The sequence below is a fragment of the Anser brachyrhynchus genome (assembly GCF_964034855.1).
Source record: "Anser brachyrhynchus genome assembly, contig: SCAFFOLD_146, whole genome shotgun sequence".
Lineage (NCBI taxonomy): Eukaryota > Metazoa > Chordata > Aves > Anseriformes > Anatidae > Anser > Anser brachyrhynchus.
The window spans coordinates 176887-246273 of NW_027663544.1; the positions used below are offsets into that span (position 1 = coordinate 176887).

The following is a 69387-nucleotide window of genomic DNA, read 5'->3' on the forward strand; positions in this document are numbered from 1 at the left end:
GATCCTGCCAATTTCTACCAGTTCCAACTGTGCTTTAAGTCTCATTGCAAAGCCTCAGTTAGAAAAAGGATCACCTCAGGGTATCCAACAAGAAGAAGAGTTGGTTTTTTTTTTTTTTTTTTTTTTTTTTTAATATACCATAGGACTATGCAGTTCAATCATCAATCATCTTGGAAAGCTCAAGGAGGAGGTCATCCTCATCCTTCCCTGGGTCCAAGTCGAGCTCGGCTTCCAGTATGCCGTCTGAGAGTTCCCAAAGTAGCATCTCTAAATCCTCGTCTACAGATACGGGCGCGTTGCCTGTGGAACTCAGCCGGCGTGTCCTTGCTTCTTCTAGCTGGGAAGAAGCTGAAGTCGAGCTTGAGAACTCCATTGGCTCCACGGATTCTGCCTGGCTTCCAAGATGTGCTTCAGGTCTTGGCAGAGCAAGGAAGAGAACAATCAGTATATGCTTTTTCTTAACGGGAAATCCCTTTTCTGCAAACCGGCTCTTAAAACCGTAGCCAACCCCTCCTGCACTTCAATCTTACCCAGGGATTGTTATTCAATTAACCCAGGGCTACATTTAGAGCCCAATATATTAGCAGGTACATTTTTCAGTTTGGGGGTTTCTCTGTGAAGCCAGAGCACCCGGAGTCTAGCAAAGATGGGAAACCAACATGGCCTCCCGGAAGCCCAGTGTCCGAGAACTACATCTCCCGGCATGCTCTGGGAAAACAATATGGACTCCCGGAAACCCGGTGGCCAAGAACTACATTTCCCAGCACTCCCCAGAAAATTGAGCCTCGCACCTTGCCGTAGGACGCCATTTTTTGCTCTGTTACATTACCGGTTTCGTGTTTATGGAGGGTTTTCCCGCCGTTTTGGGGGGTTTCCCCTCAATTTTGGGTTTTCAGCTCTCCATTTCAGAGTTCTTCCCCGCAATTTTGGGGTTCCTTCCCCTAATTTGGTGCTTCGCCCCCCCCCCCCACTTTTGGGGTTCCCCCTCCATTTTGGGGATTCCCCCCAATTCCAAGCCCCCCACAATTTTGGAGGCCCCCACCATCCTTTCTTGGCCTGCCACCCTAATATTAAGGTTCTTTCCCCCAATGTTGGGGTTCTCACCACATGTTTGAGGTTCCTTCCCTTAATTTGGGGCTTAGCTCCCCGGGATCTGGGGCTTTAACCCCAATTTTGGGGGTCCCCCCCAAGTTTGGGGATTCCTCCCCAGGTCTGGGGGGGGTCCACATTCAATTCTGGAATTTCACACTTCCATTTAAGTCTTCTTCCCCCCAATTTGGGGGTTCACCCACCCAATTTTGGGGGTTCCTCCCCTAATTTGGGGAGACCCGACCAATTTTGGGGGTCCCCCCCCCAATTGTAGAGTCCCCCACCCTCCTTTTTTGGGTTCCCCCCTAATATTAAAGAGTTCTTCCGCCCAATTTTGGGAGACCCCACAATTTGGCCGTTCCTTCCCCTAACTTTGGGCTTCAACCCTTCGATTTTGGGGGGGGCTCCCCCCCTCTTATTTTGGCCTTCCGCCCTAATATTAGGCCTAACCCCTAAGAACCTTGACCCCTAAGCATATGGCAACCACGGATCTAACCCTAACCCCTACCCCAACAAACCCTAGAAACCCTAACCCTAAAAACCCTTACAGCCCTAACCCGATAAAATTTACCACACTAAACCCCTGAAGACTGTTCTGGGGGGTCCACATTCAATTCTGGAATTTCACACTTCCATTTAAGTCTTCTTCCCCCCAATTTGGGGGTTCACCCACCCAATTTTGGGGGTTCCTCCCCTAATTTGGTGGGACCCGACCAATTTTGGGGGTCCCCCCCAATTGTAGAGTCCCCCACCCTCCTTTTTTGGGTTCCCCCCTAATATTAAAGAGTTCTTCCGCCCAATTTTGGGGGACCCCACAATTTGGCCGTTCCTTCCCCTAACTTTGGGCTTCAACCCTTCGATTTTGGGGGGGGCTCCCCCCCTCTTATTTTGGCCTTCCGCCCTAATATTAGGCCTAACCCCTAAGAACCTTGACCCCTAAGCCTATGGCAACCACGGATCTAACCCTAACCCCTACCCCAACAAACCCTAGAAACCCTAACCCTAAAAACCCTTGCAGCCCTAACCCGATAAAATTTACCACACTAAACCCCTGAAGACTGTTCTGGGGGGTCCACATTCAATTCTGGAATTTCACACTTCCATTTAAGTGTTCTTCCCCCCCAATACGGGGGTTCGCCCACCCAATTTTGGGGGTTCCTCCCCTAATTGGGGGGGACACAACCAATTTTGGGGGGGACACAACCAATTTTGGGGGGGACACAACCAATTTTAGAGTCCCCCACCCTCCTTTTTTGGGTTTCCCCCAATATTAAGAGCTCTTCCGCTCAATTTTGGGGGACCCCACAATTTTGACGTTCCTTCCCCTAACTTTGGGCTTCAACCCTTCAATTTTGGGTGGGCTCCTCCCCTCTTATTTTGGCCTTCCGCCCTAATATTAGGCCTAACCCCTAAGAACCTTGACCCCTAAGCCTATGGCAACCACGGATCTAACCCTAACCCCTACCCCAACAAACCCTAGAAACCCTAACCCTAAAAACCCTTACAGCCCTAACCCGATAAAATTTACCACACTAAACCCCTGAAGACTGTTCTGGGGGGTCCACATTCAATTCTGGAATTTCACACTTCCATTTAAGTGTTCTTCCCCCCCAATATGGGGGTTCGCCCACCCAATTTTGGGGGTTCCTCCCCTAATTGGGGGGACACACAATCAATTTTGGGGGGGACACAACCAATTTTGGGGGGGACACAACCAATTTTAGAGTCCCCCACCCTCCTTTTTTGGGTTTCCCCCAATATTAAGAGCTCTTCCGCTCAATTTTGGGGGACCCCACAATTTTGACGTTCCTTCCCCTAACTTTGGGCTTCAACCCTTCAATTTTGGGTGGGCTCCTCCCCTCTTATTTTGGCCTTCCGCCCTAATATTAGGCCTAACCCCTAAGAACCTTGACCCCTAAGCTTATGGCAACCACGGATCTAACCCTAACCCCTACCCGAATAAACCCTAGAAACCCTAACCCTAAAAACCCTTACAGCCCTAACCCAATAAAATTTACCACACTAAACCCCTGAAGACGGTTCTGGGGGGTCCACATCCAATTCTGGAATTTCACACTTCCATTTAAGTCTTCTTCCCCCCAATTTGGGGGTTCGCCCAACCAATTTTGGGGGTTCCTCCCCTAATTTGGGGGGGACACAACCGATTTGGGGGGGGACACAAACAACTTGGGGGGTCCCCCCAATTTTAGAGACCCCCACCCTCCTTTTTTGGGTTTCCCCCAATATTAAGAGCTCTTCCGCCCAATTTTGGGGGACCCCACAATTTTGACGTTTCTTCCCCTAAATTGGGGCTTCGACCCTTCAATTTTGGGGGGGGCTCCCCCCTTAGTTTGGCCTTCCACCCTAATATTGGGCCTTACCCCTAAGAACCCTGACCCCTAACACTACGGCTCCCACGGATCTAACCCTAACCCCTACCCCAAAAAACCCTAGAAACCCTAACCCTAAAAACCCTTACAGTCCTAACCCGATAAAATTTACCACACTAGACCTACGCCTAAAAGCCCTAACCCTAAAAATTAAGACCCTCTAAACCCTAACCCAAAACGTAAAGATTCTCAAAGCCCTAACGCTGGAGACCCTAACCTTAAAAAAAAAAAAAAAAAAGACCTTAAAACCCTAACCCTAAATACCTGACCATAACTAAAACCCTAAGACCCTAACCCTAAAAACCCTATCAACACTAAAACCACAAAATACTTTAAAACCTTAACACACTAACCCCCAAACCCTAACCCTTATAACTCCAACCCTAACAACCTTAAAATCCTAACCCTAAACCCTGGAAACCCTAACCCTGAAACCCAACCCTAGTGCCTTAGCCCTGAAACCTTAAAACCCTAACACCTTATTAGAAACACTCTGTAACCAATACCATAGGCTCAGGCAAGTATCTCAGTGAGGTAGCATTTTTATTCACGATTGCAATGGCAGGCGTCCCACAAGCCACCTACTAGTTCCATAACACAGTTTATATAATTTTTTTTTTCCTCTCGGTGACCAGGACCCTCCCCAGTTTCCCCATTGACTGGGTAATCCATGTTCACAATCTATCCAGTGCTTCACAGAAAATACACAGCTGCTGGCCTGTTACTAGTCAATTTTATTTTTTTCTTGACTGTTTTCCTCTTTGAGGTGGTAATGTTTCTTACACCGTGATTTCCACCCAATTGCTCTAAGGATTCTGGTTGTCTGCATTTTACAAGGTTGTCTGTTAAGCTTTCTTATCACTGCAAGCATATATCAATACCACCTTCCTTCCCTCTAAACGATGTAACTCTGTGCAAAAACATTTTTATTCCCACAACCTTGATCCCCTTACCCTAAAATCCTTATTCTCTTTAACCGTAACAACTCTAACCACAACCCTAACCCTTCATATCAACCCCCCGACGCTAATGACACTGACTAATGATCCAAACCCCAAACCCCAGGCAACCAACAAAGAAACAGACACAAAGCTGAAAACTACAAAAAAGGCAAAACCCTGGATACAGACCCCAAATCACAAACACGCTACCAAAATGCTACAGAAAAGCCCCAGACGCAGGCCCCAAGCACTACAGCTAGGCCCCAGAAGCTCTAGACACATCCCAAAGCCAAAATGCAATCCCCAAACACTACAGAAAAGCCCCCAAACACCAGACACAGGCTGCAGAAGTCTACAAGCAGGCCCCAGCCACACCCGGATGCAGACCCCAACTGTCCACAAGCAGCTCCCAACCCACCCCCCCCATGAACTGGACCCCCCCCCACCACCACCCAGATGCATGCCCCAGGCCCCAGGCCTCAGCCCCAGCCCCCACACCCCAGACTCAGGCCCCAAAAGTGTACAACCAGCTCCCAACTGCCCCCCTCAAAGGGAGGCCCCAAAGCCTGCCAGAGGACCCTAGAGCGTACAAGCAGCTCCCAACCCCCCCGGCACAGGCCCCAACCCCCCCCCAGACACAGGCCCCAAAGGTGTACAAGCAACTCCCCATCCTCCCCAGAGGCACGCCCCAAAGGTGTACAAACAGCCCCAACCCCCCAAGACCCAGACCCCTACAGCGTAGAAGCAGCTCCCAACCCCATGCCCCCAAGGCACATGCCCCAACCCCTCCCCCAAGGCAGGCCCTAACAGTGTACAAGCAGCTCCCACCCCCCCCCAGACGCAGGCCCCAAAGGTGTACAAGCAGGCCCCTACAGTATACAAGCAGCTCACAACCACCCCCCCAAAGGCAGGCCCCAACCCCCTCCAGATGCAAGCCCGAAAGGTTAAAACCAGCTCCAACCCCCCAACCCCCCCCCGCCCCGCGCAGACGCAGGCGCCAAAGGTGTACAAGCAGTTCCCAACCCCTCCAAGGCAGGCCCCAAAAGTGTACAGGCAGGCCCCTACAGTGTAGAAACGCTCCAACCCCCCCCGCTTCCACCTCGAGGGAGGCCCTCCCCCCCCAGTATACACGAAGCTCCCAACCCCCTCTCAGAGGAATGCCTAAAAAAGTATACAAGCAGCTCCTAACACCCCCCCCCCCAAAAGAGGCAGTCCCCAAAGGTGTACAAGCAGGCCCTCAAATCCCTTAGGTGTACAAGCAGGCCCTTCAAATCCCTTAGCCCCTGCGCCAGCTTTATTGGCGAGCAGCGAGGCTGGGGGGGGAGGGGGGCAAGACAGCCTTAAATAAAATACAAATATAAAAAGTGTTATAAATGGCTGTTATAAATCCAAATAGGATTACAATCAAAGTTTACAATTTATTAAACGAATAGAGGCAAGCAAGCAGCGCTGGGTGCGCCGGGAGTCTCTGCTCCCCCAGGACACACGCCTGTTACGTAAGGCGGCTGGTTTTGATGCTCCCAGGCTAATACATATTCATTACTACTTCGAGAAGAGGCAGGGTTATTAGAATTGGTTTCTGGAATCTGAAACCCCTCCCAGGGGCGCCTGCGTACCAGTCTCTGGTGGTCTCTCGGGGCTTGCTCGGGCTGAATGCTGGTTGTCTTCCTCTCAGGCTTTTGTCCTTCAATTGTCCTTCAGCTCCCCCTTCCTCCTCGTTTGGGAGCCTCTGCGCCGGATTTCAGAAACTCTAGCAACATCCCCTGCAGTAGTCAGCACTTTTCCCTAAAAACCCCTTTGTTCTCTTATCACCTAGACCCGGGCCTCGATGGTAACCCTTCAAATCCCTTAGTGACACGAATTGCTGGACCATTCCTTACAAAAGGAAGGATAAAATATGTAGAGGAGCAATGGCACACGCGAAAGCCCAGCGCCGCGGGCAGAGGCAGCGAAGGTTGACGGCAGAACAGTGCTCGGTTTGAACACGGAGAGGGAAAGCGAGGGGAAGGTGGCCGAAGCCGGCCGCAGTCTCTGAGCTCTCCTCCTCCTGATTGTTTTCTCTCAAAGCCATTTCTGCCTGTGTGCGGGCACCCGGAGCCGGCAGAAGTCCCCGTGAAGTCCTTCGGCAGGACGGAGGGCTGCGTGGGCTCCAGTGAGAGAGGGAGTTAGGAGAATCTTATCAAGTAGAGATAGAGCGCTGACAGCGTTAAACTAGGATGCTACTTAGTGTCTTTGCTAACTATGGTGCATTGTGCCAATTAACTAAAGCAAGAAGCCTTGGGCCCCTTACCAAGGTCAGTCTCCTAATAAGAGAGTGAGCCTGTCTTAAGAAACTGGGAGAAACTGGTCCTGCAGATGGACAAGAGCCAAGGAGCAACTGAGTCTGTGCAAAGACAAGAGGTCAACTAGCGGTGACGAGGAAGAGTCATCAATCTTCATGCCCACGACCTCCCGTGCTGCCCAGCGCTGAATAAACATACCTACTTTACAATCTCACTGATTGTGGAGTCCCTTTTCCGCAAGTCACTAGCAGCGGTTTCTTCCGCAGAGGTTTTCCCAGAGCCGCTTCAAAGCTTCCCTCGCGGAGCTGGGGCGTCGCAGGGGGTCGTCAAAGCACGCACACACACACACACGCACACACACACACACAGGCGTTGTTGTCCAAACAGAAAGTATTTACAACAAATTCGACAAGCGGTTTTCCTCTGCCAGCAGCAAATGCCTGAGGGCCCCTACAGCTTCACAAATCATAGCACAAAGAGCCTAAAGTTCCTCTAAAATTTAGGGAAATGATTCAAAATAGATCTGCTAGGGGAAAACGATCACTGGCGGCAGGGTACACAATACACGCGAGTCTCAGCTCTCCTCCGCAGGGTCAGTGCCCACGCCCAAGTGCGACGCTGATGGCACCCGAACATTTGCTGTAGCAGGCAGCAGAGCCAGCAGCTCAGGGGAGCAATTTTAAAAACCAGGAGGCACTTAAACCAACCCTTAATTGACCCAGTTACTGCAGGAGAGTCCCGACTACTCGCCCTGGAGTCCTACTGTCACCAGCAAAAAGCACCAACCAAAGCTTGGGGGAACTTTGGTACAGCACAAGAGAAGGGAGTGGGGGTAGCGTAGCCGTATCGCAGAGCTGCTGCTTTTCACACCATTTTATCATCCCTGATAATTGAAAGTAAGGCCGGGTGGGCTGACCCCACCACCACCACTCCTGGCAGCATGTTTGGTCCACAATGCTAGAATAATTATTTTGCTCCCTCCCGCCCCTACAGCTTCATCATCTGAAAAGATTACAGTCAGAACAATGGCATACACAAATAAAAGTCAAGAGTTGACATAGTAACTCCGGGATTTGGGTATCAACTGTCCGAGAAATCAGAACACCCAGGCTTCACAATGTGCCCAACATCGAGCTGTGCCAAGGGGGGGCGGAAGGAAGAAGCTTTCCGTTTAAGCCTTCAGAGCATCGCTCCATCACTACGTCAATTCACAGCCACCACAGCGTGCCGATGGACATCTTTCTGTGCCAAAAGAAACAAGTGCTTTGTCCTCTTGATATCAAAGGTAGCCACCTATAGTTACGGAACCATGCACAAGACCTTAACTCTGACCAGCAGGAAAACTTAGGACAACTGAGTGCAGATCCTGCCAATTTCTACCAGTTCCAACTGTGCTTTAAGTCTCATTGCAAAGCCTCAGTTAGAAAAAGGATCACCTCAGGGTATCCAACAAGAAGAAGAGTTGTTTTCTTTTTTTTCTTTTTTTTTTTTTTTTTTTTAATATACCATAGGACTATGCAGTTCAATCATCAATCATCTTGGAAAGCTCAAGGAGGAGGTCATCCTCATCCTTCCCTGGGTCCAAGTCGAGCTCGGCTTCCAGTATGCCGTCTGAGAGTTCCCAAAGTAGCATCTCTAAATCCTCGTCTACAGATACGGGCGCGTTGCCTGTGGAACTCAGCCGGCGTGTCCTTGCTTCTTCTAGCTGGGAAGAAGCTGAAGTCGAGCTTGAGAACTCCATTGGCTCCACGGATTCTGCCTGGCTTCCAAGATGTGCTTCAGGTCTTGGCAGAGCAAGGAAGAGAACAATCAGTATATGCCATTTCTTAACGGGAAATCCCTTTTCTGCAAACCGGCTCTTAAAACCGTAGCCAACCCCTCCTGCACTTCAATCTTACCCAGGGATTGTTATTCAATTAACCCAGGGCTACATTTAGAGCCCAATATATTAGCAGGTACATTTTTCAGTTTGGGGGTTTCTCTGTGAAGCCAGAGCACCCGGAGTCTAGCAAAGATGGGAAACCAACATGGCCTCCCGGAAGCCCAGTGTCCGAGAACTACATCTCCCGGCATGCTCTGGGAAAACAATATGGACTCCCGGAAACCCGGTGGCCAAGAACTACATTTCCCAGCACTCCCCAGAAAATTGAGCCTCGCACCTTGCCGTAGGACGCCATTTTTTGCTCTGTTACATTACCGGTTTCGTGTTTATGGAGGGTTTTCCCGCCGTTTTGGGGGTTTCCCCTCAATTTCGGGTTTTCAGCTCTCCATTTCAGAGTTCTTCCCCGCAATTTTGGGGTTCCTTCCCCTAATTTGGTGCTTCGTCCCCCCCCCACTTTTGGGGTTCCCCCTCCATTTTGGGGATTCCCCCCAATTCCAAGCCCCCCACAATTTTGGAGGCCCCCACCATCCTTTCTTGGCCTGCCACCCTAATATTAAGGTTCTTTCCCCCAATGTTGGGGTTCTCACCACATGTTTGAGGTTCCTTCCCTTAATTTGGGGCTTAGCTCCCCGGGATCTGGGGCTTTAACCCCAATTTTGGGGGTCCCCCCCAAGTTTGGGGATTCCTCCCTAGGTCTGGGGGGGGTCCACATTCAATTCTGGAATTTCACACTTCCATTTAAGTCTTCTTCCCCCCAATTTGGGGGTTCACCCACCCAATTTTGGGGGTTCCTCCCCTAATTTGGGGGGACCCGACCAATTTTGGGGGTCCCCCCCAATTGTAGAGTCCCCCACCCTCCTTTTTTGGGTTCCCCCCTAATATTAAAGAGTTCTTCCGCCCAATTTTGGGGGACCCCACAATTTGGCCGTTCCTTCCCCTAACTTTGGGCTTCAACCCTTCGATTTTGGGGGGGGCTCCCCCCCTCTTATTTTGGCCTTCCGCCCTAATATTAGGCCTAACCCCTAAGAACCTTGACCCCTAAGCATATGGCAACCACGGATCTAACCCTAACCCCTACCCCAACAAACCCTAGAAACCCTAACCCTAAAAACCCTTACAGCCCTAACCCGATAAAATTTACCACACTAAACCCCTGAAGACTGTTCTGGGGGGTCCACATTCAATTCTGGAATTTCACACTTCCATTTAAGTCTTCTTCCCCCCAATTTGGGGGTTCACCCACCCAATTTTGGGGGTTCCTCCCCTAATTTGGTGGGACCCGACCAATTTTGGGGGTCCCCCCCAATTGTAGAGTCCCCCACCCTCCTTTTTTGGGTTCCCCCCTAATATTAAAGAGTTCTTCCGCCCAATTTTGGGGGACCCCACAATTTGGCCGTTCCTTCCCCTAACTTTGGGCTTCAACCCTTCGATTTTGGGGGGGGCTCCCCCCCTCTTATTTTGGCCTTCCGCCCTAATATTAGGCCTAACCCCTAAGAACCTTGACCCCTAAGCCTATGGCAACCACGGATCTAACCCTAACCCCTACCCCAACAAACCCTAGAAACCCTAACCCTAAAAACCCTTGCAGCCCTAACCCGATAAAATTTACCACACTAAACCCCTGAAGACTGTTCTGGGGGGTCCACATTCAATTCTGGAATTTCACACTTCCATTTAAGTGTTCTTCCCCCCCAATACGGGGGTTCGCCCACCCAATTTTGGGGGTTCCTCCCCTAATTGGGGGGGACACAACCAATTTTGGGGGGGACACAACCAATTTTGGGGGGGACACAACCAATTTTAGAGTCCCCCACCCTCCTTTTTTGGGTTTCCCCCAATATTAAGAGCTCTTCCGCTCAATTTTGGGGGACCCCACAATTTTGACGTTCCTTCCCCTAACTTTGGGCTTCAACCCTTCAATTTTGGGTGGGCTCCTCCCCTCTTATTTTGGCCTTCCGCCCTAATATTAGGCCTAACCCCTAAGAACCTTGACCCCTAAGCCTATGGCAACCACGGATCTAACCCTAACCCCTACCCCAACAAACCCTAGAAACCCTAACCCTAAAAACCCTTACAGCCCTAACCCGATAAAATTTACCACACTAAACCCCTGAAGACTGTTCTGGGGGGTCCACATCCAATTCTGGAATTTCACACTTCCATTTAAGTCTTCTTCCCCCCAATTTGGGGGTTTGCCCACCCAATTTTGGGGGTTCCTCCCCTAATTTGGGGGGGACACAACCGATTTTAGAGTCCCCCACCCTCCTTTTTTGGGTTCCCCCCTAATATTAAAAGTTCTTCCGCCCAATTTTGGGGGACCCCACAATTTTGACGTTTCTTCCCCTAACTTGGGGCTTCAACCCTTCAATTTCGGGGGTGGCTCCCACCCTCTTATTTTGGCCTTCCGCCCTAATATTAGGCCTAACCCCTAAGAACCTTGACCCCTTACGCTATGGCAACCACGGATCTAACCCTAACCCCTACCCCAACAAACCCTAGAAACCCTAACCCTAAAAGCCCTTACAGCCCTAACCCGATAAAATTTACCACACTAAACCCCTGAAGACTGTTCTGGGGGGTCCACATTCAATTCTGGAATTTCACACTTCCATTTAAGTGTTCTGCCCCCCAATCTGGGGGTTCGCCCACCCAATTTTGGGGGTTCCTCCCCTAATTGGGGGGGACACAACCAATTTTGGGGGGGACACAACCAATTTGGGGGGGGACACAACCAATTTGGGGGGGTCCCCCCAATTTTAGAGTCCCCCACCCTCCTTTTTTGGGTTTCCCCCAATATTAAGAGCTCTTCCGCCCAATTTTGGGGGACCCCACAATTTTGACGTTTCTTCCCCTAAATTGGGGCTTCGACCCTTCAATTTTGGGGGGGGCTCCCCCCTTAGTTTGGCCTTCCACCCTAATATTGGGCCTTACCCCTAAGCACCCTGACCCCTAACACTACGGCTCCCACGGATCTAACCCTAACCCCTACCCCAAAAAACCCTAGAAACCCTAACCCTAAAAACCCTTACAGTCCTAACCCGATAAAATTTACCACACTAGACCTACGCCTAAAAGCCCTAACCCTAAAAATTAAGACCCTCTAAACCCTAACCCAAAACGTAAAGATTCTCAAAGCCCTAACGCTGGAGACCCTAACCTTAAAAAAAAAAAAAAAAAGACCTTAAAACCCTAACCCTAAATACCTGACCATAACTAAAACCCTAAGACCCTAACCCTAAAACCCCTATCAACACTAAAACCACAAAATACTTTAAAACCTTAACACACTAACCCCCAAACCCTAACCCTTATAACTCCAACCCTAACAACCTTAAAATCCTAACCCTAAACCCTGGAAACCCTAACCCTGAAACCCAACCCTAGTGCCTTAGCCCTGAAACCTTAAAACCCTAACACCTTATTAGAAACACTCTGTAACCAATACCATAGGCTCAGGCAAGTATCTCAGTGAGGTAGCATTTTTATTCACGATTGCAATGGCAGGCGTCCCACAAGCCACCTACTAGTTCCATAACACAGTTTATATAATTTTTTTTTTCCTCTCGGTGACCAGGACCCTCCCCAGTTTCCCCATTGACTGGGTAATCCATGTTCACAATCTATCCAGTGCTTCACAGAAAATACACAGCTGCTGGCCTGTTACTAGTCAATTTTATTTTTTTCTTGACTGTTTTCCTCTTTGAGGTGGTAATGTTTCTTACACCGTGATTTCCACCCAATTGCTCTAAGGATTCTGGTTGTCTGCATTTTACAAGGTTGTCTGTTAAGCTTTCTTATCACTGCAAGCATATATCAATACCACCTTCCTTCCCTCTAAACGATGTAACTCTGTGCAAAAACATTTTTATTCCCACAACCTTGATCCCCTTACCCTAAAATCCTTATTCTCTTTAACCCTAACAACTCTAACCACAACCCTAACCCTTCATATCAACCCCCCGACGCTAATGACACTGACTAATGATCCAAACCCCAAACCCCAGGCAACCAACAAAGAAACAGACACAAAGCTGAAAACTACAAAAAAGGCAAAACCCTGGATACAGACCCCAAATCACAAACACACTACCAAAATGCTACAGAAAAGCCCCAGACGCAGGCCCCAAGCACTACAGCTAGGCCCCAGAAGCTCTAGACACATCCCAAAGCCAAAATGCAATCCCCAAACACTACAGAAAAGCCCCCAAACACCAGACACAGGCTGCAGAAGTCTACAAGCAGGCCCCAGCCACACCCGGATGCAGACCCCAACTGTCCACAAGCAGCTCCCAACCCACCCACCCCATGAACTGGACCCCCCCCCACCACCACCCAGATGCATGCCCCAGGCCCCAGGCCTCAGCCCCAGCCCCCACACCCCAGACTCAGGCCCCAAAGGTGTACAACCAGCTCCCAACTGCCCCCCCTCAAAGGGAGGCCCCAAAGCCTGCCAGAGGACCGTAGAGCGTACAAGCAGCTCCCAACCCCCCCCGGCACAGGCCCCAACCCCCCCCCAGACACAGGCCCCAAAGGTGTACAAGCAACTCCCCATCCTCCCCAGAGGCACGCCCCAAAGGTGTACAAACAGCCCCAACCCCCCCAAGACCCAGACCCCTACAGCGTAGAAGCAGCTCCCAACCCCATGCCCCCAAGGCACATGCCCCAACCCCTCCCCCAAGGCAGGCCCTAACAGTGTACAAGCAGCTCCCACCCCCCCCCAGACGCAGGCCCCAAAGGTGTACAAGCAGGCCCCTACAGTATACAAGCAGCTCACAACCACCCCCCCAAAGGCAGGCCCCAACCCCCTCCAGATGCAAGCCCGAAAGGTTAAAACCAGCTCCAACCCCCCAACCCCCCCCGCCCCGCGCAGACGCAGGCCCCAAAGGTGTACAAGCAGTTCCCAACCCCTCCAAGGCAGGCCCCAAAAGTGTACAGGCAGGCCCCTACAGTGTAGAAACGCTCCAACCCCCCCCGCTTCCACCTCGAGGGAGGCCCTCCCCCCCCAGTATACACGAAGCTCCCAACCCCCTCTCAGAGGAATGCCTAAAAAAGTATACAAGCAGCTCCTAACACCCCCCCCCCCCCCCCCCCCCCAAAAAAGAGGCAGTCCCCAAAGGTGTACAAGCAGGCCCTCAAATCCCTTAGGTGTACAAGCAGGCCCTTCAAATCCCTTAGCCCCTGCGCCAGCTTTATTGGCGAGCAGCGAGGCTGGGGGGGGAGGGGGGCAAGACAGCCTTAAATAAAATACAAATATAAAAAGTGTTATAAATGGCTGTTATAAATCCAAATAGGATTACAATCAAAGTTTACAATTTATTAAACGAATAGAGGCAAGCAAGCAGCGCTGGGTGCGCCGGGAGTCTCTGCTCCCCCAGGACGCACGCCTGTTACGTAAGGCGGCTGGTTTTGATGCTCCCAGGCTAATACATATTCATTACTACTTCGAGAAGAGGCAGGGTTATTAGAATTGGTTTCCGGAATCCGAAACCCCTCCCAGGGGCGCCTGCGTACCAGTCTCTGGTGGTCTCTCGGGGCTTGCTCGGGCTGAATGCTGGTTGTCTTCCTCTCAGGCTTTTGTCCTTCAATTGTCCTTCAGCTCCCCCTTCCTCCTCGTTTGGGAGCCTCTACGCCGGATTTCAGAAACTCTAGCAACATCCCCTGCAGTAGTCAGCACTTTTCCCTAAAAACCCCTTTGTTCTCTTATCACCTAGACCCGGGCCTCGATGTTAACCCTTCAAATCCCTTAGTGACACGAATTGCTGGACCATTCCTTACAAAAGGAAGGATAAAATATGTAGAGGAGCAATGGCACACGCGAAAGCCCAGCGCCGCGGGCAGAGGCAGCGAAGGTTGACGGCAGAACAGTGCTCGGTTTGAACACGGAGAGGGAAAGCGAGGGGAAGGTGGCCGAAGCCGGCCGCAGTCTCTGAGCTCTCCTCCTCCTGATTGTTTTCTCTCAAAGCCATTTCTGTCTGTGTGCGGGCACCCGGAGCCGGCAGAAGTCCCCGTGAAGTCCTTCGGCAGGACGGAGGGCTGCGTGGGCTCCAGTGAGAGAGGGAGTTAGGAGAATCTTATCAAGTAGAGATAGAGCGCTGACAGCGTTAAACTAGGATGCTACTTAGCGTCTTTGCTAACTATGGTGCATTGTGCCAATTAACTAAAGCAAGAAGCCTTGGGCCCCTTACCAAGGTCAGTCTCCTAATAAGAGAGTGAGCCTGTCTTAAGAAACTGGGAGAAACTGGTCCTGCAGATGGACAAGAGCCAAGGAGCAACTGAGTCTGTGCAAAGACAAGAGGTCAACTAGCGGTGACGAGGAAGAGTCATCAATCTTCATGCCCACGACCTCCCGTGCTGCCCAGCGCTGAATAAACATACCTACTTTACAATCTCACTGATTGTGGAGTCCCTTTTCCGCAAGTCACTAGCAGCGGTTTCTTCCGCAGAGGTTTTCCCAGAGCCGCTTCAAAGCTTCCCTCGCGGAGCTGGGGCGTCGCAGGGGGTCGTCAAAGCACGCACGCGTGCACACACACACACACACACACACACACACCCCCAGGCGTTGTTGTCCAAACAGAAAGTATTTACAACAAATTCGACAAGCGGTTTTCCTCTGCCAGCAGCAAATGCCTGAGGGCCCCTACAGCTTCACAAATCATAGCACAAAGAGCCTAAAGTTCCTCTAAAATTTAGGGAAATGATTCAAAATAGATCTGCTAGGGGAAAACGATCACTGGCGGCAGGGTACACAATACACGCGAGTCTCAGCTCTCCTCCGCAGGGTCAGTGCCCACGCCCAAGTGCGACGCTGATGGCACCCGAACATTTGCTGTAGCAGGCAGCAGAGCCAGCAGCTCAGGGGAGCAATTTTAAAAACCAGGAGGCACTTAAACCAACCCTTAATTGACCCAGTTACTGCAGGAGAGTCCCGACTACTCGCCCTGGAGTCCTACTGTCACCAGCAAAAAGCACCAACCAAAGCTTGGGGGAACTTTGGTACAGCACAAGAGAAGGGAGTGGGGGTAGCGTAGCCGTATCGCAGAGCTGCTGCTTTTCACACCATTTTATCATCCCTGATAATTGAAAGTAAGGCCGGGTGGGCTGACCCCACCACCACCACTCCTGGCAGCATGTTTGGTCCACAATGCTAGAATAATTATTTTGCTCCCTCCCGCCCCTACAGCTTCATCATCTGAAAAGATTACAGTCAGAACAATGGCATACACAAATAAAAGTCAAGAGTTGACATAGTAACTCCGGGATTTGGGTATCAACTGTCCGAGAAATCAGAACACCCAGGCTTCACAATGTGCCCAACATCGAGCTGTGCCAAGGGGGGGCGGAAGGAAGAAGCTTTCCGTTTAAGCCTTCAGAGCATCGCTCCATCACTACGTCAATTCACAGCCACCACAGCGTGCCGATGGACATCTTTCTGTGCCAAAAGAAACAAGTGCTTTGTCCTCTTGATATCAAAGGTAGCCACCTATAGTTACGGAACCATGCACAAGACCTTAACTCTGACCAGCAGGAAAACTTAGGACAACTGAGTGCAGATCCTGCCAATTTCTACCAGTTCCAACTGTGCTTTAAGTCTCATTGCAAAGCCTCAGTTAGAAAAAGGATCACCTCAGGGTATCCAACAAGAAGAAGAGTTTTTTTTTGTTGTTGTGTTTTTTTTTTTTTTTTTTTAATATACCATAGGACTATGCAGTTCAATCATCAATCATCTTGGAAAGCTCAAGGAGGAGGTCATCCTCATCCTTCCCTGGGTCCAAGTCGAGCTCGGCTTCCAGTATGCCGTCTGAGAGTTCCCAAAGTAGCATCTCTAAATCCTCGTCTACAGATACGGGCGCGTTGCCTGTGGAACTCAGCCGGCGTGTCCTTGCTTCTTCTAGCTGGGAAGAAGCTGAAGTCGAGCTTGAGAACTCCATTGGCTCCACGGATTCTGCCTGGCTTCCAAGATGTGCTTCAGGTCTTGGCAGAGCAAGGAAGAGAACAATCAGTATATGCCATTTCTTAATGGGAAATCCCTTTTCTGCAAACCGGCTCTTAAAACCGTAGCCAACCCCTCCTGCACTTCAATCTTACCCAGGGATTGTTATTCAATTAACCCAGGGCTACATTTAGAGCCCAATATATTAGCAGGTACATTTTTCAGTTTGGGGGTTTCTCTGTGAAGCCAGAGCACCCGGAGTCTAGCAGAGATGGTTCAATTTTTGTAGCAAGAGGCACTTTGCCACCTTGCTTAATTTTCCTGTAAAAATGTTAAGAAGTCTCCATCTGCAAATATCTGTTTACTAAGTTAGTCATTTTTCCCACGGCACACTCAGCAGAGTTTGCTCCCCACTACAGGAAGCTGATCTGCAGCCATCACTTCCCTCTGCTCTCCCTGCACTCTTGTCACCTTGTATGTTTGTTCGGGTGGCATTCTTGAGGACCAAAAGGCAGAGGACACTACTCATCATTTATCACCTCACGAGGAAGTAGAAGAACTTCACCTCATCCTCATTTAGGTATTCAGACAGAGCAAGAAGTCACTGGAAAGCTGTACCGACTTGCAGCATTTAAAGAAAGTAAGTCTAATTAAGCATTCCTGCTAGCTGCTAGGAAGTCATTTCACGTGACTTATTTATCTTATAAGATAAATAAGTGACTTATCCTCTGATGGATTTGGGCTTTAATTATCTCAGAACCCTCCTTTTTTCCCCACCTGTGACAGAACTTATGTTTCACTGGGGATATACACCGATTGAGAAAAAGAACAAGTTGTGGTCATCACCTGTTTTGGGGATTTTCTTCAAGTCTGGTGGCTGGGACGTGCTCCAGCGTGGCTGGAACAGCCTAGAAAGCAGCAAAACAGTGTTTAGGACTCATGGGTAAAAGATTCCTTACTAGCTTTTTCCTCCATGCTGCTTCTCCTCTGGCATTGCGGAGCCTTAGCCAAAATACAAAACCAAGGTGCTCCTGAAGAAAGTTAATATTCACTTGGAGGTTACTAATGATCTTGTGTCTTTTAAGAACACAGCATTAATGGACAAAATCCTCCACACCAGAGAAATCACAGAATCACAGAGGACTAAGTAAATAGTGCCATTAATCTAATAAATATGGAAGGGTACTACAAGAATTCTGTAGGCAGCTACTGGATTTAAAAGGAAACAGAAGGCCTGTAGAACATTTGAGTTTTCCATCTTTTCTCCTAGAGGAGGGTATAAATTTTACAAGGGATCCATTTCTGCATTAGCCCCTGTCCTTACCATAGCTGCTTTTTTGGCTGGAGGTCCCATTGTGTCTGCATCGGAGGCAGTCCGTGGTTTCACAGCTGCTACAGCAGAGGGAAAACTGCCAGGTGCCTTACGTTTCAGTGCCTTCTTCTTGGGGGAAGCGACTTTCCCATCCCAAGGCTTCGCAAACATGTTAAAGTTGGCTAGAGTAAAAGGAAGAGAGAACTGATACAGTCTTGCTCTGCCTCATGAAAAATCCACGTTCTCTTCCTCATTTCCACGGCCCTTCTACACAGTTAACTGTATTTGGCCAGCAGAATTACACTGCCATTGCCTGGATTCTCAGCAATATCTTCCACATAGTAAACTCCGTCTACCAACAATCCATACAAAGGAACAAAGAAAGTGAATGGCTACAGTAAATCATAATCCAGGACGAGGGAAACTCAGACACAGAGCGATCCCAAGTGCAAGCAATACTCTAAGACGTTGTATGAAGTCTAGTAAGATTCACAAATGTTGACAGCTTTTGTATTTAAAGTCTTGCTCCCTCTAGGAAAGGAAAAGCAGCAGGTATAGTAAGACAAGAGAGTGTATGCAACTGTTGTACCAGCTTCCTCTCCCCTGCAGTGATGTCCCACAAAATTTATTAAGTTGTTCTACAAAATCCAAATTTGTAGAGTCATATTCTAGTCTCCCATTCCTGACCTAACGTCTGGCTGGCAGGAGAAGAAACGAAAGAAAGCTGGGTACTTGTTTTCTTTGTGTGTTTATTTCCTCGTGTCCCGTGAGACAGAGAGAAAGGCTACAATGTGCAGTGCATGCAGCCTTTAAGCCCTCCTTATCTCCCTCACACAATCTCATTTTACAAAGTTGATATAATCTTAACAACGAGGCCTTTGATCCTCTGTCATTTTTGACAGAAACTGGCCCCCCACATTAAGATGCTGATGCATGCTTTACAAACACATACACGTGTCAAGCTAAGCAACACATGCCAAAGAGGAAGGTGAACTTGAACTCAACACAGGGAGGACTTCATACCATAAACAGATGGCAGAAAAAAACAGAATACCAAAATTAGACTAAAAAGCCCCTCAATGTGTTAATTTTCTAGTGGGAAATACAGAATACCATCACGTAATTAACGAAAACAGACATGGTTGCACGTTCTGGCCCTTCTTTGCCTTTGAACTTTGTAGCCTTAAACTCTTTTATCCTCCGCATTGAAGGAAAAAGCAAAGCAGATCCTGAGCAAATGGAACTTGCTCAATATGGGAAGCACCTCACCGGGGCAGGTATTAAAGCATCTTATTACCTGATAGCTTTGTGTTCCATAACGATTTCTGCCCGGCTGGGGCAGGTCCAGGTTGTGCTGGGGGAGCTGGCACATTTCCTCCACTCTGCTGCATCCGCAGAGCTTTCTCGCGCTTTATTTCTTCCAGGGTTTTAACACGCACTTCTCCTTCTGGCTTGGCTTTACCTGCCGGCTCCTTCGACTGCACTTTGCTGGGCCCGGAAAGAGTGAGCACACTCTGCTTCTTGGGCTCACCCTCAATTTTTGCCCCTGCGCTGGGATCTTTGGTTTTACCATGCCATTCAGCCTGGGCTTTGGCTTGACTTTCTCGAAGAGCTCTCTCACGATGGATTTCCTCCAGTGTTTTCACATGGATCTCTCCCTTTGGCTTAGCAGCCTTCCCTGTCATCATCAAGAAATGAGAAGCACCAGCATTTAAAGAGAGTCCAACAATAGTTTAAGTCTCCAAAATTTGTCACAGTACTAAGGAAAACTAAGCCTGAGCGTTCCCAATAACCCATCTTAGGACAATAGCCTAACATTCTCCTCCTCCTCTGAGCCACTTGTTGTATTTTGAAGACCAGCCCTATCCAGAGAGAGTTGCTACACAGAAATGCTAGTTTACTTGATTACTTTTTCAGACTGCATTTCAAATTCCTGCTCCCGGCAGTGGCTCTATTCTAATTGTATATGATGGTTCACAGAAGCAGCTTAAAACCTTGACAAGGCACAAGCGGAAAATAAACACACACCTAGAGGCAGATTTCTGATAGTGGCTGTCAGAAGAGCTTCAGCACTCGAGCAAGGGGAACCAGTTCTTTGTTTTCATTTGAATTCCTTTTTAGGGCTGTATGAAAACGGTCTAAGTTCACGGAAAGGAAGAAGGAGAAAGTATATTTAATAGCCAGTTGTTACCTTTCGCAGTACTAGTCCGTTGAGAAGGTAATCCTAGTCTCTCCTTCACAGACTTGGGAACTTGAACTGCAAAACAGAAAAAGACCAAATTAGGGAGGCTGCATAAACGTCAACTTTGTGTTCACATTCGAAAACAAGGCAGGAAAGGTAACTTTGAATCCCGGTGATTAAGACCTCAGCCAACATGCAAAAAGAAACATCGCAGGAAAAGGACAAACAGAGAGCCTAAATACAAAACCCGTGAATCACATCCAGATGCCTGTTTAGTAGCTGTACCTCTCTTTGGTGCTTTGTCAGCATTTCCCGGAACCTCCACCTTCTTCCCCAGCCTTTCAGCAAGGCTGCGCTTCACGGGAAGGGCGCTTACATCAGCTTCAGACAGAGAAAACAAGGAATATTTTAAGAACATTTCTTTGCAGGAAGATTTGAGAACAGTCAACCACAAGCTTCTATTTTTCAAGCATATTTTCATAAAATTGCCTTTCAGCTGCTAAATGGTTTTTTTGCCATTTCTGCAGTCAACACAGATCTCCACTGCAACGCATTTTCCTCTCACACGTCAAAAATACTCTTCGATGCAGTCATATAGAGAAGGCGGCACCTAAATAACAGCTCATAAAAAGTTCTTACCCACGGAGGCTTTCCGTTTTCCTTGTTTCTCAGCAAGATCTAGTCGAACCACAGGTTCCTCCCCTAAAACAAAAGTAAAATTTTTCTATTTCATAGAGACCAGTAGCCAATAGAAATAGTATACTGTTAGCCCATGTCCAAAAAAACCCAGCAAGACACTGTTTTGACAGCTAAACCACACAAACTCATATTACAACTATAATTAACTTAGAAAAAGTATCCATAGTTTCAGTGTTTGCCTCAAATTCCAGCTGAATGTAGTCGAGAATGAATCTGAGTCTGCTTGACAGCTATACTTTGTGCAGAACAGAGCTGCATAAGCAAGCAGAATATTATTAGGTACCAATGCTGAGAAATATTCCTTTCTAAGGTGAATGTCTATGAGTAAAAGTACTTCTTCACTTCTTTCCCTTTCAAAGGAATTTGCACAACTCTAAACAATATAATTTATACACAGACTCCTATCGCACTACTGTCCACACGTGCCACTGTCAGCCTCTTTAAAGCTTCAGAAATTGCTTCTTACATAGCACTGTCCTCTAGAGCTCTTTCTTCTCGTTACTCTCCTGTTTTTCAGTTATCCCCCTATTTGCATACTGACACATTTTTTTCTTTCTCCTGCTACTGCACTTAACCTGAGCACCAAAGCTTTCCAGTACAACCAGGGACTTTCAGCATAAAAGCATGTTTTGAACAGAAGGCGGCAGCACCAGGAGGCTAACAGGGGTGAATTGCCTTCCTTCTTGCTTAACCTTCCAGTTGAGGAGTAATGAAATCAAAACAAAAGCATTAATTATTACCTTCCTCTGTAGACAGTGTCACAGTTCTCACCACTGTCCGGACATTTTCCTTTTCCGGAGCAGGAAAAATCATAGAATCGACGGGAGGAAGAGAAGATCTTGAAGGACCTTCTGCTCAGAGCAAGCAAAACATAAGGAAGTTTACCAAACAGAAAAAACTATCACGAAGAACAAAAAACTGTAATTATTCATTACTGTCAAACATACAGTGACCAGAGCATGCAAATAAGAGAGGTGACTAATTTGCCTCTGGTTGCCCTTGGAATTCCCATCTAGAATACCAGCTGGCTGAGAATCAGGTTGCTCGATGCCCCCAGCTAAACATGGAAGTCTATCCCTCAAGCAGCTCCCAGCCACCATCACCTGCCATTCTGAAGCCAATCAAATTTCACTTCTTTGGCAAATAGTTGGATTCACCAAAGCATAGCCAGCTACCCGGTATTACTGGAAGAATTTTTTTTTGAAAGAAAAATCATCACACAGGATGAAGGTGAAGAGGGTAAGAAAGTAGGGAATATTAACTCACCACCGTGTCTCTTAGTTTTTTCCTTCATTTTCTGCAATTTGATTTCTTCAAGTGTTTTTATTCCAAAATTCAGACCGTCCTCTGAAAACAGAAAACAGTTAATGAGACTAAGGCTTAGAGGCACTCACTGAGGACCACAGATCCTCAGGCTTCTTAGTGCTCAGGAACTTTCAGAAGTATTTAGAATAAAGCCTGTCAACACTCCTCACAAGTGAAACAACCATAGAATCAATGGCATTTTGCCCCTCCTTTCACCCTTCAGGGTAAAAACTGTAGTTTTAATTTTAATCCATTTACGTGATATTAGATCCCTCTATCGTTAGATATGGCTTTCAACAGTGGTTGCCAGGCTGCACGTGCAGCCATTTAAACTCCATGCTGTGACCCTGTTTTGTTCTCCAAAAGGAAAGAAAAGGAGTTCAACTTTCTGACCCAATGGGCACATGATGGTATCAGGGAGAAATGAGATCATGGAAATAACCGAGTCCATTCAGCACCCCTACATTCTGTTGTGTTTTTACACCACATTGCTTTTGAGTTAATTGTCAAGTTCTCCTTCCGATTTATCCTACTACAGGTGCTGGAATACCTTGTTTAGCAGTAGTAGCACTGGCTTTCCGAGTGGAAATCATCCGTAATCCATTTTGGCCTTCCTCAGCTGGTTGCTGGACGGGAGTTTTAGTTTCTTCTCCTTCCGCAGAAAGCTGGTCTGAAGGGGAAAAATCTATTCAGTTATGCATAGGCCAGATTGTTCGTGATTATGTAGCTCATGCAATGACACTTCAGTCCATGGTTCCTATAAAAAAGCTTTTTTTTTTTTTTTTTTTTTTTTTAATACAGCTACACTGACCTGATGAACTCGTAAGTAGACTACCCTAGGACAAAACATCTAGGACTCTAGATTCTCTCTGCAGCTTTAACTACTACACAACATATTACTCTTCAGACAAAAAAAAAGGAATTTCCTTCCTAGTTTCACATAGAGCTTTACACAACAGACCAACTAAAGCCAAGAGTGGTTCTAAGCTTTCCTCCAACATTTCAGGTTCTGTCCACTGACTGCCAGACAAAGCCACCAGTGACCTGACCAGACTGCCTGCCCTATCGCTAGTCAGACCTCAGGTCATCTGTGATTTATACATTGATTTACAGCACAAATTCCTTCCAAGAACCAAAGACTTACACAATCATTTACAGCACAAATTCCTTCCAAGAACCAAACCATGCTCACCATCATCATCTTTATCATCATCTGCAGCATTGATTACAACTGGAGGGTGTGTAGGGCTTGGGACATTTTCCGAGTTTTCCACTACTTCAGGCTACTTCAGCAGGTTATTTATTTATTTATTTATTTTTAACTGTATTGAACCTCTCAAGTAAGCTAGGAGCAGACTAGGAACAACTGAGCACTTGTTAGAGTGTGCCTTTTCACCTGGACTCATGTTACTTTGAATAAATTAACAAGGATAGCTAGTGATAATTTGTGATTTAAGGAAAATCCAGATACGTGAGAGAAAGAGCAGCGTTAAAGCAGTTAAATTCCTGCATTCCTAAGTGCTCTCTCTAGCCAGTTTCTGAATGCTTCTGTTCTGTGGCTAGGATTTGGTCCGCTTGACCACAAGATCACTAGTAAAACAAGGATGCCGTCCAGTCAAACCTTCAAATGAATGTAACTTACCTAAGGTCTACCGTTTGCTATCAAAGCAGGTAGCTTTGTCCTAATATTCTGTACAGTTGACCAATTTTAGCACGGAACTGAAATGCAGTCAGTTTAATGGGAGGGCTTTGGAAGCTGCCTTCAACAGTCAGTTCAGCCCTGTAGTCAGAGAGCAGATCAAGCCATGTGCAGGGTTGTGACTTCTCTCTTTAGAAAGAAAACCACTGAGCCAGACAGTTCCATGTTGAGTATCACAACAGGGAATGACATTTCTTCCCTTTGTCTTTCAGATGCAGAGCTTACTGATGGAAGCCTTCAATACTCAGACTAAACCTACCATCAAAACGGACGACCTTTTTACCATCCAAACCAACCATTTTTCCATCAAACCCAACAACTTGGGTTTTGAAATGAAACTGGTAAGCCACAAGTCTTTATTGAATCTATTTTTCAGTGAAAGGGTTTTCTCTGTAACCTGATCATTTAAACTGTTGTGCTTAAAAGAAGGTCACTTGCAAGAGCGGTTATAATCCATGCTATAAAATCGAATCATCCTCTGGAAAGGGAAAAAAGGAGCAATTATCTTGCATGTACTCTTGATAAAGGAGGAGCTACACAATGGTATATAGTTTCACACTTTGTTTTTGAGAATGTCCAGGCTTAAGTAACAGCTCTTGATGATAAATGAAAAGATTAATACGCAGTGGATTTACACAGAACATTACGTTTTTAACAATGATCGATACAGAGTATTTGTCATGCATATCACCTGTGTACACCAAGAAATACTTATTTCAATATATATCTGTACAGTATTTACATTTTATATTTAAACTCTAACTCAAAACTTTTTCCAAGAAAATACAGAAATGAAACTGGTAAGCCACAAGTCTTAATCTGCAGCATTTGGTCTACAACAGACCTGGCTTTTCCAGCAAGCGTATCTACATAGATATGTAACAAATCTTAAAAATAGGCATTGTTTTTATATATGAAGCATTATAAATGCTGCTTGGTTTATAAAGCTTCGGTTTTGTACCCGTTTAAAACTCTTCAAAATGTCAAGTGATTTAGAGCTTACTTTGTCAGAATATTTTATAATGTAAGTCAGTCCAGGGGAGTTTAACTATTATATACAGTTCTCTCCCTAGATTGCACTGGCAACGGGGCAGCAATTTAATGCTAGAAATAATATACTTCCTGCTACGATCTCCTCAGTTACATGTTACTCTAAATAATTATTTCTGCAGGGTATAAGAACTTCAAATACAGCAAACGAACTCTCAAGGCATTTCCTTTGTGCTTACAGGTAGACACCGTCGCCTGGCTGGATAAACAGATTTTCTTGAAGGTGTTATTTCAGCATATAAGAATTGATTAAAAAAAAAAAAAAAGTGCTTCATGGCTTATTGGTTTTGTAATCTCACAGTTCTCCAGGAACACTTGATTTGCTGCATTTCACCATTACGCTCGTCAGTAGCACTGATTCTGGTTTATCACTATTTGCATTACAAATCTCCTTGTCCAAAGCCTAAACTGATGTATGCACTGCTTGAAAACAAAATTTGAAGTTGCAGAGCAGAAGACTCAAGTCATTAGGTTAGCAGCTGCGTAACCATACTGCTTTCCAAATATAAGATGTAGAGCTTATTGAGTTTCTATGAAGAGTTTAAATGGCTCCCATTAAGCAAAGATGTCCCCACACTGATACTTCCTCTTAAGCAAGGATTCTACCTCCTTTGGCTGAGGCTTGCTCCCTTACATTCGAACATTCATCCAAGTAGCCTGCAATTCCACATTCGTGGGGGAAAGTCTATAGAATAGAAAAGGTTCCTCCAGTCTCTTCCTCTCAGCCTTTTTTTGAAGCATGCAATAAAGCAAAACATTCACAGGCTGACCTTCCATGCAAAACAAGGCAACTTAGTAAGACAGGAACCGCAAAACTGATTGCTCTTTAAAGTTAAAATGAGATTTGAAATAGATCAAGTTAGCAAGTGGTGTTAAGTCTGTAAGTAAGTCTGTTTTTGCCAGTGCAGCACAGTTCCCTATCATGTAGCCAGAGCTGCTTCTGTAGCTCCAAGAAGCAAAACTGCTTTGACAAAATACTGTGTCATGAAAGCATTCGTTGGTGCGGTAGGCACAGCTCAGGTTCAACAAGTTTCTGAAAAAATGAGTACTAACAGAAGCAGCAGCGTCCAAAGAAACACTTTATGTCCCCACTGCAAAATGAGGGGCTTTACCTTGAGTGTTATGCACACTGTCAATAGAAAAGCACCGTAACAGAATCTGCCACGGCAGTTTGTATGTTACTGAAAGACCATCAGAGTGGGACTGCAGAAAGATCTTTCAGAAGTTCCAAAAAGCATGTGGGGGTGGGAGTATAGTTGTGTTAGATAACACAATCTTAGATAAAGATTTTGGTCTTAACGTAAAAGTAAGGGCGTCTACCGATTTCTTCAACTCCAACAACTGAAGCACAAGTCTGAAAAATCGCCTTTAAGAATGCAATGAAAATATTTAACTCTTCTGTATGTTCATAGTTTGTTGTCAAGCAAAGGAATGAATGCTGATGCCTTAACTATCAAGAGCTGTAGCTTACAGAAGGACTACACCTTCCTGGTTTTTTCCCTTTAAAAACGTTAAATGCATGTGAAATTATTTGGGGGTGTTTTCACATGCAAAGCCTAATGCGATGCGTGCAAGCCCTGTCATCTTCTTCCTTTAGTAGTGTCGCATTAAGGGGTGTAGCCGATTGACCGTTACGGGTGCGGTCGGCTTCAGGGTACTGAACTATCACGGCCACGGATCCACCACCAACGCAGCACGCCCTCGCTCTAGTCGCGTTCAAGGAGAACTGTCACGGCCAGGAACAATGCAATTAAGTGCAGTTTATTACGGCAACAGATACACAGGTCCTTTGGATTGCCAGTGATAAATTCACTGTCTGCAAAAGCAAGCTAGCATGCATGAAATGCACAGGTACACGGCCTAGGTATTAAGATGTTAAAAAGCATAAAGACGCTAGAGATTTCTAAGTTTCCGTGGAGACGCCTGGTATAACCAAGCGTTCAGATCTTACCTCGCAGCATCCCAGTGGGCGGGGGGGGGGGGGGGGGGGATGAGAGGCTCAGCCTGTCGACTGATGTCAGAAGGTATCCTTCGTGACAGTATCTCCCCCAACATTCCCTTTCTCTTAAGCCAATTGATATTATTTTCTATCTTTTAGGTGGAGCTTGAGTGACTCCAGTCATGCGTATCTTGGTTGTGATTGGTAGAAATTACCTCGCTTGCGTTTAAAGGTACAGGCTCCGAGAAATTCAGAGGATGTGCTCAGTGAGGGGTGGTTGCACCTTGGAGGCGGGTAGCTTTTGGGATGGAGGGGTGCTTATAATGCCTAGTCATTTAAGGCAATTACTCCACAAGGAGAAGCAAGGAAGAGAAGGGATAAAAGGGAAAAAACAAGAAGGAGAAAACCAGCTCCAGACTGACCTATAGTAACCTTTTGCTCATTAAGGGTCATTAAGGGTTAACACATTAGAAATCACACCTGTCAAAATGCTAATCCTTGCTAATGTGGGATTCGGTGTGTGTCCCCCTCCTCCTGTACCCCCTCCCCCCCGGTGTTCCTCTGTAATGCGCAAGCTCAGTAGAGATAAGTTAGGTGAGCTGTAATAACCAATCAAAAGGAGCCAAAGAGAGAGTTTTCACAAATTTCCTGTGTATGAATGACAGTGATTCGAGTCAGAGGTGTGCTTGCTTCGCGAAAGATAGCCAAGTACCTGACTCTGCAGAGTTCTGTAATTAATTATGTAATTAAAAGACCTTGGTGTGCATTCCAACTCTGGGTGAATAATTGGCGCGGTGCACTGGGCACGAACCTGCGGATAACATCTGTACTCAGTGTGATGCCTACAGACAATCCTTTACTGTTGGGACCTGCATATTTTTCTGTGCGTTCAACACAAACCCTTTGGCACAACTAGTTCCCTACGTAGCTGCCAGTTCACCACTCAGTTGCACTTCTGAAGAGGAAAAGCTATTTCCATCTAATGTAGGAGCACATACTCTAAATGCAAGCTTCACTCAGCTGGTCATTTACTGCAGGACAAGATTTGAAAACTGTTGTGGAGATTCTGTTGGGTTTTCTGCTTACAGAAAAATTAAGTGCTAGATCGCCCTCTACTCCACTTTGTAGTGCTGCGTTTAATGGAGATTCAAAGAATTTCATTTGCTCCTCCGTTTATGGACAATGAGCTGAAGGAACAGGTACAGCACGTTAGCCTGGAATGCCTTCCCTCCCAACCAAAGTAAACTGGAGCTGTAACTAACACAAGCAGAAACAAGGCTTCCACGTTTTCAGCTGAATAAAGTTCCAACAAAATCATCCTCTGGGATTTGAAGCTTACTTCAAATTACATGCCAACAACTCTTTTCCCTGAAAGGTCTTGCCCAGTTCTTACGTCATAGTAAAGTGTGTACCTATAAAATTTACAGTTAACGTCTTCACTTAGTTTGTCCAATTTTTGCATTATCGCTCAGCTGTGTGCTCATTTATAAGTTGATGCATGTATACAAGCTGCTGCTCAAGTCCTACGTCTTGTTTGCAATTCTTTGTTTCCTTGTTGCCAGCCTATTGTAAAGCGGATCCCTGCTGCTACTTGCTCTAGAAGAAAAGGAATCATCGGTTTGGTTACCAAATACCCGCTTCTGGAAACCAGAAGTGTTTTGGTCTCTCTTCCCTTCGAATGACTCCACACCTCTCATCAGATAATGGATTGCTGACCTAGAATCAGAGAACATCCCAAGGTGGAAAGGGCTCACAATAATGAGCGAGTCCAACTCCTGGCTCCACACAGGACCACCCCAAAAGCAGAGCCTATGTCTGAGAGCATTGTTCAAACACTTCTGGACCCCCGTCAGGCTCGGTGCCATGACCATTGCCCTGGGCAGCTGTCCCAGTGCCTGAGCACCCTCTCAGGGCAGCACCTGAGGCGCACGGGTCTCGGCGGGGCGGCCCGGGAGGGGAGGAGGACGGCGGGGCGAAGCGGCCGCTCCCTCAGAGCTGTCTCCCCGCCGCCTCGCCCGCACGTCGGGGCTTTTTCGTGTCGGGGCTTTTTCGTGTCGCGCCCTCTGGCTCTCGCCGCGGGCGACATGCCGCTCCCCAGCGCGGACAGCTTGCGCGCGGGGCCTGCCCGCGGCGGCGGCGGGAGGGAAACCCCAACCGCAAAGCCCTCCCAGCAGGGAGAGCTCGGGGTGAGGGCCGGTCCGGCACCGACAGTAAAGACACGCCGGAGGAAACGCTCTGCTTTTAGCCGTGAGCACCGCGGCCAGGTTGAAAAGGCGTCACGCTGGAGCTCCGAGTTGGGCGGCGTTCCGAGGCCGTTGTGGCAGTTGTGGAGACGGCCTCGGCTGAGGTGGCGGCTGCTGTCGCTGCTGTCCCCTCTGTCCCCGCTGTTGCCGCTGTTCCCGGCGCCTGGAGACCCCCGGCAGCCCCCTGTGACAGGACCTGTGGCCCCGGGGAGCAGGACCTGTGGCCCCCTGTGCCCGCCGCCTCGTCGGCCATCCCGGCAGCAATCCTGCCAGCACAGAATAGCTTACTGGCTTTACGTGCGTTTCAGGGTAAAGTGACGATTAACTTCTATTTCCTGGCTTGGGTGCTGCTTTATTCTTTAACGGAGCTTCAGGTTTAAAGGTTAAACTCAGTTCTGTCAAGGTTAAACTCAGTTTCGTGAATGGCATCTTGGACAAAATCTTAAGCTGTGATTGACTCTCTGCTTAACAGAGGCCAAACGTGTACCTACTGAGAAGCAGGTCATAGGTGATAAGCCCTCACAAATTAACTTGCTATCACAAAGTGACGCCCAGAAAAAGTGTATTCAAAAGCTAGGCTCATTATAGAATCACAACAAAGCCATCATGACTGGTGCAGTAGACAGTGAGGTAGAGGGTGAGCCCTGGAAAGACAGAAGTAAAGTAGCAGCGAAATGCAGGTACCTTTGTGCACACGAAGCAGAAAAGCGCAGGCAGTAAAGTAATAGTGCTCCATTACTAGCGTGAGCAACAATTATATATAAATCGCAACCATTATCTATTAGATAATAGGTAATAATTAATAGATAATTGCAAAGCTCCAAAAATGCAATAAATAACTGATTCCCCTCAGAGAATGTCATTTGCATTTTTATATTAAAAAGACTCCAGAGTTGTAATGGATTAAAATCCTACGAAAGTGAAAGAAATGGCATCAGCCACTAGTTCTGCAGAAGCTAAAAGTAATACTGATAGAGTTTTGATGGAAATTTTTCCTTTGTGTGTTTAGTTTGGGGATTCCTTTTAAATCATTCATACCAGCAATTTAGTTCTTAAAGGCCGTTTCTTTGAGATTAAGTGACAGGACTTGTACTACTCTTTTCTTCTTGGAATGCTTCTTGGTATTCTTACGTCAGCCAGAACATTTGTCTCTGCCGCAGATGAGAACAATGACCATAGTTAACAAGCCCAAATCTTCAAAGTCTAAAAAGCCATCTTCAAGGCGGTCTGGCAAATCCAAGAAACCGAGTACTAAAAAACCGATGTCACGCACCGCAAACTGGGGCCGGATACCACCTGCAGAAGATTCAAGCCAAGTCTCTGTGGCCCAAGGATGTGGAGGTGCTATTTATTGTAGATCCTCTGAAAAATCTAAGCCTTTTGCCCAAAGAGATCTAAGTAAGTGTGCGCTTTATCCTGCCTCTGTTTTCTTCAAAACAAAAGTAGAAAGTGCAGTTCTTACTTGTTGCACTGATAGAGAACGGGACTACTGTGAATAAAGACTTCCAAAGCGATTCTCCTAAGGCAACTGAAGTGACTGACGTTACAGAAATTAATTTTGATATATTTACAGTCGACAGAGAAATATGGGGAGCATTTTGTAATGCACAGATTCATCCATATCTTTTCTGTTTTGCAAAGAAAAGTGTTTGATTGTTGCTATTCACAGGTTCCATTATTCACAGGTTTTTGAATGTTAAGATTGCTCAGGAAAAGATCTGATATTTGTAGGGGTACCGTCATTCCTAGTTATTTGTTTTTACATTGTCCTTGCATTTATTACCATATAATTTCAAGTCTAAGTTTGTGGTTGAAGTTATAATAAGGAAAAAAGCATATAATAAGGAAAAAATTAAAATGGTTGACTAAACTTTTTTTTCCCAAAACGTTGTGTTGACCAGCCAATTTGAATATGGCGGTATTAAAGGTGTCTGCAATAAGTTTTTCTGTTTTGGATTGTAGCTAGTTCCTCTAGGTGCTCCCGCAGAATAGTATTTTTACTATGCCTATATATACTTTATATATTTACTATACCTATATATACTTAATACCTTTCTTAGAAACAAACAAACAAAATCTCTTTTTAAATATAACTTTCTTGCAGTTGTTAATGATGGAATTGCTCCGCCACAAAGGATTCTTTTTCCACCTGAGAAGATACGTATGGATTGGCAAGAAACACAAAGTGTTGGAGTTGGCCTGTACAATCTTGGCAACACGTGTTTTCTTAATGCTACTCTACAGTGTTTGACCTACACCCCCCCACTTGCCAATTACATGCTTTCTCTTGAGCACAGCCAGTCATGTGAGTACTTTCTAACAGTATTTTAAATCTGTTGGATAGCTGTGAAGGTGAAAGAACAGCAGTGATTCTGTGAGACAAACTTACTTGCCTGATTTTACCTGTAGAAGCTGGCTTTGAGCATTGTATTAGCAGCGGGCTCGGAATAGCATATGGAGTGCGTTTAATGCACCATGTGTTTTTTTTGTTTGTTTGTTTGTTTGTTTTTTTAAAAGGATCTTTTCTTGCTTCATGGGAATAATGAAGTGCATTGGACAGTAATGCATTTAATGAACATTTGGCATTTGGGCTATTTGGGCTTCCTGCTGCTAGAAAGGCAATAAAATTTAGGATGTTGGCATCATAGGTCTTTAGTCTGCACAGCCGAGGTTCCATAATGCACTACAATAAAGGGTCTGTTTGTTGTTGAACCAATTAAAAAAAAAAAAAAAAAACAAACCTAGAAAGCAATATGAGCTGTTATGAACACGACTAGATTTTTTTGTGGGACTGAATTAAAATCTAGACTGATTTTGTCCTAAATAAAATGTTGTACTATAAAGTAAATGTTGTACTAAACCTGTATGCTTTTTAGGCTGGTATCTTTGTATCGATACCTAGAAATTTAACTGTTTTCTTCCTGTATATAGAAATCGTTTCAGTTAAGAATCCTGTTGAAAAAAGGAGGGCAGAAGTACTATTACATACATTACTGTAATTTTTCCTTTCTCCCAAAGGACTCGTAGCTCTGTATCATGAAGCTCACCTGACAGCACTGTGCTGAAAATAACCCACATTCTCTTAATGCTGTATCATCAACGTCAAATATTCTTTCCTCATACATTTTGCAACCTGTGGAGTTCACATTCCTGTCAGCCTTTACAAACGTGACTTTGCAGTAGTCTTTTAGATTTCTCATCACAAAATGCACTTGAATACAGGCTTAATGGATATTTTTATTCTATAAAGTTGTGTGAAATGAAATGTTAGGAGGCTGTTGGGACAAGGAGAGTGGATATTGTATCTATAGTTTAAATGTTACTTATATGTTTGTTTGTAGTTATGTCTGTTTCGCTAGACTGGGATGCTTTCTTCTTTCACTCTTCAGGTCGTGAACAAGATTTTTGCATGATGTGCACGATGGAGACTCACATTAACCAGGCCCTGCGTTGCACTGTTGATGCCATCGAGCCTACGCGTGTTATCAATAATCTCAGTCGTAAGTGGCTTCAGATGTGTTTCTTTTTCAGCATCTTGTAATCTTCAAATAATTATTTGATGTGTATAAATGGTTTTAACACTATAAAGAAGAGAGATTTTAGAAACAGGAGAATTACTTCATTTTTAAATGAGGTAAATACTATCATCTTCTTATTTAGGAATAGGACAACATTTCCGTTTTGGCAGTCAAGAAGACGCACACGAGTTCTTGCGCTATACTGTTGATGCTATGCAGGAAGTGTGCTTGAATGGAAGCACCAAGTAAGCATAAACAAATTCACTTTTATACGTTCTCTAGCACCTTTTAGGCCTTTATTTACTATCAAAACTGAAAGTCTAGGTCATCCTTGGTTTTCATAAAACTCTTTGAAGAGTTAACTGTGTGCCTTAAATCTTCTGAGGTCTGATTATAATTTATTTCCAGATTGGACAGATCTTCTCAAGCTACCACCACCATTCATCAAATATTTGGAGGATTTCTAAGATCAAGAGGTACTTTTAAAAATATTCCTGTCCTTAGAACTGATCTGTGTCTTTTGTCGGTAGTAAAGCAGTCTGTAGTTTGTCTGAAGTAGTATCTATCGACAACTTGAATGTGGACAGTTAGTCTCCTTCACGTGTTGTTAAGCATTTATATTTTGCTTCCAGTGAAGTGCTTGAATTGCAAAGCAGTTTCGGATACGTATGAGGCATTTCTTGATATCACTTTGGATGTAAAGGTAGGAGGTTTTGTAAATATAATTCATGATGTTTAAGTACATGTATAACTTTCTAAATTAAACTTGTTTAACTTAAAAAACCAAACCACGTACAATGTTAAAATATAAGAGCTTGGTGGTGGTTAGAAAGTGGATTGGACTTTGTCCTTCTGTGGAACCCCTGTAAATAGTCTCCACGTCTGCATTGGGTTTAAGGGGAAAGAATTTTACTGCTGCACAAAGTATAATACTGTCACACTTCTTTGTTGTTCTACCTCAATATACATCTAATTGTTAGACTGCTGGATTTGTTGCCAGTATTGATGACAAAGCACACTATAGATGCTGTCTGCGTTACTGGAAAATGATTTGTTTCAAAGTAGAATGACTTCCAGGTGAGGTAAACGCTGAGCATGCTCTTTCTGCCTCCTTCTTGACAGTGCTCATAGTAGATCGCTTAAGTATGTATTAGTCAGGTTCTCTTATAAACTCCTAGTGCGTCTCTGGAATTTTGAATTTACAGTGACTTTACGCTCTTCTTTCTCGCTCCTCTAGGCGGTTTCATCTGTTACCAGAGCTCTAGAACTATTTGTGAAACCTGAAGAGCTGGATGGAGAGAATTGCTATAAATGTAGCGAGTAAGATCATTACTAATTATGTCTTAATACTAGATATTAGTTTTATATATTACATGACTTAGAGCGTAAGTTATCCTTTAACTTCATTTAGAAATAAGGAGACGCAGCTTTGTTGTTGTTGTTGTTGTTGCTTCATTTCGTAGTAGTGGTGAGCTGAAGCAAGGAGCTATGGAGAATGATTTGGAGTGGAAGGCAGCAGCAGGTTCCTGCAGGTCCCAGCGTTCACTGTGAAACAAAGTTAGATTGAGTGTCAGGGAATGTGAGCTGGCTCCGTGGTAATGAATGTTAGCAGCCTGTGCTGGCTCACTAAACAGCGTCTTGCACAGCTCTTGAACTGTGAAACCTGTCGATGTGGACTAATGCCTGAAATGAGCTCCCTTAAGCCTAACCCGTGCACAGGGAAAGCCTGTTGAGTTCAGGCGCTCTCTGTGCTGATCAATATGTAAGATGTTTCTACGTATGTGAGAAACAATTGAACATTTGCATAAGATGGTTTGGCAAAACAAGCTGTTAGTCAAACATCCCCTCAGAAAAGCACAGAGTGCCCGGCTCAGTTCTGTAGGATTCATGCCTGACCCCTCTAAATGAAAAATGCAGTATCCACTTCTTGTTGTCGGATACTAAGGAAATTAGGGTGTCGAATCAAGAGCGTCCAATAGGTTATTAAAGCAATTTAATCCCAGGTTCGTCTTGGCCTGCGGATCCTAGAAAGCAACATGCAGCGTATTCAGGATTCTCATAACTGATGTCTGAGGAAGAGAAAGAACTGTAATAGCACCTCACATCTGAATTGCATGGTCTTTCCTTAATGTGCTCTTTGAGGTGTGATCGGTTCAGTCACACTTAAAGCCAGAATTTTCTGTCTTTTTGTGAGCTTAAAAGGAAAGGCCTTGCACATGTACAGTACTTTTTCCATTGCTGATAACTGTTATTAGTCTTATATATAACTCATTTTTAATATTTTTTGTTTATATTTTATAACTCCCTGGTAATATGCTTTCGTGAGAGATTCCTGTTCCCGCTGTGCTCTGAGTTGTTGGTAAAACTTACCTTCTTCTCTGTATTAACAAACGTGACATGCAGTGCATGGGTTTATGAAAAGAAAAAACCAAACATATGATGCAAGTAAATATCATTCAAATAGCATAAGCATGCGTGAGACATTAAAAGGAGTTTGTTTTGGGGGCGAAAAAGAAGATGCTTTCAAACACTTGTCTCTGCTTGTTTTTAAGGTGTAAAAAGATGGTTCCTGCATCCAAGAGATTTACCGTACACCGTTCTTCCAACGTTCTCACAATATCACTGAAAAGATTTGCAGATTTCACAGGTGGAAAGATCAACAAGGTATATTAAGAATATACCTTAAGAATATAGAGAAATGGTCTGCTTTTATTTTCATTTTCTCTTTTTTTCACTTTTCTCTTAATATCAGTAAAGTTCCTGCTTGACAAGAAGCATAAACTTTCCTCTGAGAAGGCTAATTCATCAGGAAACAGTTGTCTGCAACTTCTAGTATTAAACGTTGCTTATGGGAAGACTTATTTTTAGTGAATCAAGAGATATATTCATATAATTCCAGTCTCTGTTTTTTGGAAGTGTTTTTCTCTGGCTAGTCTGCGAAGTACTCTGATATAATTTTTCTATCTTCTTGGTCTCTCTTTAGGAGGTAAAATATCCTGAATATTTGGACCTCCGAGCCTACATGTCTCAATCAAGTGGAGAACCACTCCTCTATGCCTTATATGCGGTGCTGGTGCATCATGGAATCAACTGTCGCACAGGACACTATGTATGCTACATGAAGGTAGAAGTCAACATCATTTCTAACAGGGTAAAAGGTTGTGCTGGCAAACCAGTTAAAGTGTTACTAGTAGTACTGTTTCTAGGCAAAAAGATTTTCTGAAATAATCCCAAACTTGAAAATGGGATCTTGTATAAAATCTTAAGCTGTGATTGACTCTCTGCTTAAGAGAGGCCAAACGTGTACCTACTGAGAAGCTAGGTGATAAGTGTTTTTGTACACTTATAAGTGGTCATTTTGTAAAGAGACTGCTGAAAAATCTGAACAGTGCTGCTGCAGAACTCTGAATGGGGGGCTAGCAACTGTCTTAACTGATCTGGAATCTTGAGTTTACTTTTCAGTGGACAGGAGGAGAGTCTCTCAAGGCAAACAGAGAGAGAAATAACACCCGATACTCATGTCAACATAAATTTATGCTCAGAGTGTAGGTGTAGGAACAGCGTCGGTATGTATATGGAACATCGGGAGAGGAAACTATATCGGTATTTACAGCTTTTCTACTTCCTTGTCAGAGAGACGTTATCTCCAAATTAGAAATTGATGTATTTTGAATAAGGGCTGGTGGATCGGATTTATTCTTACTAGTGTTAATATTTGCTCTTGAATAGTACTTAATATCTGGTAACGCATCAATCAATCGTCAAAAATAAACTTAAAAATGTGTAAGGCTTATCTCGTTGGTCGATACAAAGACCAAGGTCTTTTCTCTTTTCTCTTTTTTTTTTTTTCCCCAGTATTGTTTTTCTGTTTTCCTTCTCACTGCAGTCTTGATTTTGTTTCTTGTCCCTTAAGTATGTTTTCAATGTGTTGTTGAAACATTTTCCCTTTCAATCCGAAAAAAGGAGCTGTCACTGGTGTCTGCAAGTTGAAGACTGGAGCTTATCCGAAAATCACTGAGCCCAAGAGCTGTCACCTTAGTCTTCCAATAGGACGGGGATGTCTTCATTTCTCAGTTAAATGCATTTTTCAGGTTTGTGTATTATTTTCTCAGGAACGGAAAGTGTGCGCACAATTTGCCAGTTGTGGGACTAGGAGTTCTCCTATTTCCTGTGCTTTGTTTAACCTGTCTTAAGTTTAATGGATAGCAATCAAGGTGTACTAGAAATCTGAAAACACTTTATGCTTTGTTCTCTCAGTCATTTTGGTATAACAAACTAGCTTATGGTTTAAACCCTCCATTAGGTTAGCATTTTCCCTAAACGTAACAAGTCCCTGTGTGCTACAGGAAGACAGTAACAAAAAATTAAGTATAGATATTCATCCTGTCATTATTCAGCTTCTGCCTATGGACACACAATTACGCTTATTTAAAGCGGTATCCTCTTGAAACCTAATCAGCATGTTAGAAAGGACTTAGTTATCGGCTTTTGTCCTGGAGGGCTGAGGTTTGGTCTGTTTTGTTTTACATTCAGCATTTCCTTTTCTAGCTTCCATTCCCCTGTTGTTTTGCATGAGGAAAACATGCAGCTTTACAAAGTAGAACGGAAAGAGATGCTTTTCAGTCTAACTTTTCAGTTTTTTGTAGGAGTTTTAAATGTGGTGGGTGCAAAACAGCATAAGTACTGCTGCCAAAGTTATATTCAAACAAGTATTTCTTGGAGAAGCAGAAGAAGCCCAGGGAGAAATAAATTTACAAACATGCTCTTCATGCTCTCCTTTCCCAAGATTTCTCTGAGATATATCCCATAGTCTGTGGGTTTTGAGGTATGTGGTTCCCAGGAGTGAAAAGGAGGGCCAAACAGCTCTCCTCTTGGATCTCAACGTGCCAGGGCTTTAGTGTACTGCCACTTATGGCTCCGCTTTTCACCTGGAAAAAGCGACCTCATGCTGTAAACTGAGGAGCCCTGCAATTGTTCTACTTGTTGTTCACTTGTGGTCACTTTGAAAAATACCAGCTAAATTACTGGCAAGACTGCACCCGTTCTTAAAAACAAACAACCCCCCCAAATCATCTGTTTTCCTCTTACAGGTAATTGAAGTAATCCCCAAAGAAGACAGTTCACTATCCATAGGCAAGTTTTATTTTTAAACATTTTCTACATTTTATACCTAGCCACAACTTAACAACCAGTTAACAGTTGGTGACAATCCTGTTCAGTGTTGAAAATGTCATTCTGGCATAGGAAACAAAGGACTTCATCTTCTTGCTTTACAGCTGAATGTCTTCTACATAATGTTTGGAGAAGTGAAATCTTGCAAGAGGTTTTCAAAAATTCTGCCCGGTTTGGATGATGAAGTAAATTGCCATAGTCAGTAGATTCTGGCACTGACAAGTTCCTTCAAGCTAAAGAGGGAGTGCGATTGTTGCAAAGCATGTCTGTATTTTGAGACAGGGACGACCACAAGTTTTAATCTTAAAATACGACATGGAGGGGAGGCTGGTTGTTCACACATTCTTGCAAACATTAATACAATCTGTCCCATTATCAAGAACAAAATTAGGGACTGAACGGAGGTCTTTCAAATACCAGTGTTGCAAAAATAGACTTTTTATGCTACTAATGTCAAAAGAATCCTGATTGTACTAAACTGTAAGTGTCTCTTCTAGCTGATAAATCAGGAACAGCACAGAAGAAAATGCGTCTGCTCTAATGCTCTTTGGGCTTCGGTGAATTCTCTGGCCAGCAGATGGCGAACTCGCTTTTTCTAAACCAGTCAAAAGTATAGGGAGAAAGTAAATGTCTTGCACACATTACACAAGTCCAGGGCATTGGGATCACTGGGCTACATGAGTGAAAGAGATGCACCCCAACAGTACCCCACTTAGATACGCTGCTTGAAACATAAGCAGGATAGGAGGGCTGTGCAAAGCAATTTTGGTAAATTGAGAAATTCATGTATTTCATCAAGCCTGAAGATACTAATTAGTTTCATGTGGGGGAAGGTCAGTCTTTCAAAGAAAAGAAAAAACGTCTCTTAAGCAGGATTTTCTGAATGGTGGAATCTAATCTGAAAAAAGGCTACTTCAGCAGGTTATTTATTTATTTATTTATTTTTAACTGTATTGAACCTCTCAAGTAAGCTAGGAGCAGACTAGGAACAACTGAGCACTTGTTAGAGTGTGCCTTTTCACCTGGACTCATGTTACTTTGAATAAATTAACAAGGATAGCTAGTGATAATTTGTGATTTAAGGAAATTCCAGATACGTGAGAGAAAGAGCAGCGTTAAAGCAGTTAAATTCCTGCTCTCTCTAATAAGTGCTCTCTCTAGCCAGTTTCTGAACGCTTCTGTTCTGTGGCTAGGATTTGGTCAGCTTGACCACAAGATCACTAGTAAAACAAGGATGCCGTCCAGTCAAACCTTCAAATGAATGTAACTTACCTAAGGTCTACCATTTGCTATCAAAGCAGGTAGCTTTGTCCTAATATTCTGTACAGTTGACCAATTTTAGCACGGAACTGAAATGCAGTCAGTTTAATGGGAGGGCTTTGGAAGCTGCCTTCAACAGTCAGTTCAGCCCTGTAGTCAGAGAGCAGATCAAGCCATGTGCAGGGTTGTGACTTCTCTCTTTAGAAAGAAAACCACTGAGCCAGACAGTTCCATGTTGAGTATCACAACAGGGAATGACATTTCTTCCCTTTGTCTTTCAGATGCAGAGCTTACTGATGGAAGCCTTCAATACTCAGACTAAACCTACCATCAAAACGGACGACCTTTTTACCATCCAAACCAACCATTTTTCCATCAAACCCAACACCTTGGGTTTTGAAACGAAACTGGTAAGCCACAAGTCCTTATTGAATCTATTTTTCAGTGAAAGGGTTTTCTCTGTAACCTGATCATTTAAACTGTTGTGCTTAAAAGAAGGTCACTTGCAAGAGCGGTTATAATCCATGCTAATCCATGCTCCGTGCTGTTCCTTACAGTCAGCACACCAGGTTCCCCCAGTGCGGTAACATGTAAGGGTGGAAGCCTAGGGAACACTCAGGTAATGCTGCTATAGCATACCCTGAAAGCCTCCTCAATGCTCTACAGTTTCTTTAAAATGTGAATGTTAGTTTAATTTTCCTAGTCACTTTAAGCAATTACTCCACAAGACCTTATTGTTCTCCACAACTCCCTCTTAGAGGTTGTAGCAGCGTGGGGGTTGGTCTTTCTCCCAAGCAGCAAGCAACAGGAGAAGAGGAATTGGCCTCAAGTTTCACCCAGGAAGGCATGGGGTGGATATGAGGAAAAAATTCTTCCCTGAAAGGATTGTGAGTCCTTGGAAGAGGCTGCCCAGGGAAGGAGTTGAATCACCGTCCCTGCAGCTCTGCAAAAGACGTGTAGATGTGGTGCTTGGGGACGTGGTTTAGTGGTAGACTTGGCAGGGCTGGGTTAGTGCTTGGACTTGATGACCTCAGAGCTCTTTTCCAGCCTAAAGGATTTGACAATTCTATGGTAATAAGCACAAGTGCTGAGACACAGAGCTGACCAAGCAAACATAGAGACAAGGACAAGACATGAACCATGAGGATTCTTAACAGAAGAGTAGAGAAAGCAGCTAGAAATAGAAGATCTTTTTAGAAGAGAACTTTCCAAGCTAGAGAAAGAGGAAAGCATATGTGTGTAACTTCAAACTTGAACAAGAAAGGAAAAGCATGCTAAACACTGACAAGAAAAACACAAAGAAATATAAACACCAACACTTCAGACTAAAACTTCAAGAATGATTTGGCATTTGTTATCTTGTTGAGGTTTACGGAAGTTGCCAGAAATATTTTTTTTCTGGGGGTGAATCTGATAAATTATCTTAAATTTAACTGTCACTGACAAACCTGTGAGTCCGAGGAAATAGATACTGAGTGGTGTCCCAGTAGGCAGGAGGGCAGCGGTGGCTGTGTCACCCAGGTGTCACAATGGGCAGCGGTGGCTGTGTCATCCAGGCGTCACAGTGGGGCCGTGACATGGCAGCCCAGTCAGGATAAAAGGCCCCTGGTTGCAGGCAGGCCCCAGTCGGGATGGAAGCCCCTGGCAGCAGGCAGCAGAGGGCAGAGCAGGGCAGGACAGGGAGGTGAGTGCGCGATGGAGCAGGGGCTGAAGTGCAGTGCGAGCCTGAATGGTCCAGGAACCAATGTGGGGAGGAGATGCTTGTGTGCTCATCCCAGTGCAGAGATGATGCCTGGGTGCCTGAGAAGGTGCCCGCGGGACTCAGGAGCTGCTTTCTTGCTTGATGGAAGTTCTTGGCTATGGCAAGAAGAATCTGGGTGCTCCCCAGGCTTCTTAGCTGCTGTGTCCAGATACTCCCTGGGTGTGCAGGGAGATGCTTGGTTTCTCCAAGAAGACAGCTGGGTGATGCAGAGATTTTTTTGGATGTCTCAGGAAGATGGATTGGTGATCCTGGCTGTTTCTTGGTGGCTCCAGAGAAATGCTTGAGTGCTATTTGGGGATGCTTGTGTACCCTAGGAGATGTGGTTGTGTGCCCAAGGGAGAGGCTAGTTTGATCCAGGGTAAAGCTGTGTTTCTCCAGGGAGGATTTTGGGTGCTCCAGGGAGATGGTTGGGTGCTTTTTGTGTGATGCTTGGCTCCAGGGAGATGCTGGAGTGCTGTGGGGAGATGCTTAGTTCCTGCTCTTTGGTATCTGTGTCCCCTGGGGGGGTGCGTGCATGAGCACGGGGACATACTTGAATGACCCTGGTAGGTACTTGTGCAGCCCTCAGAAGCTCTTGGGTGCCAAGGGAGGTGCTTCCCATGTCCAGTGGGATGTTTGTGTGCCCCAGGTGGTGTTTTGGTGCCCTGGGGAGATGCTTGGGTTCTCCAGTCAGATGTAGGACTGTGGTGGGAAGGTTCCTGTGTGAGGTGCAATGAGGTGCTTGGGTATTGCAGGGAGGTGCTTCTGTGCTGCAGGGAGATGCTTGGGTGCCTGGGGCAGAGCTTTGTGTGATTAGGGGATAGATTTTTGTGCTCTAAGGTGCAGCCAAACATTCCCCAGACCATTCCCCATCTTGGGAGCACCCAAGCATCTCCCCAGAGCACCCAACCATATTGTACTAGGAGTACCCAAGCAGCTCCCCAGAGTACACGAGCATGTCCAAGGAGCATTCAGGCACCTCCCTAGAGAAGACATGAACCTCCCTAGGGAAAGAACCAGTCTCCCTTGGGAATACAAGCATCTTCCTGGAGCACTCTCCACGACACCCAAGCCTCTCGCCAAGGAACATAAGCACCTCTTGAAATCACCGAGATTTTCCCCAGGGCACACAAGCCTTGTGTTGGAGTAGACAAGCATCTCCCCAGGACACCTAAGCACTACATTCTACCTGTGAGGCATCATCCAAGAGCATTCCAGCACCTTCCAGGAGATCCCAACATCACCCTGAGCTCACAAGGTTCTGCCGGGCTCAGCCAGGCATCTCTCTGGAGCACCCAAGCATCATTGTAGGGCATCCAAACATGACCCTTTTAAGGACCCAAGCATTTTGGGTAGACCTGTGCGGTGCCAGGGGTTGGACTTGATCATCCTTATGGGTCCCTTCCAACTCGGGCTATTCTATGATTCTACGATTCCCCAGCAGCAGCAAAGCATTTCCCCAGGAACACGGCTATTTCCCTGAGGCACACAAGCATAACCCCCAGAGAACGCAAGCATCTTCCTGGAGAACCCACGCATCTCCCCACAGCACTCAGGCACCCCACTGCAGCATTATTGAAACATCTCCCCAGGGAACCCAAGCACATCCCAAGGCACTTTGACATCCGTCCAGAGCTCCCAAGCAAGTTCTTTCAGCATCTCGGTCGTTCAAAAAGCACCTCTGTGAAGCATGCAGAGACCTCTGTGGAGTACCCTAACTTGTCCCTGGGGTAGGAGAGGTAGATACCCAGGATCCCCAAGCATCACTCTGGTACACCCATCACATCCTTGGTACGCAAAAGCACCTCCCCGTGCTGCACAAGCAATTTGCTGAGGCAGCCAAAGATCTCCCCAGAGCACCCAGTCACCTGCGTGGGATATTCAAAAAGCAAAGCGCGGACAGAAAAGCAAAGCAAAAAAGGTCCAAAAATAAAACAAAGCAATGCAATGAATATGTACCTATAAAAAAAAAAAAAAAAAAGGACAAAAAAACCCAAGGAAAGCAGGGCCAGGAAAAGCAAAGTAAAGCATGTCCAGGAAAGGCAAAGCAGTGCAAGGCAGAGCAAAGAAAAGCAGAGCAGAGAAAGTAAAGCAAAGCCATGGCAGGAATACAAAGCAAAGCAAACCAAAGGAAAGCACGGCCTGAAAAAGCATGGTCAGGAAAGGCAACGCAGAGCAAGGCAAAGCGAAGAAGTGCAAAGCGAAGCAGTGTAAACTTGTACAAGGAAAGTCCCAGCAGTGCCAGGAAACGTATAGCAAAGTAAAGAAAGCAGTTTGAGGCAAGGCAAAGCAGAGCAGAGACAGTAAAACCAAGAGGTGCCAGGAATAGGAAGCGAAGCAAAGCACGACAAAAGAAAGTGTGGCCTGAAAAAGCAAAAGAAAACATGGCCAGTGGAGGCAAAGCAGAGCAAGGCAAAGCAAAGCAAAGCAAAGTAGCACGAGGAAAAGCAAAGCATTGCCAGGAAAGACAAAGCAAACAAAGCAAAGCAAAGCAATCTGAGGCAAAGCAAAGCAAAGCAGGGGCAGGAACAGCAGAGGAAAGCAGAGAAGGAAAACCAAAAGTGTGCCCGGAAGAGCAGAGCAGAGCAAAGCAAAGCAGAGCAAGGAAAAACAAAGAGAAGCGAAGCAAATGTAAGGAGCTGGCGGCCAGCCCTCTTGCCGGTTCCCAGTGTCTGCGGGGCAAAGACCGCAAGGCCCTCATGCCGGGTAGAGCTGGCGGCCAGACTCGGACGGTGGCTATACCCTGCTCGCCCACTCCCCGGCCTCCTTGACACCTCATAGTCCGCCGTGGCAGTGGGCAAGAACCATGTCTTGCTTTACCTGGGTTTATATTTACTTATTTATTGATTGATTGATTGATTTATTGTTGCCTTTCTTCCACTGTACTTATCGTCGTTGAAAACCTCACCCAACACCGTCCCCGGAAGGGTAACTGTGGGGACCGCCTAGCGGCAGGCCACACGGCTGGGGCCACAGAACTGATAATGTCGGGTGGCCAGGCCTGCTGCCCCCACCCTCGAGTTGCGAGGGGACAGTGTCCGGGCTGCGGGGAGGCCCAGCTGTGTGTCTGAGGGTTTATGCGTTCCGAAATATACCGATAGCCTCATCGGCAAAATCGTCGGGACAGTCTGCAAAGGAAGCCTAGCGCAGCACAGGAGAGCAGAGAAATGAAGAGGAAAGCAGAGCAAGGCAAAGCAAAGCAGTGCAAACTGGTACAAGGAAAGTCCCAGCAGTGCCAGGAAACGTAGAGCAGAGTAAAGAAAGCAGTTTGAGGCGAGGCAAAGCACAGCAGGAGTAGGAAAAGCAAAGCAGAGCAGAGAAGGTAAAGCAAAGCTGTGGCAGGAAAACAAAGCGAAGCAAGACAAAGGAAAGCGTGGCCTGAAAAAGCAAAAGAAAACATGGCCAGTGGAGGCAAAGCAGTGCAAGACAAAGCAAAGCAGTGCAAACTTGTACAAGGAAAGTCCCAGCAGGGCCAGGAAACGTAGAGCAAAGTAACGAAAGCAGTTTGAGGCAAGGCAAAGCACAGCAGGGGTAGGACAAGCAGAGCAGAGAAAGTAAAACCAAGAGGTGCCAGGAATACAAAGCGAAGCAAGACAAAGGAAAGCGTGGCCTGAAAAAGCATGGCCAGGAAAGGCAACGCAGAGCAAGGCAAAGCGAAGCAGTGCAAACTTGTACAAGGAAAGTCCCAGCAGTGCCAGGAAACATAGAGCAAAGTAAAGAAAGCAGTTTGAGGAGGCAAGACAAAGCACAGCAGGGGTAGGAAAAGCAAAGCAGAGCAGAGAAGGTAAAGCAAAGCCGTGGCAAGTATACGAAGCAAAGGAAAACAAAGGAAAGCGTGGCCTGAAAAAGCATGGCCAGGAAAAGCAAAGCGCGGCGAGGAAAACCAAAGCCAAAAGGTCCAAAAATAAAACAAAGCAATGCAATGAATATGTATCTAAAGTAAAAAAAATAAAATAAAATAAAAGGCAAAAAAAACCAACAAGCAAAGCAGGGCCAGGAAAAGCAAAGTAAAGCGTGTCCAGGAAAGGCAAAGCAGTGCAAGGCAGAGCAAAGCAAAGGAAAGTAGCACAAGGAAAAGCAAAGCAGTGCCAGGAAACGTAGAGCAAAAGAAAGAAAGCAGTTTGAGGAGGCAAGGCAAAGCACAGCAGGGGTAGGAAAAGAAAGCAACGTAGAGAAGGAAAAGCAAAGCAGTGCCAGGAATACAAAGCAAAGCAAAACAAAGGAAAGCATGGCCTGAAAAAGCATGGCCCGGAAAGGCAACGCAGAGCAAGGCAAAGCGAAGCAGTGCAAACTCGTACAAGGAAAGTCCCAGCAGGGCCAGGAAACGTAGAGCAAAGTAAAGAAAGCAGTTTGAGGTGAGACAAAGCACAGCAGGGGTAGGAAAAGCAAAGCAGAGCAGAGAAGGTAAAGCAAAGCCGTGGCAGGAATACGAAGCAAAGGAAAACAAAGGAAAGCATGGCCTGAAAAAGCATGGCCAGGAAAGGCAAAGCAGAGCAAGGCAAAGCAAAGCAGTGCAAACTCGTACAAGGAAAGTCCCAGCAGGGCCAGGAAACGTAGAGCAAAGTAACGAAAGCAGTTTGAGGCGAGGCAAAGCAGAGCAGAGAAAGTAGAACCAAGAGGTGCCAGGAATACAAAGCGAAGCGAAGCAAGACAAAGGAAAGCATGGCCTGAAAAAGCATGGCCAGGAAAAGCAAAGCGCGGCCAGGAAGACCAAAGCAAAAAGGTCCAAAAATAAAACAAAGCAATGCAATGAAAATGTATCTATATTAAAATAAAACAAACAAACAAACAAACAAACAAAACAAAAAAACGCAAAAAAAAAGACCAAGCAAAGCAGGGCCAGGAAAAGCAAAGAAAAGCGTGTCCAGGAAAGGCAAAGCGGTGCAAGGCAGAGCAAAGCAAAGGAAAGTAGCACAAGGAAAAGCAAAGCAGGGCCAGGAAATGTAGAGCAAAAGAAAGAAAGCAGTTTGAGGAGGCAAAGCAAAGCACAGCAGGGGTAGGAAAAACAGAGCAGAGCAGAGAAAGTAAAACCAAGAGGTGCCTGGAATAAAAAGCAAAGCAAAACAAAGGAAAGCGTGGCCGGAAAAAGCACGGCCAGGAAAGGCAAAGCAGAGCAAGGCAAAGCAAAGCAGTGCAAACTCGTACAAGGAAAGTCCCAGCAGTGCCAGGAAAGGTAGAGCAAAGTAACGAAAGCAGTTGGAGGCAAGGCAAAGCAGAGCAGAGAAAGTAAAACCTAGAGGTGCCAGGAATACAAAGCGAAGCGAAGCAAGACAAAGGAAAGCGTGGCCTGAAAAAGCAAAAGAAAACATGGCCAGTGGAGGCAAAGCAGAGCAAGGCAAAGCAAAGCAGTGCAAACTCGTACAAGGAAAGTCCCAGCAGTGCCAGGAAACGTAGAGCAAAGTAAAGAAAGCAGTTTGAGGCAAGGCAAAGCACAGCAGGGGTAGGAAAAGCAAAGCAGAGCAGAGAAGGTAAAACCAAGAGGTGCCAAGAATACGAAGCAAAGGAAAACAAAGGAAAGCATGGCCTGAAAAAAGCATGGCCAGGAAAGGCTACGCAGAGCAAGGCAAAGCAAAGCAGTGCAAACTCGAACAAGGAAAGTCCCAGCAGTGCCAGGAAACGTAGAGCAAAGTAACGAAAGCAGTTTGAGGCAAGGCAAAGCACAGCAGGGGTAGGAAAAGCAAAGCAGAGCAGAGAAGGTAAAGCAAAGCCGTGGCAGGAATACAAAGCAAAGCAAAACAAAGGAAAGCATGGCCTGAAAAAGCAAAAGAAAACATGGCCAGTGGAGGCAAAGCAGTGCAAGGCAAAGCAAAGCAAAGCAAAGCGAAGTAGCACGAGGAAAAGCAAAGCATTGCCAGGAAAGACAAAGCAAACAAAGCAAAGCAAAGCAATCTGAGGCAAAGCACAGCAGGGGCAGGAACAGCAGAGGAAAGTAGAGAAGGAAAACCAAAAGTGTGCCCGGAAGAGCAGAGCAGAGCAAAGCAAAGCAGAGCAAGGAAAAACAAAGAGAAGCGAAGCAAATGTAAGGAGCTGGCGGCCAGCCCTCCTGCCGGTTCCCAGTGTCTGCGGGGCAAAGACCGCAAGGCCCTCATGCCGGGTAGAGCTGGCGGCCAGACTCGGACGGTGGCTGTACCCTGCTCGCCCGCTCCCCGGCCTCCCTGACACCTCATAGTCCGCCGTGACAGCGGGCAAGAACCATGTCTTGCTTTACCTGGTTTTATCTTTATTTATTTATTTATTTATTTATTTATTGTTGGCTTCCATCCAATGTAGTTGTGGGAAGCATGTAGTTACTTACCGTCGTTGAAAACCTCACCCAACGCCGTCCCCAGACGAATAGCAGTGGGGCCCGCCTAGCGGCAGGCCACACGGCTGGGGCCACAGAACTGACCATGTCGGGTGGCCGGGCCTGCTGCCCCCACCCTCGAGTTGCGAGGGGACAGTGTCCGGGCTGCGGGGAGGCCCAGCTGTGTGTCTGAGGGTTTATGCGTTCCGAAATATACCGATAGCCTCATCGGCAAAATCGTCGGGACAGTCTGCAAAGGAAGCCTAGCGCAGCACAGGAGAGCAGAGAAATGAAGAGGAAAGCAGAGCAAGGCAAAGCAAAGCAGTGCAAACTGGTACAAGGAAAGTCCCAGCAGTGCCAGGAAACGTAGAGCAGAGTAAAGAAAGCAGTTTGAGGCGAGGCAAAGCACAGCAGGAGTAGGAAAAGCAAAGCAGAGCAGAGAAAGTAAAGCAAAGCTGTGGCAGGAAAACAAAGCGAAGCAAGACAAAGGAAAGCGTGGCCTGAAAAAGCAAAAGAAAACATGGCCAGTGGAGGCAAAGCAGTGCAAGGCAAAGCAAAGCAGTGCAAACTTGTACAAGGAAAGTCCCAGCAGGGCCAGGAAACGTAGAGCAAAGTAACGAAAGCAGTTTGAGGCAAGGCAAAGCACAGCAGGGGTAGGACAAGCAGAGCAGAGAAAGTAAAACCAAGAGGTGCCAGGAATACAAAGCGAAGCAAGACAAAGGAAAGCGTGGCCTGAAAAAGCATGGCCAGGAAAGGCAACGCAGAGCAAGGCAAAGCGAAGCAGTGCAAATTTGTACAAGGAAAGTCCCAGCAGTGCCAGGAAACATAGAGCAAAGTAAAGAAAGCAGTTTGAGGAGGCAAGACAAAGCACAGCAGGGGTAGGAAAAGCAAAGCAGAGCAGAGAAGGTAAAGCAAAGCCGTGGCAAGTATACGAAGCAAAGGAAAACAAAGGAAAGCGTGGCCTGAAAAAGCATGGCCAGGAAAAGCAAAGCGCGGCGAGGAAAACCAAAGCCAAAAGGTCCAAAAATAAAACAAAGCAATGCAATGAATATGTATCTAAAGTAAAAAAAATAAAATAAAATAAAAGGCAAAAAAAACCAACAAGCAAAGCAGGGCCAGGAAAAGCAAAGTAAAGCGTGTCCAGGAAAGGCAAAGCAGTGCAAGGCAGAGCAAAGCAAAGGAAAGTAGCACAAGGAAAAGCAAAGCAGTGCCAGGAAATGTAGAGCAAAAGAAAGAAAGCAGTTTGAGGAGGCAAGGCAAAGCACAGCAGGGGTAGGAAAAGAAAGCAACGTAGAGAAGGAAAAGCAAAGCAGTGCCAGGAATACAAAGCAAAGCAAAACAAAGGAAAGCATGGCCTGAAAAAGCATGGCCCGGAAAGGCAACGCAGAGCAAGGCAAAGCGAAGCAGTGCAAACTCGTACAAGGAAAGTCCCAGCAGGGCCAGGAAACGTAGAGCAAAGTAAAGAAAGCAGTTTGAGGTGAGACAAAGCACAGCAGGGGTAGGAAAAGCAAAGCAGAGCAGAGAAGGTAAAGCAAAGCCGTGGCAGGAATACGAAGCAAAGGAAAACAAAGGAAAGCATGGCCTGAAAAAGCATGGCCAGGAAAGGCAAAGCAGAGCAAGGCAAAGCAAAGCAGTGCAAACTCGTACAAGGAAAGTCCCAGCAGGGCCAGGAAACGTAGAGCAAAGTAACGAAAGCAGTTTGAGGCGAGGCAAAGCAGAGCAGAGAAAGTAGAACCAAGAGGTGCCAGGAATACAAAGCGAAGCGAAGCAAGACAAAGGAAAGCATGGCCTGAAAAAGCATGGCCAGGAAAAGCAAAGCGTGGCCAGGAAGACCAAAGCAAAAAGGTCCAAAAATAAAACAAAGCAATGCAATGAAAATGTATCTATATTAAAATAAAACAAACAAACAAACAAACAAACAAAACAAAAAAACGCAAAAAAAAAGACCAAGCAAAGCAGGGCCAGGAAAAGCAAAGAAAAGCGTGTCCAGGAAAGGCAAAGCGGTGCAAGGCAGAGCAAAGCAAAGGAAAGTAGCACAAGGAAAAGCAAAGCAGGGCCAGGAAATGTAGAGCAAAAGAAAGAAAGCAGTTTGAGGAGGCAAAGCAAAGCACAGCAGAGGTAGGAAAAACAGAGCAGAGCAGAGAAAGTAAAACCAAGAGGTGCCTGGAATAAAAAGCAAAGCAAAACAAAGGAAAGCGTGGCCGGAAAAAGCACGGCCAGGAAAGGCAAAGCAGAGCAAGGCAAAGCAAAGCAGTGCAAACTCGTACAAGGAAAGTCCCAGCAGGGCCAGGAAAGGTAGAGCAAAGTAACGAAAGCAGTTGGAGGCAAGGCAAAGCAGAGCAGAGAAAGTAAAACCTAGAGGTGCCAGGAATACAAAGCGAAGCGAAGCAAGACAAAGGAAAGCATGGCCTGAAAAAGCAAAAGAAAACATGGCCAGTGGAGGCAAAGCAGAGCAAGGCAAAGCAAAGCAGTGCAAACTCGTACAAGGAAAGTCCCAGCAGTGCCAGGAAACGTAGAGCAAAGTAAAGAAAGCAGTTGGAGGCAAGGCAAAGCACAGCAGGGGCAGGAAAAGCAAAGCAGAGCAGAGAAGGTAAAACCAAGAGGTGCCAAGAATACGAAGCAAAAAAAAGACCAAGCAAAGCAGGGCCAGGAAAAGCAAAGTAAAGCGTGTCCAGGAAAGGCAAAGCAGTGCAAGGCAGAGCAAAGCAAAGGAAAGTAGCACAAGGAAAAGCAAAGCAGTACCAGGAAATGTAGAGCAAAAGAAAGAAAGCAGTTAGAGGAGGCAAGGCAAAGCACAGCAGGCGTAGGAAAAGCAAAGCAGAGCAGAGAAGGTAAAGCAAAGCCGTGGCAGGAATACAAAGCGAAGCAAAACAAAGGAAAGCGTGGCCTGAAAAAGCATGGCCCGGAAAGGCAACGCAGAGCAAGGCAAAGCAAAGCAGTGCAAACTGGTACAAGGAAAGTCTCAGCAGTGCCAGGAAACGTAGAGCAAAGTAAAGAAAGCAGTTTGAGGCGAGGCAAAGCACAGCAGGGGTAGGAAAAGCAAAGCAGAGCAGAGAAGGTAAAGCAAAGCCGTGACAGGAATACAAAGCAAAGCAAAACAAAGGAAAGCGTGGCCTGAAAAACAAAAGAAAACATGGCCAGTGGAGGCAAAGCAGAGCAAGACAAAGCAAAGCAAAGCAAAGTGAAGTAGCACGAGGAAAAGCAAAGCATTGCCAGGAAAGACAAAGCAAACAAAGCAAAGCAAAGCAATCTGAGGGAAAGCACAGCAGGGGCAGGAACAGCAGAGGAAAGTAGAGAAGGAAAACCAAAAGTGTGCCCGGAAGAGCAGAGCAGAGCAAAGCAAAGCAGAGCAAGGAAAAAGAAAGAGAAGCGAAGCAAATGTAAGGAGCTGGCGGCCAGCCCTCCTGCCGGTTCCCAGTGTCTGCGGGGCAAAGACCGCAAGGCCCTCATGCCGGGTAGAGCTGGCGGCCAGACTCGGACGGTGGCTGTACCCTGCTCGCCCGCTCCCCGGCCTCCCTGACACCTCATAGTCCGCCGTGACAGCGGGCAAGAACCATGTCTTGCTTTACCTGGTTTTATCTTTATTTATTTATTTATTTATTTATTTATTGTTGGCTTCCATCCAATGTAGTTGTGGGAAGCATGTAGTTACTTACCGTCGTTGAAAACCTCACCCAACGCCGTCCCCAGACGAATAGCAGTGGGGCCCGCCTAGCGGCAGGCCACACGGCTGGGGCCACAGAACTGACCATGTCGGGTGGCCGGGCCTGCTGCCCCCACCCTCGAGTTGCGAGGGGACAGTGTCCGGGCTGCGGGGAGGCCCAGCTGTGTGTCTGAGGGTTTATGCGTTCCGAAATATACCGATAGCCTCATCGGCAAAATCGTCGGGACGGTCTGCAAAGGAAGCCTAGCGCAGCACAGGAGAGCAGAGAAATGAAGAGGAAAGCAGAGCAAGGCAAAGCAAAGCAGTGCAAACTTGTACAAGGAAAGTCCCAGCAGTGCCAGGAAACGTAGAGCAAAGTAAAGAAAGCAGTTGGAGGCAAGGCAAAGCAGAGCAGAGAAAGTAAAGCCTAGAGGTGCCAGGAATACAAAGCGAAGCAAAGCAAGACAAAGGAAAGCGTGGCCTGAAAAAGCAAAAGAAAACATGGCCAGTGGAGGCAAAGCAGTGCAAGGCAAAGCAAAGCAGTGCAAACTTGTACAAGGAAAGTCCCAGCAGGGCCAGGAAACATAGAGCAAAGTAAAGAAAGCAGTTGGAGGCAAGGCAAAGCACAGCAGGGGTAGGAAAAGCAGAGCAGAGAAGGTAAAACCAAGAGGCGCCAGGAATACAAAGCGAAGCAAGACAAAGGAAAGCATGGCCTGAAAAAGCATGGCCAGGAAAGGCAAAGCAGAGCAAGGCAAAGCAAAGCAGTGCAAACTCGTACAAGGAAAGTCCCAGCAGGGCCAGGAAAGGTAGAGCAAAGTAACGAAAGCAGTTGGAGGCAAGGCAAAGCAGAACAGAGAAAGTAAAACCTAGAGGTGCCAGGAATACAAAGCGAAGCGAAGCAAGACAAAGGAAAGCGTGGCCTGAAAAAGCAAAAGAAAACATGGCCAGTGGAGGCAAAGCAGAGCAAGGCAAAGCAAAGCAGTGCAAACTCGAACAAGGAAAGTCCCAGCAGTGCCAGGAAACGTAGAGCAAAGTAACGAAAGCAGTTTGAGGCAAGGCAAAGCACAGCAGGGGTAGGAAAAGCAAAGCAGAGCAGAGAAGATAAAGCAAAGCCGTGGCAGGAATACAAAGCAAAGCAAAACAAAGGAAAGCATGGCCTGAAAAAGCAAAAGAAAACATGGCCAGTGGAGGCAAAGCAGTGCAAGGCAAAGCAAAGCAAAGCAAAGCGAAGTAGCACGAGGAAAAGCAAAGCATTGCCAGGAAAGACAAAGCAAACAAAGCAAAGCAAAGCAATCTGAGGGAAAGCACAGCAGGGGCAGGAACAGCAGAGGAAAGTAGAGAAGGAAAACCAAAAGTGTGCCCGGAAGAGCAGAGCAGAGCAAAGCAAAGCAGAGCAAGGAAAAACAAAGAGAAGCGAAGCAAATGTAAGGAGCTGGCGGCCAGCCCTCCTGCCGGTTCCCAGTGTCTGCGGGGCAAAGACCGCAAGGCCCTCATGCCGGGTAGAGCTGGCGGCCAGACTCGGACGGTGGCTGTACCCTGCTCGCCCGCTCCCCGGCCTCCCTGACACCTCATAGTCCGCCGTGACAGCGGGCAAGAACCATGTCTTGCTTTACCTGGTTTTATCTTTATTTATTTATTTATTTATTTATTTATTGTTGGCTTCCATCCAATGTAGTTGTGGGAAGCATGTAGTTACTTACTGTCGTTGAAAACCTCACCCAACGCCGTCCCCAGACGAATAGCAGTGGGGCCCGCCTAGCGGCAGGCCACACGGCTGGGGCCACAGAACTGACCATGTCGGGTGGCCGGGCCTGCTGCCCCCACCCTCGAGTTGCGAGGGGACAGTGTCCGGGCTGCGGGGAGGCCCAGCTGTGTGTCTGAGGGTTTATGCGTTCCGAAATATACCGATAGCCTCATCGGCAAAATCGTCGGGACGGTCTGCAAAGGAAGCCTAGCGCAGCACAGGAGAGCAGAGAAATGAAGAGGAAAGCAGAGCAAGGCAAAGCAAAGCAGTGCAAACTTGTACAAGGAAAGTCCCAGCAGTGCCAGGAAACGTAGAGCAAAGTAAAGAAAGCAGTTGGAGGCAAGGCAAAGCAGAGCAGAGAAAGTAAAGCCTAGAGGTGCCAGGAATACAAAGCGAAGCAAAGCAAGACAAAGGAAAGCGTGGCCTGAAAAAGCAAAAGAAAACATGGCCAGTGGAGGCAAAGCAGTGCAAGGCAAAGCAAAGCAGTGCAAACTTGTACAAGCAAAGTCCCAGCAGTGCCAGGAAACGTAGAGCAAAGTAAAGAAAGCAGTTGGAGGCAAGGCAAAGCACAGCAGGGGTAGGAAAAGCAGAGCAGAGAAGGTAAAACCAAGAGGCGCCAGGAATACAAAGCGAAGCAAGACAAAGGAAAGCATGGCCTGAAAAAGCATGGCCAGGAAAGGCAAAGCAGAGCAAGGCAAAGCAAAGCAGTGCAAACTCGTACAAGGAAAGTCCCAGCAGGGCCAGGAAAGGTAGAGCAAAGTAACGAAAGCAGTTGGAGGCAAGGCAAAGCAGAACAGAGAAAGTAAAACCTAGAGGTGCCAGGAATACAAAGCGAAGCGAAGCAAGACAAAGGAAAGCATGGCCTGAAAAAGCAAAAGAAAACATGGCCAGTGGAGGCAAAGCAGAGCAAGGCAAAGCAAAGCAGTGCAAACTCGAACAAGGAAAGTCCCAGCAGTGCCAGGAAACGTAGAGCAAAGTAACGAAAGCAGTTTGAGGCAAGGCAAAGCACAGCAGGGGTAGGAAAAGCAAAGCAGAGCAGAGAAGATAAAGCAAAGCCGTGGCAGGAATACAAAGCAAAGCAAAACAAAGGAAAGCGTGGCCTGAAAAAGCAAAAGAAAACATGGCCAGTGGAGGCAAAGCAGTGCAAGGCAAAGCAAAGCAAAGCAAAGCGAAGTAGCACGAGGAAAAGCAAAGCATTGCCAGGAAAGACAAAGCAAACAAAGCAAAGCAAAGCAATCTGAGGGAAAGCACAGCAGGGGCAGGAACAGCAGAGGAAAGTAGAGAAGGAAAACCAAAAGTGTGCCCGGAAGAGCAGAGCAGAGCAAAGCAAAGCAGAGCAAGGAAAAACAAAGAGAAGCGAAGCAAATGTAAGGAGCTGGCGGCCAGCCCTCCTGCCGGTTCCCAGTGTCTGCGGGGCAAAGACCGCAAGGCCCTCATGCTGGGTAGAGCTGGCGGCCAGACTCGGACGGTGGCTGTACCCTGCTCGCCCGCTCCCCGGCCTCCCTGACACCTCATAGTCCGCCGTGACAGCGGGCAAGAACCATGTCTTGCTTTACCTGGTTTTATCTTTATTTATTTATTTATTTATTTATTTATTTATTTATTGTTGGCTTCCATCCAATGTAGTTGTGGGAATCATGTAGTTACTTACCGTCGTTGAAAACCTCACCCAACGCCGTCCCCAGACAAATAGCAGTGGGGCCCGCCTAGCGGCAGGCCACACGGCTGGGGCCACAGAACTGACCATGTCGGGTGGCCAGGCCTGCTGCCCCCACCCTCGAGTTGCGAGGGGACAGTGTCCGGGCTGCGGGGAGGCCCAGCTGTGTGTCTGAGGGTTTATGCGTTCCGAAATATACCGATAGCCTCATCGGCAAAATCGTCGGGACAGTCTGCAAAGGAAGCCTAGCGCAGCACAGGAGAGCAGAGAAATGAAGAGGAAAGCAGAGCAAGGCAAAGCAAAGCAGTGCAAACTGGTACAAGGAAAGTCCCAGCAGTGCCAGGAAACGTAGAGCAGAGTAAAGAAAGCAGTTTGAGGCGAGGCAAAGCACAGCAGGAGTAGGAAAAGCAAAGCAGAGCAGAGAAGGTAAAGCAAAGCTGTGGCAGGAAAACAAAGCGAAGCAAGACAAAGGAAAGCGTGGCCTGAAAAAGCAAAAGAAAACATGGCCAGTGGAGGCAAAGCAGTGCAAGGCAAAGCAAAGCAGTGCAAACTTGTACAAGGAAAGTCCCAGCAGGGCCAGGAAACGTAGAGCAAAGTAACGAAAGCAGTTTGAGGCAAGGCAAAGCAGAGCAGGGGTAGGACAAGCAGAGCAGAGAAAGTAAAACCAAGAGGTGCCAGGAATACAAAGCGAAGCAAGACAAAGGAAAGCGTGGCCTGAAAAAGCATGGCCAGGAAAGGCAACGCAGAGCAAGGCAAAGCGAAGCAGTGCAAACTTGTACAAGGAAAGTCCCAGCAGTGCCAGGAAACATAGAGCAAAGTAAAGAAAGCAGTTTGAGGAGGCAAGACAAAGCACAGCAGGGGTAGGAAAAGCAAAGCAGAGCAGAGAAGGTAAAGCAAAGCCGTGGCAAGTATACGAAGCAAAGGAAAACAAAGGAAAGCGTGGCCTGAAAAAGCATGGCCAGGAAAAGCAAAGCGCGGCGAGGAAAACCAAAGCCAAAAGGTCCAAAAATAAAACAAAGCAATGCAATGAATATGTATCTAAAGAAAAAAAAAAATAAAATAAAATAAAAGGCAAAAAAAACCAACAAGCAAAGCAGGGCCAGGAAAAGCAAAGTAAAGCCTGTCCAGGAAAGGCAAAGCAGTGCAAGGCAGAGCAAAGCAAAGGAAAGTAGCACAAGGAAAAGCAAAGCAGTGCCAGGAAATGTAGAGCAAAAGAAAGAAAGCAGTTTGAGGAGGCAAGGCAAAGCACAGCAGGGGTAGGAAAAGAAAGCAACGTAGAGAAGGAAAAGCAAAGCAGTGCCAGGAATACAAAGCAAAGCAAAACAAAGGAAAGCATGGCCTGAAAAAGCATGGCCCGGAAAGGCAACGCAGAGCAAGGCAAAGCGAAGCAGTGCAAACTCGTACAAGGAAAGTCCCAGCAGGGCCAGGAAACGTAGAGCAAAGTAAAGAAAGCAGTTTGAGGTGAGACAAAGCACAGCAGGGGTAGGAAAAGCAAAGCAGAGCAGAGAAGGTAAAGCAAAGCCGTGGCAGGAATACGAAGCAAAGGAAAACAAAGGAAAGCATGGCCTGAAAAAGCATGGCCAGGAAAGGCAAAGCAGAGCAAGGCAAAGCAAAGCAGTGCAAACTCGTACAAGGAAAGTCCCAGCAGGGCCAGGAAACGCAGAGCAAAGTAACGAAAGAAGTTTGAGGCAAGGCAAAGCAGAGCAGAGAAAGTAGAACCAAGAGGTGCCAGGAATACAAAGCGAAGCGAAGCAAGACAAAGGAAAGCATGGCCTGAAAAAGCATGGCCAGGAAAAGCAAAGCGCGGCCAGGAAGACCAAAGCAAAAAGGTCCAAAAATAAAACAAAGCAATGCAATGAAAATGTATCTATATTAAAATAAAACAAACAAACAAACAAACAAACAAAACAAAAAAACGCAAAAAAAAAGACCAAGCAAAGCAGGGCCAGGAAAAGCAAAGAAAAGCGTGTCCAGGAAAGGCAAAGCGGTGCAAGGCAGAGCAAAGCAAAGGAAAGTAGCACAAGGAAAAGCAAAGCAGGGCCAGGAAATGTAGAGCAAAAGAAAGAAAGCAGTTTGAGGAGGCAAAGCAAAGCACAGCAGGGGTAGGAAAAACAGAGCAGAGAAAGTAAAACCAAGAGGCGCCAGGAATACAAAGCGAAGCAAGACAAAGGAAAGCATGGCCTGAAAAAGCACGGCCAGGAAAGGCAAAGCAGAGCAAGGCAAAGCAAAGCAGTGCAAACTCGTACAAGGAAAGTCCCAGCAGGGCCAGGAAAGGTAGAGCAAAGTAACGAAAGCAGTTGGAGGCAAGGCAAAGCAGAGCAGAGAAAGTAAAACCAAGAGGTGCCAGGAATACAAAGCGAAGCGAAGCAAGACAAAGGAAAGCATGGCCTGAAAAAGCAAAAGAAAACATGGCCAGTGGAGGCAAAGCAGAGCAAGGCAAAGCAAAGCAGTGCAAACTCGTACAAGGAAAGTCCCAGCAGTGCCAGGAAACGTAGAGCAAAGTAAAGAAAGCAGTTGGAGGCGAGGCAAAGCACAGCAGGCGTAGGAAAAGCAAAGCAGAGCAGAGAAGGTAAAACCAAGAGGTGCCAAGAATACGAAGCAAAAAAAAGACCAAGCAAAGCAGGGCCAGGAAAAGCAAAGTAAAGCGTGTCCAGGAAAGGCAAAGCAGTGCAAGGCAGAGCAAAGCAAAGGAAAGTAGCACAAGGAAAAGCAAAGCAGTACCAGGAAATGTAGAGCAAAAGAAAGAAAGCAGTTAGAGGAGGCAAGGCAAAGCACAGCAGGCGTAGGAAAAGCAAAGCAGAGCAGAGAAGGTAAAGCAAAGCCGTGGCAGGAATACAAAGCAAAGCAAAACAAAGGAAAGCGTGGCCTGAAAAAGCATGGCCCGGAAAGGCAACCCAGAGCAAGGCAAAGCAAAGCAGTGCAAACTGGTACAAGGAAAGTCTCAGCAGTGCCAGGAAACGTAGAGCAAAGTAAAGAAAGCAGTTTGAGGCGAGGCAAAGCACAGCAGGGGTAGGAAAAGCAAAGCAGAGCAGAGAAGGTAAAGCAAAGCCGTGACAGGAATACAAAGCAAAGCAAAACAAAGGAAAGCGTGGCCTGAAAAACAAAAGAAAACATGGCCAGTGGAGGCAAAGCAGAGCAAGACAAAGCAAAGCAAAGCAAAGTGAAGTAGCACGAGGAAAAGCAAAGCATTGCCAGGAAAGACAAAGCAAACAAAGCAAAGCAAAGCAATCTGAGGCAAAGCACAGCAGGGGCAGGAACAGCAGAGGAAAGTAGAGAAGGAAAACCAAAAGTGTGCCCGGAAGAGCAGAGCAGAGCAAAGCAAAGCAGAGCAAGGAAAAACAAAGAGAAGCGAAGCAAATGTAAGGAGCTGGCGGCCAGCCCTCCTGCCGGTTCCCAGTGTCTGCGGGGCAAAGACCGCAAGGCCCTCATGCCGGGTAGAGCTGGCGGCCAGACTCGGACGGTGGCTGTACCCTGCTCGCCCGCTCCCCGGCCTCCCTGACACCTCATAGTCCGCCGTGACAGCGGGCAAGAACCATGTCTTGCTTTACCTGGTTTTATCTTTATTTATTTATTTATTTATTTATTTATTGTTGGCTTCCATCCAATGTAGTTGTGGGAAGCATGTAGTTACTTACCGTCGTTGAAAACCTCACCCAACGCCGTCCCCAGACGAATAGCAGTGGGGCCCGCCTAGCGGCAGGCCACACGGCTGGGGCCACAGAACTGACCATGTCGGGTGGCCGGGCCTGCTGCCCCCACCCTCGAGTTGCGAGGGGACAGTGTCCGGGCTGCGGGGAGGCCCAGCTGTGTGTCTGAGGGTTTATGCGTTCCGAAATATACCGATAGCCTCATCGGCAAAATCGTCGGGACAGTCTGCAAAGGAAGCCTAGCGCAGCACAGGAGAGCAGAGAAATGAAGAGGAAAGCAGAGCAAGGCAAAGCAAAGCAGTGCAAACTGGTACAAGGAAAGTCCCAGCAGTGCCAGGAAACGTAGAGCAAAGTAAAGAAAGCAGTTGGAGGCAAGGCAAAGCAGAGCAGAGAAAGTAAAGCCTAGAGGTGCCAGGAATACAAAGCGAAGCGAAGCAAGACAAAGGAAAGCGTGGCCTGAAAAAGCAAAAGAAAACATGGCCAGTGGAGGCAAAGCAGTGCAAGGCAAAGCAAAGCAGTGCAAACTTGTACAAGCAAAGTCCCAGCAGTGCCAGGAAACGTAGAGCAAAGTAAAGAAAGCAGTTTGAGGCAAGGCAAAGCACAGCAGGGGTAGGAAAAGCAGAGCAGAGAAAGTAAAACCAAGAGGCGCCAGGAATACAAAGCGAAGCAAGACAAAGGAAAGCATGGCCTGAAAAAGCATGGCCAGGAAAGGCAACGCAGAGCAAGGCAAAGCAAAGCAGTGCAAACTCGTGCAAGGAAAGTCCCAGCAGGGCCAGGAAACGTAGAGCAACGTAAAGAAAACAGTTTGAGGCAAGGCAAAGCAGAACAGAGAAAGTAAAACCTAGAGGTGCCAGGAATACAAAGCGAAGTGAAGCAAGACAAAGGAAAGCGTGGCCTGAAAAAGCAAAAGAAAACATAGCCAGTGGAGGCAAAGCAGTGCAAGGCAAAGCAAAGCAGTGCAAACTTGTACAAGGAAAGTCCCAGCAGGGCCAGGAAACGTATAGCAAAGTAACGAAAGCAGTTTGAGGCAAGGCAAAGCAGAGCAGGGGTAGGAAAAGCAGAGCAGAGCAGGGAAAGTAAAACCAAGAGGTGCCAGGAATACGAAGCGAAGCAAGACAAAGGAAAGCGTGGCCCGAAAAAGCATGGCCAGGAAAGGCAACACAGAGCAAGGCAAAGCAAAGCAGTGCAAACTTGTACAAGGAAAGTCCCAGCAGTGCCAGGAAACGTAGAGCAAAGGAAAGAAAGCAGTTTGAGGCAAGGCAAAGCACATCAGCGGTAGGACAAGCAGAGCAGAGCAGAGAAGGTAAAACCAAGAGGTGCCAGGAATACGAAGCGAAGCAAGACAAAGGAAAGCGTGGCCTGAAAAAGCATGGCCAGGAAAGGCAACGCAGAGCAAGGCAAAGCAAAGCAGTGCAAACTTGTACAAGGAATGTCCCAGCAGTGCCAGGAAACGTAGAGCAAAGTAAAGAAAGCAGTTGGAGGCAAGGCAAAGCAGAGCAGGGGTAGGAAAAGCAAAGCGGAGCAGAGAAGGTAAAGCAAAGCCGTGGCAGGAATACAAAGCAAAGCAAAACAAAGGAAAGCGTGGCCTGAAAAGCAAAAGAAAACATGGCCAGTGGAGGCAAAGCCGAGCAAGGCAAAGCAAAGCCCTGCTAGGGAAAAGAATGCGGCATAAGGAAAAGAAATGACAAGCAGGGCCAGGCAAAGCAAAGCGCGGCCAGGAAAACCAAAGCAAAGAGGTCCAAAAATAAAACAAAGCAATGCAATGAATGTGTAACTATATTAAAAAAACAAACAAACAAACAAAAAAAATGCAAAAAAAAGACCAAGCAAAGCAGGGCCAGGAAAAGCAAAGTAAAGCGTGTCCAGGAAAGGCAAAGCAGTGCAAGGCAGAGCAAAGCAAAGGAAAGTAGCACAAGGAAAAGCAAAGCAGTACCAGGAAATGTAGAGCAAAAGAAAGAAAGCAGTTAGAGGAGGCAAGGCAAAGCACAGCAGGCGTAGGAAAAGCAAAGCAGAGCAGAGAAGGTAAAGCAAAGCCGTGGCAGGAATACAAAGCGAAGCAAAACAAAGGAAAGCGTGGCCTGAAAAAGCATGGCCAGGAAAGGCAACCCAGAGCAAGGCAAAGCAAAGCAGTGCAAACTGGTACAAGGAAAGTCTCAGCAGTGCCAGGAAACGTAGAGCAAAGTAAAGAAAGCAGTTTGAGGCGAGGCAAAGCACAGCAGGGGTAGGAAAAGCAAAGCAGAGCAGAGAAGGTAAAGCAAAGCCGTGGCAGGAATACAAAGCAAAGCAAAACAAAGGAAAGCGTGGCCTGAAAAACAAAAGAAAACATGGCCAGTGGAGGCAAAGCAGAGCAAGACAAAGCAAAGCAAAGCAAAGTGAAGTAGCACGAGGAAAAGCAAAGCATTGCCAGGAAAGACAAAGCAAACAAAGCAAAGCAAAGCAATCTGAGGGAAAGCACAGCAGGGGCAGGAACAGCAGAGGAAAGTAGAGAAGGAAAACCAAAAGTGTGCCCGGAAGAGCAGAGCAGAGCAAAGCAAAGCAGAGCAAGGAAAAACAAAGAGAAGTGAAGCAAATGTAAGGAGCTGGCGGACAGCCCTCCTGCCGGTTCCCAGTGTCTGCGGGGCAAAGACCGCAAGGCCCTCATGCCGGGTAGAGCTGGCGGCCAGACTCGGACGGTGGCTGTACCCTGCTCGCCCGCTCCCCGGCCTCCCTGACACCTCATAGTCCGCCGTGACAGCGGGCAAGAACCATGTCTTGCTTTACCTGGTTTTATCTTTATTTATTTATTTATTTATTTATTTATTTATTTATTTATTGTTGGCTTCCATCCAATGTAGTTGTGGGAATCATGTAGTTACTTACCGTCGTTGAAAACCTCACCCAACGCCGTCCCCAGACGAATAGCAGTGGGGCCCGCCTAGCGGCAGGCCACACGGCTGGGGCCACAGAACTGACCATGTCGGGTGGCCGGGCCTGCTGCCCCCACCCTCGAGTTGCGAGGGGACAGTGTCCGGGCTGCGGGGAGGCCCAGCTGTGTGTCTGAGGGTTTATGCGTTCCGAAATATACCGATAGCCTCATCGGCAAAATCGTCGGGACGGTCTGCAAAGGAAGCCTAGCGCAGCACAGGAGAGCAGAGAAATGAAGAGGAAAGCAGAGCAAGGCAAAGCAAAGCAGTGCAAACTGGTACAAGGAAAGTCCCAGCAGTGCCAGGAAACGTAGAGCAAAGTAAAGAAAGCAGTTGGAGGCAAGGCAAAGCAGAGCAGAGAAAGTAAAGCCTAGAGGTGCCAGGAATACAAAGCGAAGCGAAGCAAGACAAAGGAAAGCGTGGCCTGAAAAAGCAAAAGAAAACATGGCCAGTGGAGGCAAAGCAGTGCAAGGCAAAGCAAAGCAGTGCAAACTTGTACAAGCAAAGTCCCAGCAGGGCCAGGAAACGTAGAGCAAAGTAACGAAAGCAGTTTGAGGCAAGGCAAAGCACAGCAGGGGTAGGAAAAGCAGAGTAGAGAAAGTAAAACCAAGAGGCGCCAGGAATACAAAGCGAAGCAAGACAAAGGAAAGCGTGGCCTGAAAAAGCATGGCCAGGAAAGGCAACGCAGAGCAAGGCAAAGCAAAGCAGTGCAAACGCGTACAAGGAAAGTCCCAGCAGTGCCAGGAAACGTAGAGCAACGTAAAGAAAACAGTTTGAGGCAAGGCAAAGCAGAGCAGAGAAAGTAAAACCTAGAGGTGCCAGGAATACAAAGCGAAGTGAAGCAAGACAAAGGAAAGCGTGGCCTGAAAAAGCAAAAGAAAACATGGCCAGTGGAGGCAAAGCAGAGCAAGGCAAAGCAAAGCAGTGCAAACTTGTACAAGGAAAGTCCCAGCAGTGCCAGGAAACGTAGAGCAAAGTAACGAAAGCAGTTTGAGGCAAGGCAAAGCAGAGCAGGGGTAGGAAAAGCAGAGCAGAGCAGGGAAAGTAAAACCAAGAGGTGCCAGGAATACGAAGCGAAGCAAGACAAAGGAAAGCGTGGCCCGAAAAAGCATGGCCAGGAAAGGCAACGCAGAGCAAGGCAAAGCAAAGCAGTGCAAACTTGTACAAGGAAAGTCCCAGCAGTGCCAGGAAACGTAGAGCAAAGTAAAGAAAGCAGTTTGAGGCGAGGCAAAGCACATCAGCGGTAGGACAAGCAGAGCAGAGCAGAGAAGGTAAAGCAAAGCCGTGGCAGGAATACAAAGCAAAGTAAGACAAAGGAAAGCGTGGCCTGAAAAGCAAAAGAAAACATGGCCAGTGGAGGCAAAGCCGAGCAAGGCAAAGCAAAGCCCTGCTAGGGAAAAGAATGCGGCATAAGGAAAAGAAATGACAAGCAGGGCCAGGGAAAGCAAAGCGCGGCCAGGAAAACCAAAGCAAAGAGGTCCAAAAATAAAACAAAGCAATGCAATGAATGTGTAACTATATTAAAAAAACAAACAAACAAACAAAAAAAACGCAAAAAAAAGACCAAGCAAAGCAGAGCCAGGAAAAGCAAAGTAAAGCGTGTCCAGGAAAGGCAAAGCAGTGCAAGGCAGAGCAAAGCAAAGGAAAGTAGCACAAGGAAAAGCAAAGCAGTACCAGGAAATGTAGAGCAAAAGAAAGAAAGCAGTTAGAGGAGGCAAGGCAAAGCACAGCAGGCGTAGGAAAAGCAAAGCAGAGCAGAGAAGGTAAAGCAAAGCCGTGGCAGGAATACAAAGCGAAGCAAAACAAAGGAAAGCGTGGCCTGAAAAAGCATGGCCCGGAAAGGCAACCCAGAGCAAGGCAAAGCAAAGCAGTGCAAACTGGTACAAGGAAAGTCTCAGCAGTGCCAGGAAACGTAGAGCAAAGTAAAGAAAGCAGTTTGAGGCGAGGCAAAGCACAGCAGGGGTAGGAAAAGCAAAGCAGAGCAGAGAAGGTAAAACAAAGCCGTGGCAGGAATACAAAGCAAAGCAAAACAAAGGAAAGCGTGGCCTGAAAAACAAAAGAAAACATGGCCAGTGGAGGCAAAGCAGAGCAAGACAAAGCAAAGCAAAGCAAAGTGAAGTAGCACGAGGAAAAGCAAAGCATTGCCAGGAAAGACAAAGCAAACAAAGCAAAGCAAAGCAATCTGAGGCAAAGCAAAGCAAAGCAGGGGCAGGAACAGCAGAGGAAAGCAGAGAAGGAAAACCAAAAGTGTGCCCGGAAGAGCAGAGCAGAGCAAAGCAAAGCAGAGCAAGGAAAAAGAAAGAGAAGCGAAGCAAATGTAAGGAGCTGGCGGCCAGCCCTCCTGCCAGTTCCCAGTGTCTGCGGGGCAAAGACCGCAAGGCCCTCATGCCGGGTAGAGCTGGCGGCCAGACTCGGACGGTGGCTGTACCCTGCTCGCCCGCTCCCCGGCCTCCCTGACACCTCATAGTCCGCCGTGACAGCGGGCAAGAACCATGTCTTGCTTTACCTGGTTTTATATTTATTTATTTATTTATTTATTTATATTTTTATTTATTCTTGCCTTCCATCAAATGTAGTTGTGGGAATCATGTAGTTACTTACCGTCGTTGAAAACCTCACCCAACGCCGTCCCCAGACGAATAGCAGTGGGGCCCGCCTAGCGGCAGGCCACACGGCTGGGGCCACAGAACTGACCATGTCGGGTGGCCGGGCCTGCTGCCCCCACCCTCGAGTTGCGAGGGGACAGTGTCCGGGCTGCGGGGAGGCCCAGCTGTGTGTCTGAGGGTTTATGCGTTCCGAAATATACCGATCGCCTCATCGGCAAAATCGTCGGGACGGTCTGCAAAGGAAGCCTAGCGCAGCACAGGAGAGCAGAGCAATGAAGAGGAAAGCCGAGCAAGGCAAAGCAAAGCCCTGCTAGGGAAAAGAATGCGGCATAATGAAAAGAAATGACAGGCAGGGCCAGGGAAAGCAAACGCGGCCAGGAAAACCAAAGCAAAAAGGTCCAAAAATAAAACAAAGCAATAAAATGAATATGTATCTATATTAACAAAAAAAAAAAAAAAAGAAAAAAAAAGAAACAACAACAACAAAAAAAATAAAAGTAATCTGAGGCAAACCAATCTGAGGCAAAGGAAAGCAAAGCAGAGGCAAAAACAGCAGAGGAAAGCAGAGAAGGAAAAGCAAAACTGTGCCCGGTAGAGCAGAGCAAAGCAAAGCAGAGCAAGGAAAAACAAAGAGAAGCGAAGCAAATGTAAGGAGCTGGCGGCCAGCACTCCTGCCGGTTCCCAGTGTCTGCGGGGCAAAGACCGCAGGGCCCTCATGCTGGGTAGAGCTGGTGGCCAGACTCGGACGGTGGCTGTACCCTGCTCGCCCGCTCCCCGGCCTCCCTGAACCCTCATAGTCCGCCGTGACAGTGGGCAAGAACCATGTCTTGCTTTACCTTTTTTTTTTTTTTCTTTTTTCGTTTTTCCCTGCATTTATTTATTTATTTATTGTTGCCTTCCATCCAATGTAGTTGTGGGAATCACATATTTACTGATCGTCGTTCAAAACCTCACCCAACGCCGTCCCCAGACGGGTAGCAGTGGGGCCCGCCTAGCAGCAGGACACACGGCTGGGGCCACAGAACTGACCGTGTCGGGTGGCTGGGCCTGCTGCCCCCACCCTCGAGTTGCGAGGGGACAGTGTCCGGGCTGCGGGGAGGCCCAGCAGTGTGTCTGAGGGTTTATGCGTTCCGAAATATACCGATAGCCTCATCGGCAAAATCGTCGGGACGGTCTGCAAAGGAAGCCTAGCGCAGCACAGGAGAGCAGAGCAATGAAGAGGAAAGCCGAGCAAGGCAAAGCAAAGCAGTGCAAACTTGTACAAGGAAAGTCCCAGCAGTGCCAGGAAAGGTAGAGCAAAGTAACGAAAGCGGTTTGAGGAGGCAAGGCAAAGCACAGCAGGGGTAGGAAAAGCAAAGCTGAGCATAGAAGGTAAAACCAAGAGGCGCCAGGAATACGAAGCAAAGGAAAACAAAGGAAAGCATGGCCTGAAAAAGCATGGCCAGGAAAGGCAAAGCAGAGCAAGGCAAAGCAAAGCAGTGTAAACTGGTAAAAGGAAAGTCCCAGCAGTGCCAGGAAAGGTAGAGCAAAGTAACGAAAGCAGTTTGAGGCAAGGCAAAGCACAGCAGGGGTAGGAAAAGCAAAGCAGAGCAGAGAAGGTAAAGCAAAGCCGTGGCAGGAATACAAAGCAAAGGAAAACAAAGGAAAGCATGGCCTGAAAAAGCATGGCCAGGAAAGGCAACGCAGAGCAAGGCAAAGGAAAGCAGTGCAAACTGGCACAAGGAAAGCCGCAGCAGTGCCAGGAAACGTAGAGCAAAGTAACGAAAGCAGTTGGAGGCGAGGCAAAGCACAGCAGGGGTAGGAAAAGCAAAGCAGAGCAGAGAAGGTAAAGCAAAGCCGTGGCAGGAATACAAAGCGAAGCAAAACAACGGAAAGCATGGCCTGAAAAAGCATGGCCAGGAAAGGCAACGCAGAGCAAGGCAAAGCAAAGCAGTGCAAACTCGAACAAGGAAAGTCCCAGCAGTGCCAGGAAACGTAGAGCAAAGTAAAGAAAGCAGTTGGAGGCAAGGCAAAGCAGAGCAGAGAAAGTAAAACCAAGAGGTGCCAGGAATACAAAGCGAAGCGAAGCAAGACAAAGGAAAGCGTGGCCTGAAAAAGCAAAAGAAAACATGGCCAGTGGAGGCAAAGCAGTGCAAGGCAAAGCAAAGCAGTGCAAACTTGTACAAGGAAAGTCCCAGCAGGGCCAGGAAACGTAGAGCAAAGTAACGAAAGCAGTTTGAGGCAAGGCAAAGCAGAGCAGGGGTAGGACAAGCAGAGCAGAGAAAGTAAAACCAAGAGGTGCCAGGAATACAAAGCGAAGCAAGACAAAGGAAAGCGTGGCCTGAAAAAGCATGGCCAGGAAAGGCAACGCAGAGCAAGGCAAAGCGAAGCAGTGCAAACTTGTACAAGGAAAGTCCCAGCAGTGCCAGGAAACATAGAGCAAAGTAAAGAAAGCAGTTTGAGGAGGCAAGACAAAGCACAGCAGGGGTAGGAAAAGCAAAGCAGAGCAGAGAAGGTAAAGCAAAGCCGTGGCAAGTATACGAAGCAAAGGAAAACAAAGGAAAGCGTGGCCTGAAAAAGCATGGCCAGGAAAAGCAAAGCGCGGCGAGGAAAACCAAAGCCAAAAGGTCCAAAAATAAAACAAAGCAATGCAATGAATATGTATCTAAAGTATAAAAAAAAAAATAAAATAAAATAAAAGACAAAAAAAACCAACAAGCAAAGCAGGGCCAGGAAAAGCAAAGTAAAGCGTGTCCAGGAAAGGCAAAGCAGTGCAAGGCAGAGCAAAGCAAAGGAAAGTAGCACAAGGAAAAGCAAAGCAGTGCCAGGAAATGTAGAGCAAAAGAAAGAAAGCAGTTTGAGGAGGCAAGGCAAAGCACAGCAGGGGTAGGAAAAGAAAGCAACGTAGAGAAGGAAAAGCAAAGCAGTGCCAGGAATACAAAGCAAAGCAAAACAAAGGAAAGCATGGCCTGAAAAAGCATGGCCCGGAAAGGCAACGCAGAGCAAGGCAAAGCGAAGCAGTGCAAACTCGTACAAGGAAAGTCCCAGCAGGGCCAGGAAACGTAGAGCAAAGTAAAGAAAGCAGTTTGAGGCAAGGCAAAGCACAGCAGGGGTAGGAAAAGCAAAGCAGAGCAGAGAAGGTAAAGCAAAGCCGTGGCAGGAATACGAAGCAAAGGAAAACAAAGGAAAGCATGGCCTGAAAAAGCATGGCCAGGAAAGGCAAAGCAGAGCAAGGCAAAGCAAAGCAGTGCAAACTTGTACAAGGAAAGTCCCAGCAGGGCCAGGTAACGTATAGCAAAGTAACGAAAGCAGTTTGAGGCGAGGCAAAGCAGAGCAGAGAAAGTAGAACCAAGAGGTGCCAGGAATACAAACCGAAGCGAAGCAAGACAAAGGAAAGCATGGCCTGAAAAAGCATGGCCAGGAAAAGCAAAGCGTGGCCAGGAAGACCAAAGCAAAAAGGTCCAAAAATAAAACAAAGCAATGCAATGAAAATGTATCTATATTAAAATAAAACAAACAAACAAACAAACAAACAAAACAAAAAAACGCAAAAAAAAGACCAAGCAAAGCAGGGCCAGGAAAAGCAAAGAAAAGCGTGTCCAGGAAAGGCAAAGCGGTGCAAGGCAGAGCAAAGCAAAGGAAAGTAGAACAAGGAAAAGCAAAGCAGGGCCAGGAAATGTAGAGCAAAAGAAAGAAAGCAGTTTGAGGAGGCAAGGCAAAGCACAGCAGGGGTAGGAAAAACAGAGCAGAGCAGAGAAAGTAAAACCAAGAGGTGCCTGGAATAAAAAGCAAAGCAAAACAAAGGAAAGCGTGGCCGGAAAAAGCACGGCCAGGAAAGGCAAAGCAGAGCAAGGCAAAGCAAAGCAGTGCAAACTCGTACAAGGAAAGTCCCAGCAGGGCCAGGAAAGGTAGAGCAAAGTAACGAAAGCAGTTGGAGGCAAGGCAAAGCAGAGCAGAGAAAGTAAAACCTAGAGGTGCCAGGAATACAAAGCGAAGCGAAGCAAGACAAAGGAAAGCATGGCCTGAAAAAGCAAAAGAAAACATGGCCAGTGGAGGCAAAGCAGAGCAAGGAAAAAGGAAAGCAGTGCAAACTCGTACAAGGAAAGTCCCAGCAGTGCCAGGAAACGTAGAGCAAAGTAAAGAAAGCAGTTTGAGGCAAGGCAAAGCACAGCAGGGGTAGGACAAGCAAAGCAGAGCAGAGAAGGTAAAACCAAGAGGTGCCAAGAATACGAAGCAAAGGAAAACAAAGGAAAGCATGGCCTGAAAAAGCATGGCCAGGAAAGGCAACGCAGAGCAAGGCAAAGCAAAGCAGTGCAAACTCGAACAAGGAAAGTCCCAGCAGTGCCAGGAAACGTAGAGCAAAGTAACGAAAGCAGTTTGAGGCAAGGCAAAGCACAGCAGGGGTAGGAAAAGCAAAGCAGAGCAGAGAAGGTAAAGCAAAGCCGTGGCAGGAATACAAAGCAAAGCAAAACAAAGGAAAGCGTGGCCTGAAAAAGCAAAAGAAAACATGGCCAGTGGAGGCAAAGCAGAGCAAGGCAAAGCAAAGCAAAGCAAAGCGAAGTAGCACGAGGAAAAGCAAAGCATTGCCAGGAAAGACAAAGCAAACAAAGCAAAGCAAAGCAATCTGAGGCAAAGCACAGCAGGGGCAGGAACAGCAGAGGAAAGTAGAGAAGGAAAACCAAAAGTGTGCCCGGAAGAGCAGAGCAGAGCAAAGCAAAGCAGAGCAAGGAAAAAGAAAGAGAAGCGAAGCAAATGTAAGGAGCTGGCGGCCAGCCCTCCTGCCGGTTCCCAGTGTCTGCGGGGCAAAGACCGCAAGGCCCTCATGCCGGGTAGAGCTGGCGGCCAGACTCGGACGGTGGCTGTACCCTGCTCGCCCGCTCCCCGGCCTCCCTGACACCTCATAGTCCGCCGTGACAGCGGGCAAGAACCATGTCTTGCTTTACCTGGTTTTATCTTTATTTATTTATTTATTTATTTATTTATTTATTTATTTATTTATTGTTGGCTTCCATCCAATGTAGTTGTGGGAATCATGTAGTTACTTACCGTCGTTGAAAACCTCACCCAACGCCGTCCCCAGACGAATAGCAGTGGGGCCCGCCTAGCGGCAGGCCACACGGCTGGGGCCACAGAACTGACCATGTCGGGTGGCCGGGCCTGCTGCCCCCACCCTCGAGTTGCGAGGGGACAGTGTCCGGGCTGCGGGGAGGCCCAGCTGTGTGTCTGAGGGTTTATGCGTTCCGAAATATACCGATAGCCTCATCGGCAAAATCGTCGGGACGGTCTGCAAAGGAAGCCTAGCGCAGCACAGGAGAGCAGAGAAATGAAGAGGAAAGCAGAGCAAGGCAAAGCAAAGCAGTGCAAACTGGTACAAGGAAAGTCCCAGCAGTGCCAGGAAACGTAGAGCAGAGTAAAGAAAGCAGTTTGAGGCAAGGCAAAGCACAGCAGGGGTAGGAAAAGCAAAGCAGAGCAGAGAAGGTAAAGCAAAGCTGTGGCAGGAAAACAAAGCGAAGCAAGACAAGGGAAAGCATGGCCTGAAAAAGCATGGTCAGGAAAGGCAACGCAGAGCAAGGCAAAGCGAAGCAGTGCAAGCTTGTACAAGGAAAGTCCCAGCAGTGCCAGGAAACGTAGAGCAAAGTAAAGAAAGAAGTTTGAGGCGAGGCAAAGCACAGCAGGGGTAGGAAAAGCAAAGCAGAGCAGAGAAGGTAAAACCAAGAGGTGCCAGGAATACGAAGCAAAGGAAAACAAAGGAAAGCGTGGCCTGAAAACGCATGGCCAGGAAAGGCAACGCAGAGCAAGGCAAAGCAAAGCAGTGCAAACTTGTACAAGGAAAGTCCCAGCAGTGCCAGGAAAGGTAGAGCAAAGTAACGAAAGCAGTTGGAGGCAAGGCAAAGCACAGCAGGGGTAGGAAAAGCAAAGCAGAGCAGAGAAGGTAAAACCAAGAGGTGCCAGGCATACGAAGCAAAGGAAAACAAAGGAAAGCGTGGCCTGAAAACGCATGGCCAGGAAAGGCAACGCAGAGCAAGGCAAAGCAAAGCAGTGCAAACTTGTACAAGGAAAGTCCCAGCAGTGCCAGGAAACGTAGAGCAAAGTAAAAAAAGCAGTTGGAGGCAAGGCAAAGCAGAGCAGGGGTAGGAAAAGCAAAGCGGAGCAGAGAAGGTAAAGCAAAGCCGTGGCAGGAATACAAAGCAAAGCAAAACAAAGGAAAGCGTGGCCTGAAAAGCAAAAGAAAACATGGCCAATGGAGGCAAAGCCGAGCAAGGCAAAGCAAAGCCCTGCTAGGGAAAAGAA

General features: G+C 47.0%; 2 protein-coding genes across 2 annotated transcripts; one reads left to right on the forward strand and one right to left on the reverse strand.

The window, feature by feature from the left end:
* Positions 1-15188: 15188 nt before the first annotated feature.
* Positions 15189-22488, reverse strand: LOC308187308 (zinc finger CCCH domain-containing protein 11A-like). Its single transcript, XM_080609482.1, has 8 exons — positions 21448-22488; positions 20648-20710; positions 20294-20389; positions 20018-20083; positions 19124-19504; positions 17839-18008; positions 17361-17422; positions 15189-16555 (listed from the first exon to the last, which is right to left on the reverse strand). The coding sequence occupies exons 1-8, from the start codon at positions 21518-21520 to the stop codon at positions 16294-16296; spliced, it is 1173 nt and encodes a 390-aa protein (XP_080465608.1). The 5' UTR covers positions 21521-22488; the 3' UTR covers positions 15189-16293.
* Positions 22489-29245: 6757 nt separating this feature from the next.
* LOC308187306 (ubiquitin carboxyl-terminal hydrolase 42-like) lies at positions 29246-39286 on the forward strand. The gene is made up of 10 exons (XM_080609481.1): positions 29246-29252; positions 30104-30341; positions 31048-31248; positions 32333-32443; positions 32604-32706; positions 32870-32937; positions 33094-33164; positions 33699-33781; positions 35014-35125; positions 35445-39286. Exons 2-10 carry the CDS (start codon positions 30104-30106, stop codon positions 35682-35684), a joined length of 1227 nt encoding a protein of 408 aa, XP_080465607.1. The 5' UTR covers positions 29246-29252; the 3' UTR covers positions 35685-39286.
* The last annotated feature ends 30101 nt before the right edge of the window (positions 39287-69387 follow it).

Bases quoted from the DNA above. Each gene is read 5' to 3' on its own strand.
- LOC308187308 (XM_080609482.1), bottom strand. From the start codon at position 21,520: ATGATTTTTCCTGCTCCGGAAAAGGAAAATGTCCGGACAGTGGTGAGA. The intron at 20,711-21,447 runs GTAATAATTAAT...CTTTTGTTTTAG, and splicing joins GACACTGTCTACAGAGGAAG to GGGAGGAACCTGTGGTTCGA. The intron at 19,505-20,017 runs GTAACAACTGGC...TGATGATGACAG, and splicing joins ACGGACTAGTACTGCGAAAG to GGAAGGCTGCTAAGCCAAAG.
- LOC308187306 (XM_080609481.1), top strand. From the start codon at position 30,104: ATGAGAACAATGACCATAGTTAACAAGCCCAAATCTTCAAAGTCTAAA. The intron at 32,444-32,603 runs GTAAGTGGCTTC...CTTCTTATTTAG, and splicing joins TGTTATCAATAATCTCAGTC to GAATAGGACAACATTTCCGT. The intron at 33,782-35,013 runs GTAAGATCATTA...CTTGTTTTTAAG, and splicing joins AATTGCTATAAATGTAGCGA to GTGTAAAAAGATGGTTCCTG.